The sequence below is a fragment of the Phacochoerus africanus genome, chromosome 2, assembly GCF_016906955.1.
Source record: "Phacochoerus africanus isolate WHEZ1 chromosome 2, ROS_Pafr_v1, whole genome shotgun sequence".
Classification (NCBI taxonomy): Eukaryota; Metazoa; Chordata; class Mammalia; order Artiodactyla; family Suidae; genus Phacochoerus; species Phacochoerus africanus.
The window spans coordinates 63716317-63788405 of record NC_062545.1 but is presented as its reverse complement, the minus strand read 5'-3'; the positions used below and the strand labels follow the sequence as shown (position 1 = coordinate 63788405).

The 72089-nt window shown below is 36.6% G+C and overlaps 1 protein-coding gene across 1 annotated transcript; it reads right to left on the bottom strand.

Moving 5' to 3' along the window:
• Positions 1-23951: 23951 nt before the first annotated feature.
• Positions 23952-71153, bottom strand: FHL5 (four and a half LIM domains 5). Its single transcript, XM_047761318.1, has 6 exons — positions 70897-71153; positions 39791-39962; positions 38736-38910; positions 36664-36833; positions 31681-31867; positions 23952-26448 (listed from the first exon to the last, which is right to left on the bottom strand). Exons 2-6 carry the CDS (start codon positions 39947-39949, stop codon positions 26285-26287), a joined length of 855 nt encoding a protein of 284 aa, XP_047617274.1. The 5' UTR covers positions 39950-39962; positions 70897-71153; the 3' UTR covers positions 23952-26284.
• Between the last annotated feature and the right edge of the window lie 936 nt (positions 71154-72089).

The window sequence follows — 72089 nt, the reverse complement described above, 5'->3', positions numbered from 1 at the left end:
GAATGAGACATCAGCCATTCAGGGGGGGAACAGAGGGAAGTAACTCTTTTAAATAGTCTTTCAAACATGACAAGGCTGTTGGGCATGTCCACAGGCTTTAACTCCCAAGGGTTTGATGACAATCCTGTGATTGTAGGAGCACAGGAGCCAGAGGGCGGAAAACAGAGACGCTGCAACATGAGGGAGATAAGGTGAACACCTGACTTGGCCTGCTCTTTCTAGGACCTTGTCTGGGAGTGAAAAACCTGGGAGAGATTTGAGAATGTGTACACCTGCAAAAACATAAGATGTCAGAAAGAAGGAAAAAAATATAGGGAAGAGAATACCCCTCAAGAGAGCAAGATCCTTGAGGATCTGATCTCTGATTCTTCCATTCTGCTTTAAGTAGGATTGGTACATTCAAAAAGAGGAATCCTTATTCATGGCATTTACTTACATAAGATCTGTCTGTCTTAAAGCCCTCATGGGAGTGTGTGTTTTGTCCTGTTACATACTCTTCTGTATGTTTTCTTAAAATAAGTAACAGCATATTCAAAGAACAGTGGGAGAGAGATCAGCATGAAATGGCATCCCATGTCTAGGGATTATTCTCTGTGTTCAAACAGAAATAGCTCTTTTTAGTATCTTTTCCTGTTAACATGCCACCTCTTGGAAAAATAGGAAAGTGCAGTGCCTCACAGCTAGAAAACTGTTTTTCTATTTTAACTTCTCAAAAGTTGAGTGATTTCATCTGTCTATACAGGTAGCAGGTGTGTGTGTTTAAGAGACTTGGGAGTTGAAATTAAAGTTCTTTATATAATTAGAGATATTTCAAACTGTCAGTGAAAATAATCATAAATAAAATATATTTGATCTTAGGATGTGACAAAAGACAGTTCTTATAACCAGCAGTGAATGCATGCAGCTCTTGGGAGGGGCTCTTATGCTGAGCTCTGCCCCTGCAGCTCTGGTTCATAGCCACTATAAATAGAGACAGAGCACAGAGAACCAATATGCTTTTATGTATCAGCATCTGATTGAACCCAGGAAATTAACTGCTATTAAAGCTGATGACAAGAACTGGATGATTATTTTCAAATTATTTTGAATAGGTTTTCAATGTATATGCTGCCTGACATGTAAGGAAAAGCTTATTTCCATCTATCATTTTTGAGGGAGCTGAGGAAAGGCTCAAAGAGAAATGACCTTTATGATGATCAAGCACACATCCTTCTATGCAAAATACTGTCATGTGTGTTCCTTACGCGAGTTCTCGATTATTTGTAGGTGCTGTACCATGTACTTTAAAAGCATTTACAATTTTCATCAGTTATAATCCTATGCTACAAATGGTAATATCACTCCGTTTAGCAGAGGAGGAATTTGAATCTCAATTAAAGGACTTTCTTACTTTTTGAGATTTGGTATGTGGGATTTAAAGCTAATTAGTGGGGAGCCAGGCCTCTAAGCAGTTTGAAAATAGAGGGATATTTTGGGGCAAAACAACTAAAACTGAGGAAAATATCCTCATTTGGGGTACTGGTCATTTATCAAAATTTAGTCCTTATGTCTAAGAAATTTTCATCCTTTGTGAAAACCTCAGCAAAGTTATTTCTATTCTAATTAGTATTTTCAGCCATATTTTATGTATGTTAAATGATTAAAATCTATTGTCATTTTACAGGGTGCCTTATTTTATAAAATTGGTGTATTCCTCAAAGTTGTTCCTTATATATGTATATTATATATATTATATGTATATATACATGTATGTGTATTATATTGTATATTTTACATTATATATAAAATGTATATAAATATAACTACATTATATGTCTACAGCTCTATTTGAAAGGGACCCTGCTATGAACACTAAGTGTTCTATAGCATAGTATAATGATTTTTTCCCAAATAAACACACTTGTATCTAGCTGCACCTGTGGGGACCTGAATACTTCAAACCATGTGGCTAAGATATGGACTACTGTGCCTTGAATCTCATGGCTCATGGTGGGCACTAGAGATGGGGTCACTCTCCATCTGGGCTGTGGAGCCAGCATGAGGCCTGGGCCTGCCTGCAGAGAAACAGCATGCCGTTTCCTGTGCCTTTCTTGCTAAGGCTTATCTAGCATAGACTTGTATGATTCTTGCTATGTTTCCATGATTCCAAATCTTTTTTGAAAAATTTTTTATACATATCCTCTAGTTTCCTAAGAAAATTACATTATGTGCTCCTTTATTTCTTACTTGCAAGGCTGACAGAAATATGAGAATAGTTCCAAGAATTATGTCCATACCCTTAAACAGATAGACCAATTGCCTCCATTGCCTCCATCTTTCTCTACCATTCTCTCACTCTAAATGTTATTTTTTTCCCCAAAACATCTAAGAATAAGTCTGACATCATGCCCCTTGTCCTAAAGACTTCAATGTGTGTGTATCCTAGGAACAAAGGTATTCTACACAACCCGCATGACCACAATTGTAAAATCAGGATATTTAACACTGATATATTACTATTACCTAACGGTCCATAGTCACATTTTATCAATTGTCCCAATTATGTTCTTCGTAGTTATTTTTTTCCCCGAGTCTAGGGTCCAATCCAGGAACATGCATTGTTTTTAGTTATTTTGTCTCTTTAATCTGTAACTGCTCCTCGCTCTTTGTCATTCATGATTTTAACAATCTAAAAAAGTACAATCTAGCTATTTGAGAGAATGTCCTTCAGTTGGGGCAGGTTTGATATTAACTCATAATTAGACAATAGACTGAGTGCTATTAGCAAGAATTACAGAGAAGTGAGGTATCCTTCCTGGTGTTTCTCAGCAGGCAGCACAAAGTTCACTTAGTCCCACTACCAATGACCTGGATTTTCACCACTCACTTAACATGGTGTCCACCAAGCTTTTCCTCTGTAAAGTTATTGTTTTTCTCTTTGTCATTAATAAATAACTGTGATGCATCCATTGATGATTCTTTCTCAAATCAGTTATTATTGTGATCATTAAAGATGCTGATTTTCTAAAATTTCCTTCTATAGCAAAGAACTTTTTCTCCCCTGTTAGGTATTTTATTCATTTATCAGTTTGGACTCATGGATTTTATTTTATTCATTAGGATCAGTATTTCATTATCACATGTGGTGATGGATATGTTCATTTACTTCATGGGGGAACCACAATGTATATCGAGTCATCACATTAAATACTTTACATATCTTAAAATTTTCCTTGTCAGTGACACTTTAATAAAGTTTGAAAAAAATACATTCTCATAGCATGGAATTTTATTCTATTTAATTTATACAAAATCAAATATTTAATATCAGTGGTTTTGAAGAGTGGTATCTTTGTTGTAATTAATGTACAACTTCTAAACAATCTTCTAGTATCTTTCTTTGCTAAGCTAGTATAGTATAAAGTTCACCACTATCAGTAGGATAATTCTCTTAGATATTAGGTTTTGGTAAATTCATATTCGTCATACCTTCTGTAAGTTCTTTATGTTTTCTTTGCTCAGGCCCCCTCTCACCTCAAAGAACAACTTGAGAGTTCAGGAGTTGTTTAAAATATACATTGATAATAAATAGTTCCTCTTAATTATTAATTATTGATTCATTTCTCTGTGTAATTTAGCATTATCCATTTGAGCTCTTAACAATCTGTTTTGTTTGGGATATCTTCTGGTCAGTTTCTTTTTGAAAATCCTACATTGTAGAATTTTCAAAATTGTATCTTATTTGGATGTATACAAGGCTAAAAGCTTATGACCAAAAGTTTATGCCATTTCATTGAAGTGTGAATCTACTGATGACTGTTGGCTTCTCATGTTGTCATCAAATGACAGTTGTGTGGAATGGTTTAATTCAACTTGCACCAAGGAAACTCTATCTACTATTGTTTGGAGGCTAAAGACCAAGAAAACTAATAATTAGAAAACTTGTTAGATAAAAACTACCTGAACAAAAATTAGAGTTTGGAAGGATTTCAAATTTAGATCAGAAGTATGGAAAACATACCTAATGCCTTTTTAACTAGGCTTCTTCTTGGACTTAGGAAAATAGGTAGGGCGATTAGGAGGGGAAAAAAGGAGTCTGTTAGTTGAGAGGCATTGAAATAAGACTAAATTTTCCATTTAGAAGGTTATTTAGAATTTGCGTTAGTTTCATGTTTAGCCCATATACGGCATTCTGATGTTTGCGGAAATATTTTCTCTACTGTAGATATTCCAAGTCCTTATTTTGTTCTGCGATAATTTTAGAAAACAGCCTTGATTCTCCATTAGAGGAAGGTTTGTTTGAGTATGCAAGTTGTTATTTTAGATGGCGAAATCCACACAGATGTGCAACTTCATCATAAATATGATCTTAAGTAGCACCTAGTCCTGATCATATTTAGATGCTTCTAATGGAAAACAGATCTAATGCTTTTAATTTTAGAGGAATAATATTTATTTGGCAGTGGCCTATCTGAAATAGCATTGGTGCTGGAAACCCAGCACTCTATGACAGGTTTGTGTTCATTTGCCAGAATGGCTGATACTGAAGTTTTGAAGAGCTCCGTGCTTCCTATAGCAGCATATGGAAAGTGAATTCAGACAGCTTTCATCCATCTCCAGATGCTATGCTTCCATTCTTCTCACACTGATACAAACAATCTAGAAAACAAGCCAAATTTTAGCCATTGAAAGCTGCCACTCTGGTCTGTGGGTGTATAATGGCTTTCCTGTTCAACCCTGCAAAGCAGGCTGCAGCTCAATGATGACACATAGGCTCTGAGGCAGAGAGCGTCAGTGTGAGGATGATGGATCCATCCAAATTCCACGGTGCATTGCCCACTCTCATTTTCATCATGGCCTGTGTACTATTGCTATCATCCATTTTTCTTCGCAAGAATATGAGTATTTCCTTACAATTGTTTAGTCAGGAATCAAGCATCAGGTAAGCTGGGGACTGCTTTAATATTATAGGTGGTGAGTCAATGATTTCCTCATGTTTATGACCAGTTGATGACTAGTTCCAAGTTAGAAGCAAATGTTGACTGATAACATCTATTAAATACTTACAAATGGTAAATGCAGTATAAAGCCTAGAAAAGCCATGTTTCCTGTCATCTAACAGCTCATAATCTAAGACTATTAAGATAGTCATACATTCACTCTCTGCCTTACTCACCAGATCCAAAGGAGAGTGGCTAAAAGGCTGTTAGTGAAATAATATCTTTCCCAGTCATTCTGAATTAAGTCAGCTTTTTGTCAAGTAGATGGTATTTAAGAATGTTTTCAGGATGGGCAGTTGATTACAAGTGGACCCATGGGAAGTTTGTGGTGATGGAAATGCCTTCAGTGTTTGTTGTGCTGATAGTAACATGAGTGAATACATTTGTCAAAATACATCAAACTACACATTTAGAATAGATGAATTTTAATATTTTTAAATCATATCTAGTTTCTAATTTATAAAACAATCTTAGAAATTAATATAAATCCCAACTACATGATAGAACATTCTTCAAAGTATATGAAAAATCAATTCCTAGAAAAGAAAATACAAATGACTCTGAAGAAAATATACTGATGCTAGACTCCTCTCAAGATGAAGGCAATTGAAAAGAACATGAGATAACTTTCCTCAAACTTACAGGTTAAAAAAAAACTGCAACAAACACACTTTATAGGAAAACAGGTGCTTTCATGCTTAATTTGTTGAAGTGTAAATTGATGCTATTCCTATGGAAGTAGTTTGACAGTAACTATTAAAATTGCAAATGCATATATCTTTAGAACAAATAATTGTCTTGGGGGAACTTGTTCAAAATATATAGTGACATGCATGAAAAATAACATATATGATGTATTACTTGAAGGATAATTAATAATAATTATTCAAATGTACAAAATAGGGGCCTGGCTAAATGAATCATGGGACATCCCTGGAGTGGAATACTGTGCAGCTGTAAAAATGATAAAGACTCTATGTACTGGTATAGTTCTTGATATTTAAGTGAAAAGACAAGGTACAATTTCCAGGAAAATAGAATGGATGGAATATCCCCTATTCCTCTCCTGAATACAAATAAAAGTCCTGGACATTATATATGTAAAAAAACAATCAAAGAAAAGAAAACAGAATAGGACTCTAAAATGTTGACAGAAAGCACAGCAGATGAGCTGGGAATCTCAGGACTCAAGAAACACATAGTGGTGCATGTTCTGGGTTTTCTTTCTGCTTCATATACTCCAGACTTGTTACTGAGAAAGCTGGTGATCTGGAAACACCAAAAGGAGCACAAAAAATCTTGCACTCTCCAGCCAAAGAAGTGGGCAGTTTAGCATGAATAAAAACTTTAAGATAATAACTACTCAAGCCAAATATCACAGGAAAAACTATGGCCCCACCCCCAACCATACAAGCAAAGGCTAAGTATGGAGAGTTGACTTCCTGGCTGGTCGCACTCCACAAACGAATGATGGTAGGGGTGGTATCAGAGGACGTACATCGATAGGGAGCTTGAACTTTCATCCATAAATTGGACTTAATCACATTTTAAAATTTGCCTTTTGAAGACTCTATTAGAGGATGGAAAGCTCTACAAACTACGGACTAGGAGAAAATATTTGCAAACCATAAATCCAACTTAAATATATTAAAAACTCTTGAAACTCAAAACATTTTTAAAAACCCAAATATACTTTTTCTTTAAAAAAAAATATATTTTTTTATGGCCACACCCGTGGCATATGAAAGTCCTCAGGTTAGGGGTTGAATAAAGTTGCGGCTGCCGACCTGTGCCACAACAACAGAAACCAGGATCTGAGCCATATCTGTGACCTATGCATCTTATAGCAACACCGGATATTTTACCCACTGAGAGAGGCTGGGGATCAAACCTATATCCTCATGAACACTATGACAGATTCTTAACCCACTGAGGCACAATGGGAACTCCCCCCCAAAAATCCAAATATAAAATGGGCAAAAAAAAAAAAAAATGAAGAAAGCTTTTCACTGAGGAGGATCTACAGATTGCCAAAAAAATGCAGAAACATATATTCATTAGCCATTAGGAAAATGCAAATTAAAACCACAAGGAGCTACCACTACACACCTATCATGGCTAGTAAAAACCAACAACAATGCCAAATGCTGGTGAGCATGCACAGAAATTGGATCACTCATACATGGCTCATGGGAATGTCAAATGGCATGGCCATGCTGGAAAATAGTTCGATAGTTTCTCATGAAACCAAACATTTAATTGACTATGTGAGTCAATAATTGCACTCTTGGGCTCCTGGGAGTATATCCCAGAGAAAGGCAAACTTATATTCACATAAAAACATCTATATGAATGTTTATAGTGGTTTTATTCATAATAGACAAAAGTTAGTAATATCTTTTGAGTGAAAACTTAAGTGGTATTTCTTGGTATAGATACATTGTTTAACAATAAAAAGGAATGAGCTATTGATATGTGGGACAACCTGAAAGAATCTTCAGAGAATTGTGTTCGGTGAAGAAAGCCAAAGACAAAAGGTTACATACTGCATGATTTCCTTTGTATAACAATCTTGAAATGACAAAAACTGTAGAAAATTGAGTACATACTTGTGGTTGCTGGGGGCTAGAGAGGGGGAGGAAGTAGGTGGGAAGTGGGTGTGGCTATCAAAGGACAGAATAGAGTCTTTGTGGTGATGGAACATTCTGCATCCAGGTTGAATCACTGTCAACATCTGGCTGTCATGTTGTGCTATAGTTTTGTAAGCTGTTAGCATCAGGGGAAACCAGATAAAGGATACCTAGGATCTCTTTAAATTATCTCTTTCCACTGTGTTTGACTCTGAGAGTACCTTAAAATAAAATGCTTCATTAAAAAGAATCAACCTACTGGAGTTCCCGTTCTGGTGCAGTGGAAATGGATCTGACTAGGAACCAAAAGGTTGTGGTTTCGATCCCTGGGCTTGCTCAGTGGGTTAAGGATTCGGTATTGCCATGAGCTGTGGTGTAGGTTGCAGATGCAGCTAGATCTGGCATTGCTGTGGGTATGGCTGTGGCTGGCAGCTACAGCTCTGATTAGACCCCTAGCCTAGGAACCTCCAAATGCTAAAGGTGCAGCCCTAAAAAGACAAAAAGACAAAAAGAAAAAAATCAACGTACAGATTAGCACATGTAATATGGTACTTTGTATGTAAAAATTGTGAGAAACAATCTAATTGTCTTATAAATAAATAAAAGAATGCTAGAAAGATTCTTAAGAAACTTAAAAATGTGGCAAGGAGGGTTGGAGGGAAAAGGGGGGACATGAATAGAAAGGAAAACTTTCACTACATATTCCTTTAACTCTCCAGTTTGTTTATCTCACTGTTTTAGATGATAAACTCCCACAGGCCAAGAATCTGTTTACTTAACACAGACCTTCCCATTTCTCCATGCAATAAGTCACTTAATAATTTGTTTAATGCTTACTCACTGGTTTATAAATGTGAGAAGATTTTCCAAGAGGACAAATGTAGTTGAATAAAAATTTAGAACATGGAGAATGGATTAAAGCTGAAAGTTGAATAGTAAAATAGAAGATAGTAAGAAACATGAGAAATAAACATACTTATGAACACATCAAATTTAGGTTTTTTTTAATCATTTTTTTCATTTGATATGTACTCAACATTCTGAAGCTACCTCTTCTGTCAGATCTGGCTGTTGGGTAACTAGCTAGTTCTTGGATCAGTGTTCATTTAGTCTGTCTGCTTCATTGACTCAGCTCTTACGTCTTGCTTCTGCGTGTGCACGCATGCACATGTGTGTGAGAGAGAAGTGTGTGTGTGAGAGAGAGAGGTGGAAAGGGATTAAGAAAGTAGGATAAATGTCAAATCCTAGAGTTTAGTCTTTAGGTTTCTTGTCATTTCTCAATTTACTTTCTACATACTAAACACTTAGATACCAGACACCATGCAAGTAATTTATACATTTGTTAACTTGATCCTTGTAACAATGCTATGAGGAAAGTTGTGTTATTACCATGCTCACCTTTATTTTTCTCACCTACAAAATGAGTGAGGTAAACAACTTTCCTAATGTCACATAGCTAGTAAGGAATGGAACCAAGACTCAGATCCAAAGTCAGTTTGACACCAAAGTGTTCACTCTTTCTTCTCTGCTTATCTGACTGAGGATTATCAAGTGAGCAGAGCAGAGGTGATGTGGTGATTAATGATGTGTAGCCCATCCCCAGAGGAATTAATGGGGCGAGAGGTGAGAATTGATAAACTCTTTTACTAGATTATGGTAGTCTGTATAATTAAATGCCTGAGTATCATAGACACTTAGGTCATCATAAAGGAAATGTGTGTTTTATAAAAAGAATGAAAGACATTTTGTCAAAAAATTGAACATGGGAGAAAAGAACAAAGCATTTGAGGTTCTGTACTGGGTAAAAGGACATGGTAGTGCCTTTTACTAGTGAAAATTGCTAGTAGAATTATCTTGGTTTATTAAAAAAGAGAAATAAAAGCTTCTACTGCCAGGTTCTGTTATATGCGTTAGAATGTTACTTGGACAGAAAATGAGGGAGAAGATTGGCTATTGGAAGGAAGAGGAGAGGTTGGTGGTTTGAAGTGTATGAGGAAGCTGAGAATCAAGACAATTAGAATAGCTAAGCTTGTCTTTTTTTTTTCATTTTTTAAAGTTTTATTGAAACATGGTTGATTTACCACATTGTGATAATTTCTGCTGTACAACAAAGTGATTAGGTTATACATATACACACATTCATTCTCTTTCAGATTCTTTTCCACATAGATTATCACAGAATATTGGGCAGAGCGCCCTGTGCTCTATAGCAGGTCCCTGTTTGCCAATCATTCCATATACCACAGTGTGGATATGCCAATCCCAAACCCTAGTTCATTCCTCCCCTCCCCATCTCATCCCCTTTTGTAACCATAAATTTTTGAAAGTCTTTTGGTCTGTATCTGTTCTAAGATTCCACGTATGCGTGATATCATACAATGTTTGTCTTTCACTGACTAACTTCACTTGGTATGAAAATCTCTGAGTCCATCCATGTTGCTGCAAATGACATTATTTCATTCTTTTTTATGGCTGAATAATATTCCAGTGTATATATGTACCATATTTTCCTTATCTATTCGTCTGTCGATGGATGTTGAGGTTGTTTCCACATCTTGGCTATTGTAAATAATGTGGCTAAGCTTGTCTTGACAGCATACTTGGGAAGAAAAGAACAGGACCAGAATGAAGATTAAGAATCCAGACCCTAAATTAGAGAAAATGAGGAGAAAAGAGAGAGACTATGAATCAGTTCAATGATAGATAGATTTGAAATAGATCTTTGAAAGAAAATATCAGATGTGCTTGGTATTAACACTAAGATAAGACGTTTCACTGTGCTGAATGACATCGGGATATAATTATCAGTTAATTTTAGGCTGATAGAAATAGCACTTTCATGTATTGCTCTTCTCCTCATGTTTGGATTTCTGCTGCTGAAAGTATACTTCACGGACCCGTGTCATAATCAGGTGCCAAGTCCCATCTTAACTCTAAAATTAACAATGATATGGCCCTTTGGGAACCTCAAGGATGGAGAGACTTCAATTTTAAATAGGCTCCTTTCCTTCATGCACCTCTTCACTCCGTGAGGCCAGAATTTATGCCTGACTTTCTCACTAGGAGGGCATAATGGGGACAATGGTTTAGAAAAATCCCTCTCTCTCTGATTTCAGTGAGTTTGCATGTACTGTGGGGGAATTAAACCTTGCTGTAACCCACCCCTCTGGGAATTCATGGCCCAAGTGGCTGCACATAGGAAGGCTCTCCCTGGGGGAAGAGAGCATCCACGTTAATCCAGTTATCTTCAAGAGAGAAAGTCTGAGCCCAAAGAGCTGCTCTCAAGATTTATCTCCTTGTTGAGGGTTCTTCCTTTAAATCAGCCTCCTTCCATTGCACTGTCCAGCTGCAATGGGAGTTTCTCTGCAGCTTAAAAATGATCACCCAATCCACAGTTTGGTGGCTGCACAGTAAACCTCGGGGGTGTGTTACATCACCATAGTCTACTATCTCATATGTCATATGCTACTGACATTTAACTCAGAAGAAACAATTTTTTTTTCCAAAAATAAAAATAGTTACTAAGGTGACGACAACTATCAGACAAGAATCAAACACAGTCTAAAGTTTGGACAAAGTGCTAGGAAAGAAAAGATAAACCGTGGTATAGTGTGGAGGACCTTTATATTCCTCCTGATTAAAATTTGCCTGATAATTTACTTCCTGAAATAAAATCTTCAGTGCTAACCTACAAATATTAAGAGCAGGGCATTCAATAATGAATGGGACCTAGATTAAATGGGTTCTAAAGCTGCAATTTTTACTTTATTAGATATTATGTTTTCTTAAAAAATTCTTTTAGAGATATATACTAAATTATTTACATATGGAGAACAGTATGGAGATACCTTAGAAATCTATATATAGAACTACCATGTGACCCAGCAGTCCCACTCTTGGGCATATATCTGGACAAAACATTCCTTAAAAAAGACACATGCACCCACATGTTCATTGCAGCACTCTTCACAATAGCCAAGACGTGGAAACAACCCAAATGTCCATAGACAGATGATTGGACTAGGGAGATGTGGTATATATACACAATGGAATACTACTCAGCCATAAAAAAGAATGACATAATGCCATTTGCAGCAACATGGATGGAACTAGAGAATCTCATACTGAGTGAAATAAGTCAGAAAGAGAAAAGACAAATACCATATGATATCACTTATAACTGGAATCTAATATACAGCACAAATGAACCTTTCCACAGAAAAGAAAATCATAGACTTGGAGAATAGACTTGTGGCTGCCCGGGGGCAGGGATGGTGAGGGAGGGAGTGGGAGGGATCGGGAGCTTGGGGTTAACGCATGCAAACTATTGCTCTTGTAATGGATCTACAATGAGATCCTGCTGTGTAGCATTGAGAACTATGTCTAGATACTTACAACGCAACACAACAATGGGAGGAAAAAGTATGTATACATACATGTGTAACTTGGTCCCCATGCTGTACAGTGGAAAAAAATAAATAAAAAGTTAAAAAAATTACAAATGAGGAGTTCCTGTTGTGCCTCAGTGCATTAAGAACCTGACTAGTATGCAGGAGGATGTGGGTTCAATCCCTGGCCTATCTCAGTGGGTCCAGCATTGCTGCCAACTGTGGCATAGGTTACAGGTGCTGCTTGGATCTGGTATTGCTGTGTCTATAGCGCAGGCTGGCAGCTGAAGCTTTGATTTGACCCCTAGCCTGGGAACTTCCATATGCCCCAGGTGCAAAAATTACAGTTGAGATAATAGATGTCTAGGATTTGCTTGAAAATAATCCATCTGTAAGGGAAAGGGAATAGGTATAAATAAAGAAGATTGTCTGGGAGTTAGTTACCCATCACCCAAATTCAGTAATTGTTATGTGTGTGTTTATTCTACTACTCACTGTACTTTTGTATATGTTTTCCATTATGAAAAGTTAAAAAAATATTATCACATAGTGGTCAACCTCACAGTCATTTAGTTCTTACGAGCAGGACTACTCTCTTCAAATACAGATCATCCAAATTTTCATAGCAGCTGTACATCATACTTACTACTTAGCTCTACCCCCTAGATGTTTATTTAGCAGGAAATGTTGCCAAAAATATCATTATCTTTTCAAAGAGGAAGCTCCAATGAATTCATTTTGGTAAGCGAAGTAGGGAAGAGTCTGTATCACATCCACTTGGCGTTTCTAAGGAAGCAATGTCTGCTGGGTCAAGAGACCTCTATGTTCAAATGCCAAGAAGAGAAAAATGACCCTCTAAAAAGAGAGGACAGAGGTTGTATAGAACTCAATTTGTATTAGTCTCTATGAGCCTTGGAGTCAAATCCATGTCAATGGATGTTTGTGAAATTTATTAGAATTTTCCTGAAAGTTCTAATACGTGTATTTCAAATTTGCTTCTTCGGCAAAATACCAGGGATTACTGAGTTCAATTACAATTTCATCCAGAAAAAACAGCACTCCCAATGTACCAATCTTTTTTTTTTTTTTTAAGAGTTAGCCTTTGCCAAAGTACGGTTCCCAGATATTTTTGCCAATTTTCCAACCAGGTTGGCAGCTACAGCTTAAATAACAATGTTGGAACCATTATTGTTAGAGCAGATGCAATTTAAATATAGGCAGAAAAATAGTGAGATGGATGTTGTTCCCTCATTAACCAACCATTTCAGAGGGAGTTATGGCATAAGGGTGTATGCTCAGCCTCTGGAACCAGACTGCCAGGAAGAATCTCAACATGCCTTCTTACCATGTGGTCTGGGGCAAGTTATGAAACTTCTTGTGTCTCATTTTCCCCCAACTCTTTCAATACTGTAGTGGATTAAGCTAATATTCATGAAAGATCTAGAACAGAATTAGTGCTTGCATTCATGAAGCCGATAGTAATATACATGCTGTTAGACAATGTCCATCTAGAATGCTGGAGGCTGAAAAAGACTGGAATTTCTAGTTGAGTCCTCTTATTTTATAGCTGAGGAGGTGTGAATGAATACCAATGTCCAGGCTCCCCCATCAGAGAACTGGTGTAGGGCCCTCCAGTGAGTTAAATGTGTAACCCAAGGTGAGAGCAGTGATTGAATGCTACAGAAAACTGTCCTAGTGGAGGCCTTTCCACTTTACTGTCTGACATCCAGATGGAACATTCTATGAGGGCTCTCAGCCCTTTGCCCAATATGTCTGTGCACCTGTTCCCACCATGGTAAAGCAGAGCAGCACAAACATATAATTAGTATGCTTGTACCTAATATGTACTACTGCGAAAACCTCTGATTTTTCGTCCCAGCTTAAAAATAGTCATTTGCTTTAAAATGCCATGCATGAAAAGGTCAGCATTGCTAAGGGTAGAGGTGAAGGCAATTGGCATAAATCTAAAGTTTAGCAAAGAGCCTGGACTAATCCAGTCATTATGCTTTGGACAGTAACAACTTTCTGCCACCTAGTGGATAATTCAAAGAACAAAAGTCTTTATTTAAAAAAAAAAAACAACATTGTCATAAAGTTATGACTTCTAAGAGTCCTGCTACAGGAAGGAAATGTTTTTGTGATCGTGAGATACTTTTCCACAAACTGTCTGAAATGTAGTTTTCTATTTTTATTGATTTACTCAATTATTTTTTCAATGTAAAAAACTTATTGTGTCCCATCACTTCTCAATGTTGCAAAAAAAAATTGTGGACACACAAAATATGACTCCAAATATGCTCAATTCCTAAATATTTGCATACTTACAGGGCTGTGGTATAAATAAATGTGCTTATATTTGATTCTTTAAAATTTTCACCTTACTGGAAGAAATTAAAATACCGTTTACATGGAGACTCCAAAGGAATCTACAAAACTAATCTTGGGACCAATAAATGGGTTTAGCAAAGTTGCACAAGGCCAACGCACAAAAATCAACTGTATTCCTACAAAAAAGTAAACTACAATGGAGAATCAAAGTTTTTAAAAATACTACTTACAAAACTCCAAAATAACAGAAATATTTATATATAAGTCTAACAAAACTTGTATGGACTCTATATGCTTAAAATATCAATCAAGAAGTTCCTGTTGAGGCTCAGTGTGTTAAAAACCTGACATAGTGTCCATGAGGATATGGGTTAGATCCCTGGCCTCGTTCAGTGGGTTAAGGATCCATTGTTGCCACAAGATATGCTGTAGGTCACAGATGTGGCTCAGATCTGTTGTTGCCATGGCTGTGGTGTATGCCTCAGGTGCAGCTCCAATCTGACCCCTAGCCTGGCAATTTCCATATGCCACAGGTGCGGCCATAAAAAGAAAAAAAAATCAGTCAAAATACCTACTGGCAGACAAATAACTATTCTGAAATTCAGGCAATTTTCTACCAGCCAAAATATAAGTGTGTTAATAAAATTTCAATAATAATTTAATGTTCAGAAAAATAAAGCACATTATTTTTTAAAAAGTTCTCCTTTCCAGCATCCAAGGAAACAGTAATGGCAGTGGTGTCCAAGCTTAAAAGCATGAACTTGAAAGCCAAACCTCCTGATTTAAAGTTGAGGCTCTCCTTTGTAACAACTATAGGAACTTGAAGAACTTAACCTCTTTGTGCCATAGTTTTCCTATGTGATAAGGATAGTACGTGCCTCATAGGGCTGTTGAGAAGATGAAATCCATGCAAAGCCCTTAGTGTTCCATGGCATTAGTATTTTTACCTTCAGTATTTACTAATTATGGGGAATAAGTTCAGAAGCAGCTTGTACTGAGACTCAACCCAATTTAAAAAATTAACAAGCATTTATTTAGGCTCATTTTTATATCCAGCATTACAGGGAATACAAAGCTGAATCAGATACTGCCCTGTTTTTGAGTCAATATTCTCATAATCTAATGGGAGAGAATTAACTAATTCAAAGCAAATATATTGAGTGTGAGACTGGAGGTATCATAAAGTTCAGAGGTGTGGGGGGGTATCCAGCTAGAGAAGACTTATGAACTGTAACTTAAATAATAGGTTTTAACGGAAATTAAATTGCCTAAGCGGAGAAGGTAGGGAGGACTCCACAGGTATATATTTTATTTTTTATTATTAAAATGATTTTTATTTTTTCCCATTATAGCTGGTTTACAGTATTCTGTCAATTTTCTACTATACAGCAAGGTGACCCAGTCACACAGACATATATACATTGTTTTTCTTACAATATCCTCCATCATAAGTGACTAGAAATAGTTCCCAGTGCTATGCAGCAGTTTCTCATTGCTTATCCATTCCAAAGGCAATAATAACTATTTCTCATCTCTTATGATGGAGCATGCTGAAGGATAATGTGAGAAAAAGACTGTATATATGTCCATGTGACTGGGTCACCTTGCTGTACAGTAGAAAATTGACAGAACACTGTAAACCAGCTATAATGGAAAAAATAAAAATCATTTTAAATTTAAAAAATAGCACAGGGACATATTTTAAACAAAAGAACGAAGTAGGGGAAAATATGGATGTTTTTATTTTGGATGCAGTGGGTAATAGGATCTGGCTAAAGCATAATATTTCTTCGTTCTTTCACCCAGCACTTTTGTGATCTGTTAAAGGTACATACATGATGGTTCAAGAGAGTAAACAAAGACTCCATCCTTAAAGATGCACATTATTGGGAAGTGGGAGGAAAACTGAGAGAGAAATGTGGGAAGAGAGGGTGAGCTAGATTTGGGAGGGGACCAAATGAAAGGCCAACAAAGGCTATTGAGTCAGATGAGCCATGATCAGATGCTAGCTGAGAAATACTTACCTGGTGGAGGAAATGAGTGTCATAGATAAAAGGATGGGGCCAGAGAGGCTCAGCAACATGCTTCAATAGGAAGCAAAATTTAAAAGAGTCCAGGCGAGAAGCAATGAAGCCTTGAACCTTGGATCCGAAAAGGAGAAAACTGACTTAGAAGACATCCAGCTGGTGGAGCAGGACTTGGGCCACTGGCAGGAGGACAGGAGAGAAATTATGCAAAACGAGTCCCCGAGGCTTGCTGCAGAGAGAGGAGGCAGGTCACCCAGGATGTCATCAGCATCACTGGCAGTAGAGACTCTGGAATCAGACCCACCTGTATCATAATGACTCAAGCCAATTATTCTAGCTCTTTAAACCTCGGTTCCCTCATCAGCACAGTGGAAATAATTGAAAGTACCACTTTATTAAATGATTGTAGAAAATAAAGACAAGTACTTCCCACATTACTGCAGACATGGCGAGCACTCAGCCTGGGGGCTATTCTTGGGAGATGAAAGGAAGGCTAAGCAAAGCCCCCTGTACCTGCTTGTATTTGGCATCAGATGTGTTTGGTGGGGAGGTTGCTCTCACCTTAAGGTTGACAATTCACAAAGAAGATAATTAAACCAGAGTTTTTCAACAATTATTCCACATTGGAAAATGAACCACAAATTAAAGGACCTTATTTTGTATTTGGGAATCCAAGCAGTTGTCAATTTTGGTAACATTCTCCTCATAAACTGGCATAGACCTCATTTTAGCAGCTAGAAACATACGTCTTATGAGGGATAGATATTTCATGAAAAACCTAAGAATGAGAATTGGACCAAAAGTTCAATAGCCAGAGTGGGTTTTTTGTTTGTTTGTTAGTTTATTTCTTTTAGGGCTGCACCCGTAGCATATGGACATTCCCAGGCAAGGGGCTGAATTGGAGCTGTAGCCTCAGCAACACAGAATCCGAGCTTAATCTGCTACCTACACCACAGCTCACAGCAACGCTGGATCCTTAACCCACTGAGAAAGTTCAGGGATCGAACCTGCATCCTCATGGATAATAGTCGGGTTGGTTATTGCTGAGCCACAATGGGAAATCCCCCAGAGTGTTTTATTTTCCCCCAATCTCAGGACCTGTCTTGGAACGTTTGCTAGCTGAAGACTTTTTTATTATCCGATCTTTAAATTTTTTTTTTATTTTTACTTTTTTTGCTTTTTAGGGCCACCCCTGTGGCATAAGGAAGTTCCCAGACTAGGGGTCTAATCAGAGCGGTAGCTGCCAGCCTACACTACAGCCATGGCAATGCTGGATCCTTAACCCACTGAGTGAGGCCAGGGATTGAAACTCTGTGCTCATGAATGCTAGTCAGATTCGTTTCTGCTGAGCCACGATGGGAACTCCATATTATCCCATCTTTAGAATCTACGTATAGAGCGTAATATCAGGCAGCAGAATTGTGCACGCTGGTTAAGAACCAGGCAATATGGATCAAGAAATGTGCCTAATTGTCTTTGTTCTGGAATTCCTTCCAAAGTAATTATGTGAATGGTCTGAACCTATATCCAGAGGGAATTAATGCATGTTAACAGAAAGAGAATGCTGAAATGGGAGAGGTGAAATTGTCAAGGAAAGGGGAAGCTTAATGAGGAACAAGAGAAATGCTGCACCCTAGGAGGACAGAGGCAGCCCACCCATGCTGTTCTGCTGTGATAAGAGAATTTAGGAGGCCTAGAGCTACTGCAACTAGTTAAAGAAGAATTGTCTGCACTTTTGAGAGAGACAGAGAATGCACTCTGCAGTTTAAGCAAAGTGAGTACAATTACATTTCTAACGGTTTATAAGTACATGATACAAAATTTATTGGACAGATTGACTCCAAATTTGGCAAGAGTATTTGGGATGGTCTGGCTTAACATAAAAGCTACCGTGCATGCAAAATTTACTTTGAGGGCAAAGGAGGAAACTTCAAATATAGGCAGTTATTTTCCAGAGCACCTGAAAATCAAGTGCCTTCAAGATGCCCATGTGAATGCTGGTTGAAAGAAGCACTCTACAGATCAGTAGTTTCTGGACAGCGGAAACTGCAATACTAAATTCAAAAATTCAAAGCTGATGCTTGAAGATGCAGGTGTTTATTTGCAATAGCAGCTTCTCACATGGGCAACTTCTTATAACATGATCAAGACGAGTGTCAAAAAAGATCTACATATTTATCATGGCTGCTGACAATCATCATAAGAAAAATACTATAACCATAGTAACACTTTGACAGCTAAAATTTAATTCAATGAGTATTTATTGGTTGTCTACCAAATGCCAGATATTTTGCCAGCTACTGAATTTATAAAGGATGGTCTGGGGTGGAGTGAGGGTGGAAAGGAAGGCAAAGATAACTGATGTTTAATAAATTTTAATAAAAGTTAAAAATGTTCTCGGTAGATGTGAAGCAATTTGCCTCTATTTCATTTTCTATTTGGAACAGCTTGCTGAAGTTCATATTATAGATCTCCAATTAAATGTTGGAAAACCAAGGTTCAGAGAGTTCAGTAGCTACCAAATGTCACACATCAAGGAAGCAGCAAGGCTGGGATCTGAACCTAGTTTATCAGGCTCCAAAGCTCATCATCTTTCAGTTAGATTACCTCCCATTCCTAATTGTAATATAAAGCAAATGATTTAAATTGTTCACAGAACTGTAAAAGAAGTGGGAAAACAATTCATTTTTTTCCAAGGGCTATTAGTAAGGATTTGACATAAAAGGTAACTTTGATCTGGGCTTTAGAGGTTGATTAACATGTTGACAGGCAAGGAAGAGGAGGAGGATCCAAGGCACAGAGAGTATAAAGGAATGAAATTTGGGGGAAACAACAAAAAAAAAAGGCTTGCAGGCAAAAGTTTGAAATTGTGGCTTTTCTCACAGGAATTAGATTTAATGAACTGGGGAGAGGGAGGAGCCAAGACAGATTTAAAAAAAAAAGAAAGAAAGAAAAAACAAAGGATTTATCAAGATGTACTTTACGTAGGGTGCAATTCACTCATTTCAAGTGTATAATGCAATAATTCTTAGTAATTTTACCAAGTGGTCCCACCATCACCATAAACCTGTTTTAGAATATTTTCATTCCTCTCAGTAAAGATCCCTCACGCCCATTTACAATAAATCCCTATTCCACTCCCAGCCCTAAGAAACCATGAATCTACTTTCCATCTGTATAAATTTGTACTTTTGGGACATTTCATAAAAATGGAGTCATGCAATATGTGACCTGTTGGGGTCTGATTTCTTTCACAAAGAATAATTTTTTCAAAGTTTATCCATGAACTTCATTCTTTTTTATGATCGACTAATATCCCATTGTATGGCTATTCTGTTTATCAGTTGAATACTTGAGTTGTTCTACTTTTTTGGCTCTTAGGAATAATGCTGCTATGAATGTTTATGTGGCCATATGTTTTCATTTCTCTTGAGTAGATATATAGAATTGCTGGGTTGATGGTAGTTTTATATTTAACTTTTCAAGAAATTGCCAAACCATTTTCCAAAGTGGCTGCATCATTTTGCATTCCTATGGCAGTATGGGAGGGCTCCTGTTTCTCTACGTCTTAACAGCACTTATTGTCTGACTTATAAGTCACAGCAATTCTAAGTCTGTGTGAAATTGTATCTTGTTGTGGTGTTAATTTGCATTTTCCCACTAGCTAATGGTGTTGAGCATCTTTTCATGTGCCCAAGACATAAATCTAAAGGCTCTGTTTGGATGATGCATTTACATAAGATGAAGAGCATAAGAAAATAAGAGGAATTTGTAGAAAGGACAATAAAGTTGTGAGCTGTCAGCATAATATTGAGGTGCAGATGTCAAGAGGCAGAGAGAAACTTGGGTCTGGAGCTCAGAAAACAATTTTAGGCAGGACATATAGATTTGAACTCAGATTTTGAAGGAATACGGGAAGACCAATAATAGCACATAACTCACAACAGGATAGAAAGGTGAAGATTTTGGCAACTGTATATCTATTGGTGGCATCTGAGAGAATAATTTTCCCTTGAAAAGGAGAGACATCCAATTATGGTTCTCAAGTCAAAAAAGTTATCAAAATTTTTCTTTTCCTTTTTCATTTATTTTGCTCTCTTTAAATGCCTCGTGGTTTTGAAAAAGTTTTATTATACTTCAGGGAAGAAGTTTTAAACATTTAATTAAATTTTCTATTTTTTCAGAAATGTTAAGATTTTTAAATCACCACTCATTTTTTTTTTCACCCAGTTCTCCTTTACCTATAACCCATTCATTTTCTGTTTGAAAGCTTGGGTTTGAGTTCTTAGATAAATAGCTTCACAAATGATGCTACAGAGACAAATCAGGGATAGGCTGTCATTTGTATAAAGAAAGAATAAGCCTTTGGGATTCAATATGTGGACTGCCATAAATGTCAAACAATTTTTGTTTTTGCATGTGGTGGGAATAGCATTTAATGTCACTGCTTGAGTCATTGAATGGATGTCTGTTGAGCTCATTAACATTCCTCATTCAGAGAACACTTTAAGGACATCCACTCCATAAGTTTATTACCATTCGTGGGAAAATATTTGACCTGAATACTCTTTGCTTCTCTGTGACATGGATCATAATTCTATCACAATGAGCTGTTCCCTTTCTCAACCACAGAAATTCACAATCCAAATACATGGAAACTCTGTTATTTCTTTTATCAACTCACACTTGAGCATGAATTGCTTCTGTTTCTTTCCCCTCTTTTTTTGATTCCCAATTTGAGGAAAATCTCCTCCAACCCCATATGCAGCAGGGTATCTGATCCTAAAGCTGGTCATCTGGGAAAGTTCAGAATGTTCAGAATTCTGAAAAACAACTTTACTAATTCTCTCTGGATGGTGCATTTTTAGAACCGCCTAGGAATCCGTGTGGATGACTGAGGGGATGGACTCGTTGCTAGTTTTCCTAGAGTTTGGTGGTTTAAATGAAGACTCTTGGTATCTTTGTTCCTTGGTGTCCTTTTCATTATGTTGGCAAAACAAAATATAGGTACAATAACTTCTGAGAAGTTGTGAAGTTGAATCTGTCTTCTGACCTCTCCCCCAATCCTTGCTAGGTCTCCTTTATCTTTACTGACAAAGAGGACCTCAGAAGCTCCCCAGGCATTTCTTTATAGTTATCCCAGCTGACTCTTGGAATGTTTTTGGTAGAATAATGAAGATTTAAAAGGTCTTATGCTTCTAGGGGAGTAGGTTTAGGATGAAAATAGTATGCTGGTAAGTATAATTTTTAGTGTTACTCTATTTTGTTGAAGAAACACCTTTCAAAGGCATAAATTTTATCTTTTGAGTACTCATAGAATTTCAAAACCATATGATTTTAAAAAAGGAACTATAGGAGTTCAAGTTGTGGCTTAGTGGAAACGAATCTGACTAGCATCCATGAGGACACAGGTTTGATCTCTGGCCTTGCTCAGTGGGTTAAGGATCCAGCATTGCCATGAGCTGTGGTGTGGGTCACAGATGTGGCTTGGATCTGGCATTGCTGTGGCTGTGGTGTAGGCTGGCTCCATTTTGACCCTTGGGAACCTCCATATGCTGCAGGTGCAGCCCTAAAAAGACAAAAAATTAAAATGTGTTTGGTGAGAGATGTTCCAAATTTTTCTTTGCAGAACACATTTTGGCATTAAATTAGTAATACAATGTAACTGGAGACAAAATATAATGTAACTCTGGAGAGAACCTTACAGATGCTTACAGTGTGGATTAGCTCAAGTTTCCTGAAGTCATGAAGTCTGTATTACAGACACAGATTTTGCTTTAGATGGAATAAGAGATTAAAAGCACTAAGGGTTTTAACAATTCCTCTGCTATATAAATGATAAGAAATTAGCAGAAGACTACCTCAGTCAAAACAGGAAAATCTACTTGAAGTGGAATATTTCTGATAGAATATTTTTAGAATCACAGAAATGATAATTAAAATAATTCTTCTTACTTTAGAATATTTTAAAATGTTATCACTATAAGAAAGAGTATATATGTAGAGGCATTATTATTTGTTCATAGAATTGAATTATGGTATTTTTGTATTAAGACCCTGAAATGATATTTGAACATAATAGTTAATTTAGGTGTTGTGGAAATGAATTCAAGAACATAGAAGTCATTATGCCCCTTCATGTAATAGAAGTAGAAACATTACAAAGTTATTCCATACCTATTTTGCTTGCTGCACAGTTAACATAAAAAAAAGTCTCTAAAAACAGTTTGAGGAAGTTCCCTGGTAGCCTAGTGGTTAAGGATCTGGCCTTGTTAGTCCTGTGGCTCAGGTTCAATCCCTGGCCTGGGAACTTCTGCAAACCACAGTCATGGCCAAAAGAAAACAAAAATAAAACTTAAATAAAAACAATTTGAGAGATATGTACTACGCCAATTTATTCAGCATAAGAAACTTGTGAAAACCAGCATCAGAATTTTTAAAACAAGTAAAAACTGTATTATTGTGATAATAAACATCTATCTGTAAATGTATTTGATAATAATTTATGTGCTTAATATATCTAAAACATACCTAACAATCATTTTCTTATTTAAAATGTGAATTATCAATACACCAAGTAAATTAAAATGTATTTTTTTCTTAAATTCAAAATGGTGTTACTAACATCACACATATGTTTCTAGGTTGATTTTTTCATTAATAGCACTAAATTTTGCAGTACTATTTAACCAAGGCCATTTGTGACAGTGTTCTTCCTTTTCACAATGATTAACCAATTTTTCACTCCAATGTATAGCTTAATGTTTCTTTTTTTAAAAGTTACAGTGATCATGTAAATTTTGAACCCATGATGGTAGCGCTATCACACTTCACTCAACCAATGGGCCTGGATTGTCCCTATATAACATGTTTATGATTTTGTTAAGGGAAAATTGAACACTTGGACACCCTTCCTGTTGTCATGACAGTAGAAATTCTTTCCTGCTTTTTTTCTTTTTCATCTCTAACCTCAACATGACAACATAAAACCTATGATTCATTGAATTGATTACTCATCTATATCAGCAAATATAGCTCTTGGCTTGTGTTACCTATTGCCGCTCTCTTTTCATTTCAGTGGCCACTAACCCAATGTGTTGCTGTGGTCAGAGATCTAACCTTTGGAACCTTGCCCTCTTCAGGTCTAGGCCACATGGGATCATTAGTGCAATGCTCCTCATACCCTGTCATAATGTTTTTCCTCCTCTATTGAAAAATAGTTAATAACTTTCTATTGCCTGTTTTATGAACTATAAACATTTTACCCTAGGAGTTCATATTCTCCCTTTGACCTTTTCTTATTTAGCAGTCTCATTTCTTCTCACTCTTTGGCACAGTTGATTTGCAAGCCATTTGGCTGTTATTAGCACAAGGACTTCACTTCTAACTCCTTCCCTGCCCATGCAGATGCCATGCCCTGAACCACTGGGGGCCTACTGCTTCCTGAAGTAGCCCACTCCATCTTTGGATAGGGCCATTAGAGAGCTTTTCTATTGATTGACCTAAATCACCTATAGCATATCATAGTATAATGTGTATGGTTTTCACTTTTATCTTTGTGTGTATGTGTCAGTCTAATGGTGTCTCCTTTCTCAGTTATGTTTATGTGTGTTATGTCTACAGCAGAAGTTTTTTTTTTAAGCTCTCTGCCTTTGGCACTCCCACACGTCCATACCTGATCTATCCTCCCACCATCCCAGGACCACAGCAGCTTGAGCTTAAAATGTGCATAGTACATGTTTCATACATGTTTGATGACTAAGCTACCTTCCAAATATGGAATTATTTCTATGTGAAAGTGTATATACTTAACTATACTTATCAAAGGATCACAAAATCTCTTTCTTAGAAGTGTTCTGTGAATTTTATTGTAAAGATCAAACACAAGCCTGATCATATGCCTACTCACATTCCCCCAACCACACACAGCAAAATAAATAAACATGACCAATTGTTTAACCAAGAAAGACCATTCCATTTTGTATGTTTGCTTATAATTGATTAATGGAGCCAGTTTTAAATGTTGTATATCTATCCAGATTCATAATGGCTTGGTTTTCTACGTAATACACTGTTATTTTCTAGATAATTGGCACATTCAGTTCCACATGTGCAATTTCAAACAATGCAGGAAAAATATTGATATATTTCCCTACATTTAACAATGTGAAGATGAGAAAATATCTTGGAATTGTTAATACAAAAAAGAGACAATGATATCTTTCAAATAGCCTGTGTAGCCTGACTTTTCATTAGTGTCTCTAAATTGCTAGCATTTCCAAATGCCCTTGCATTTTAAACTATTTCCAAAATTGTTTCCATAACAATTTTAATTGAATCTCCTGTGATGCTATTTTAATCATTGTAATCAGCCAGAGCACATAATTAGATTTCAATCACAACTTTAATGCTGTGCAATAATTTGAGATTAGACACTTAGAAAAATGTTATGTCAATGCAGTTTTCTCCCCCGACCTCTCTCTGCTCCACCCAAGTGACACTATAACCAAGGGTGATAACTGAGCATGGAGAGCAGAGGTTGCTTTCCATTTGTCCCACATGATATGGAAAATATTATCCAGGGGCAGCTGGGTAGGGTTATGATCAAGGGATGTCTGGTATAAAGAGACACATGTGATGATAGGCTTTTCACTAAGGCTGTGACCAAAATCACTGGCTTATTTGTAGAATGGATATTGAGGGTTGAGTGTATCTCTCACAGTCCTGCAAGAGTCTGAAGCGAGGGGATATGGTTGGCATAGATGAGGTGGATGGTATGCATGTGGAAGAACAGCGAGGGGGGCTCATCTACAGACCACATTTCTCTGTTGTGCTGCTTTGCAGGTCCACAACAATCAGCAGTGGATTATTCTTTCTCAGTTCTTATTACTAGATTTCTTTATAGCCCACTTTTATGTTTTCCTATTACTAATCTGTATAATTTTGGAAGGCAAAATGCATGAGGCTCCAAGCTAATTATGCATTCTATCATGCTTTTAGATATCTGGATGAAAGTCAGGTTCCAACATCAATTCCTTCCCTAAAACTCATTTCCACAAGTGATGATTTAATGATCTATTTACCTTAAAGGTTTGCCTTTGGGGACAATGATTATCCTGGTTAGTTCATTTGAAAGAATAGATTTTTCTTTCATGGAATCGTTAAGTATTTAGAAAAAACCATTGTGGGCTTTGAAAATGCATTTAAGACAAAATGTGTTGAAACCTATGCTTTTAACCTCCCCACATAGAAAGGACCCATTTATCTCTATGCAGAGAATGAGAGTCAGTGTCCAGAAATCCCAGATTCCATTGATTAAATACGATAACCAACTAGCTGTGGGAGCAGGTGGATGAGGGCAAATTGTAGCTTTGTTTTTCAACTCCAAAGTCAGTACACATGAACAATTAAAGAATGATAAAATGACAGAATACTTAAATGTGGTGATTACTAATCCATTTTCCTGGATCATTTTTGTTCTACCATTCATAGCCAATCACATTGCGTTTATAACTAGCTGGTTAGGAATGCAAACATGAGTCATGTATGCCTTCAATTTGATCTCTTTGTTTCCTCTCTACTCTGCAGTTTTGGAACACAGCAGTCTTCAGTAATAATAGCCATGACTTCTAGGTATGGGTCATACACTGGATTATAATAAAGAGATATGTTCCTGTATTTCTAACAGCAGAGTGCAGTATTTTGCAAGGAAAGGTGCCTTTGTGATTCAGTATAGATTCATTTCTGTTAGACTGCTTTTTTTTTTTTTTAGTTCTTATAGTTCAATCAGAATGTGTGCAAAAACTCTTCTGCTATAAACTCTACATTAATTTGTTCTATAAATTAAGTCAGAAACATGATGTCATTTGAGCTCTGGATTTAGTGAGAACAAAAGCAAGGTGGATATTTCAGTGGGAAAGGACTGTCTCCTTCTAGTTGTCAGCATCCACCCCGGAACCACATTTGCGGCAGAAGATTTCCTTGTTCTGGGTCAGGAAGCCTTCCCCCACCAAAGACACGGAGCACTTCCCGCAGTTAAAGCACTCACTGTGCCACTGGCGGTCTTGAAAGCAGATAAACTTGGCGCCTCTGAGACCTAGAAAGGAATTGGAGAAAAAGAATAATCTATTCTTTCAACAAATAGATTGAACAGTCTATGAGATCCTCTTCTGGAAACTGGAGAGACAGAAGTGAGCAAGACTGCTCACTGGAAATATGTAACCTTACAAGGAATGCTGCTCTCAGTGGCCCCATGTCCATTTGGGAATGTCACCCATGGACAAATTCTTCTTAGGACACCCAGTCAGAGTCCTAGCCAATTTTTTCCATAATAAATATAAGTAGGTCAAACCTGGGTATACAAAGCATACGTTTTTGAAAATAGTTAATGATTGTCTAGGACATAAGGAAAACAGGTGTGCAGTGAGAAGAAGGTAGAGGTTTTGAAGTCAGACATGTCTAAGTATGAATATCTTTTTTTTCCTCTTCATGACCTTGTTTACTTAGAAGCAAAATTAAGATAAAATAAATGTGTATTCACAGCCTGGTATCTCTTACTTTTAGTTCTCTTCTCCCTTTTTCCAAGTTTAATTTCATTTGGATAAAGTCTCATGGTCATACTGTGACAATTTCCAAAAAGTCCCCAAAAGAGAATTCTGTCCAGACGCTCCTGTAGCTAGGCTAATGTGACCAACCCATTACCTTGCCCAGAGATTACTTCAGCTTAGGCTTGCAACAGAAATCTGTGAATCTGATCCTCTGGCCACTGAGCCTGTGCTACCCAATGATTAGTTTCTAAGAAATGCCTTGTCAGCCTCCACCACCTCAGCTTGGGCCTCTCTTGAACCAAAGGGTTTCTGTGAAAGGCATTAAAATTCAAGTCTTCAGTGAGACTCTATATGCCAAATATGAATCCAGGGTCCAGTTCAAGGAACTGATTTTGAGGATTTGTAGAAAAGGAGAAAAGATTTTAAGAATTGGGTTGGGATGCCCTAAGCTTGAGTCTTTATTTATTTGTCAAATTTTCTCCAAGTGATCTTAGTGCTATGAACTTTATGTGATTTGCATAAATGTTTCATGCACTGATTCACATGTAATTTCTAAATATTCCACTTGCGATGCTGAAGCAGAAAGGGTGAATAAATATTCTAGTTCAGATAAATTCTCCTTAAATATGATAATGAAGTTTTGTTTCCATCCTAGAAAAATTTTCTGATGGCTTCACATATAATTTGCTAGTTCAGGGATAAATTTACATCAAATTCTTGTACTTTTCTTGATTAAATTTATAGCTTGCTTATTTATGATGCTGTCATCACTACTTTCTAATAGGAGTAAATCAATAAGGTACCAATTAATTCCCTTAATGTTATTCAAAACATTAATAAGCTGACAGCAAGAATAATGTTCTATATATACATACATCATTTCTGTTCATAAAACTAATTATTATACATCCAGCACTTGGATGAGCATGAGGTTTTCTTGATCTTATTATTAAGCCTTGTACAGCTGGCAAATGTAAAAATAATTCTTCTGGAATTTTTTACAAAGAAGGAAAAAAAAAAGAAGCATCTATTAGCAAGAATTTAAGAAAGGCCTGATTCAGCATGTGAGATGATAGTTAATTGTTTCAATTTTGGATATAGCTGACTCCCTCAGGTCATGAGGGTTGTTTGCAATAAGAAACCTGACACCTGTTTTATCTGGCTTCATTTATTCCTGAAAATTCAGGAAACTAAGAAGTAGCATTTGGTGAAATGCTACTTGACTTGAAGATGAGCCAGTCACTATTCTAAGCTCTTGACTTCATATAGCTCGCACCTCACCTTCATGCCATAGATAAAACACTCAGCCTGACATTGCAAACAAGAAACAGAGAACTTAAACCTCTTGGCCAAGTCACCCAGCTGGTGAGTGGCAGATCTGGGAGTCAATCCTAGGCCATCTGACTTCAGAGACTAAGCTCCTAATTTCATCAAATTAAGTCTGAATTTTTCTTTTGTGAAAAACATTACCAGGAACATTAGCATCCCTTCCTGAAGAAATCCACATTTGAAACTCCTTTTACTGAAAATAAACAGAAAGTGAAGACGTCACCTCATTTAGCTACTCCTTTTGCAAATGAGGCAAATGAGGACTCTAGAGCTGCATCGTGTACACACAGCCACACAGTAGTCAGGGACAGAGGCAACATCAGGGTATTTTACTCCCTAGGACAGAGCTCTTGCCACCAGATCAAGCTCCTTCATCTATCCCAGAAAGTTTGAAAAGTAAATTCTATCTTAGAAGAAAAAAATACTGTAGTTATAACTTGAGAATCAATTGAGATTTAAAATAGTGTTTTAAAAACATTCTAAGATAGTTTCTTATCTTTCTCATGGAGGGTGACATGTTTGTATGAATGTACAACTTTGAGAAAACAAATACATGGTGGTATAGTTCTCTGTGGTATGTTACTTCAAACAGCTTAGTTTTAAAGAAGCTCAACTACAGGGCTTGTATATATTTAAGACCAAAACAAATCAAAGTGAGCTGGGAGTTTTTGCAGTCATATAGTGCCTGGTATGTCTCAATCACAGAGCCAAAAGGAGATTAAGATCATTCAAAAGACTGACTGTTCTAAACTAAATACATATTCTGCATTGGGATGACTTTAGGGTCAAATCATTGGTTCCTGATCACTTTTATGTTTCATGTGGAACAATGCGGGTTTTCTGTCTGACCTAAAAAAGTTGGGCTCAGTGATTGACCTGCAGAATCTGGCAGAAAAATCATTCAAACCCATGACTCTGTGATGGATCAGAATTGAAACTTATCAAGTTAAGGGCTCTTATAGGCTCTTTCAGGTAAGTATTAGCCCTTTGAGTCCCCAGAAAGTTTTCAAATCCATTTGGAGTTGTTAATTGTTCTCATTTTTTTGTAGACACCCCCCCCCCCCTTTTATTTTCTGGCTAATTAAAGAAAAGTGTTATCTGATACATCTACTGAGTCTCCATTGGGGTGTGATTGCAGATTCTACTAAGATTTTGGAGTGTTTCTGGAAGTGCCCCCCCCTTCTTTTTTAGGGCAGCACTTGCAGCATATGGAATTTCCCAGGCTAGGGGTCAAATTGTAGCTGCAGCTGCTGGTCTGCACCACACCACAGCCATGCTAGATCCGAGCTGCATCTACGACCCATAGTACAGCTCACAGTAGTGCCAGATCCCTAACCCACTGAGCGAGGCCAGAGATCAAACCTGCGTCCTCATGGATATTGGTAGAGTTGGTTACCACTAAGCCATGATAGGAACTCCTGGAAGTCCCATTTTTAAATAAAACCAGTGGGATGGTAGCTTATTTTTTTGGTATAGAAGCAGGAGAGCAGAGTGCTTAAGACCCCAAGCTTTGGAGCCTGATAGTCTTGGATTTGCCAGTGCAAGTCTATGAAAGGACTGGGGAGGTGACATAGCTGAGTGGTGGAGACCAGGTGGAAGGAATACAGGGCTCATGCCCTACACAGTGGGCCAGCCACTCAGCTCTGTATGATGGCAACCCAGCCGGGAATGTGAGGGCAGTCTGCTCACCCTGGGCAGGTTCTTTATTTACTTTTTTGTGCATCAATGGACTTCGCATTAGTTATTTCCAAACATGTGCAGGCCAAACAAAACATGCTTGCTGGCCAGATGTAACCCATGGGCCAGTGTGAGATTCTGAAAATCATCGTGCCTTGTACCACAGGACTGGGTTCTGTTTATCCAGGAAACTCCTTCCCTTGCAAGGAAGTGAAAGCCTTTCAAGCTGGGTTTACAGCAAAACTCTTTTCTTTGCATACGAGTGAATATTCACTTTTACTTTGTGACATATTTGAAGATGGAGGAGGAAGAAAAGTATAAAATAATCTTTAATTCTATGTTACATAAACTGAGCTAAAAAAATGAAATATGATCTAAGAGTACTAGAAATGGGGAATAGAAGTGGCATTATGCCACTTTATTTGGTGACCATATCTTGCCTATGAGAATAGCTGTTGGGTTTCTCAGGTGTGATGGAAACTTAATTCTTTTACTACAAAATTAGCATTTTAGACTTGTCTCTGAGGAAAATAGATTTTTTTTACCTTGAAAATCCATTTAACACGGATGGATTTACCATTTATGTTATTTTCAAATATGTCTCATATTTCGTTTCTTCAAGAGAATGCTATCTTGTTTTATCTCATATTCATAATTAAAACTTAGTGTAAGAGCATAGAAAAAGAGAATAAGACATTTGTTAGAAGCATCTTAAATTAAGGTTTAATTAATTCCCGACCTATGCTATCCTAGTTATTATAACTTCAGATTTTTATACAATACTTGCGTTTAATTAAAACTTTTTTGGAGTTCTCGTTGTGGCTCAGTGGTTAACAAATCCGACTAAGAACGATGAGGTTGCGGGTTTGATCCCTGGCCTTGCTCAGTGGGTTAAGGATCCGGTGTTGCCGTGAGCTGTGGTGTGGGTCACAGACATGTCTGGGAGCATACGTTGCTGTAGCTGTGGTGTAGGCTTGGCAGCTACAGCTCCGATTCGACCCCTAGCCTGGGAACCTCCACATGCCGCGGGTGCGGCCCTAGAAAAGGCAAAATGACAAAAAAATTAAAAAATAAACCTTTTCTATTTTGGAGTTCTCATTGTGGCTCAGTGGTAATGAACCTGACTAGTATCCATGAGGATGCAGGTTCCATCCCTGGCCCCACTCAGTGGGCTAAATGATCTGGTGCTGCTGTAAGCTACAGTGTGGGTCACAGATACAGCTCAGATCTAACGTGGCTGTGGCTGTGGTGTAGGCCAGCAGCTGTAGCTCTGATTCGACCCCTAGCCTGGGAACTTCCATATGCTGCAGGTACAGACCTAAAAAGACAAAAAGAAAAAAGAAAAAGAAACTTTTTCTATTTTAAGGCCACTTCACCCTCTTTTGGAACTTATCAGGATGTTGATTTATAAATATCCTTTCCCCAGTCAACTCTTTAAAGTTTTTGCCTCATATCATTCCTCCTTGTAAAGATCTCCAACCTCTCAGCTTGTCTTGTTCTCCTCCTGCCTCGAGCTATTACTTCATGAAGAGTCAGTACAGTAAGTTTAGTATTAATTACCCTCTTTAGAGCAGAGCTACCTTAATTACACTTTATATGTGCCATGAAGTTTCTGTGTAATACATATATTTATTTATTGGTCCCCAGGTTTATTTCAAAAGGAAACATAAAGGAAAGATCATGATTTTTTCACTTGCATTTCCTAAATTAGCTAAACAGCATTTACATAGCCACAACTGTCCCCTGGTAGGAGTGTATTAAACTGAAGAACTTACCAGTAATAGGTTTGGTGCAGGCAGAGCACTTTTTGGCATAAAGATGGTTGTAGCAGTCCAAGCAGAATGGATAATCATCTTTGGACATAAACTCTTCTTCACAGAGCTCCTTCCTACAGCCACTGCACAGAAAACACTCTTTATGCCATGGCTGGTCATGAAATGTTATCCCACCTGAAGTTATCACCTGGCAAAGGATCACAAAAAAGGCAATGACCATGGAAGCTATTAGAATTCAGATTCTTTTCTGTGTCCACAAGTGGTACCTGGGGCTATTCTATCACATTATGTCAGGATATCTTTTCCCTGTTTTTGTTGCTGTTGTTTTAAACTACTAAGAGAAACAAATGGCTATAGGGATTAAATAGAACTGGTGAGAAATATCCTAGGTTTTCTTCTACAATGGAACATAAAAGAAGCAGGATCATAATGGACTCAGGAAGATGAAAAAGAAATAGGTCCTTGATTTCCTTGCTCATCTTTTTCTTCTTGGTCTTCAAAAGACCTGCCATTAGAGCTAAGATACTTTCTATGCTTTGTTCTTACATCCATGTATAACTTTTAAGGATATTTAAAAAAAAATCCCATTTTTCATGAATGCTTTATTCCAGCAGTAGCAACTTTGAAAGGAATTGATAAACACAATCATTTGCTAATAATAACTAATATTTCTTAGTTTTTTTTTTTTTTCATTCTTTAGCCTTGTGCTTAACCTCTTTTTAACATTCTCAACATCCTGACACAGTAGGGACTATTATCTTTCCCTTTTTATTTTTTATTTTATTGTCTTTTCTAGGGCCACACCCATGGCATATGGAGGTTCCCAGGCTAGGGGTCTAATCAGAGCTGTAGCCCCCGGCCTATGCCAGAGCCGCAGCAACACAGGATCCAAGCCATGTCTGCGACCTACACCACAGGTCACAGCAATGCCAGATCCTTAACCCGCTGAGTGAGGCCAGGGATCGAACACACAACCTCATGATTCCTAGTTGGATTCGTTAACCACTGAGCTACAATGGGAACTCCTATCTTTTTAGAGAAGAGTAACTACTGAGTGTTAAGTCACTTGCTAGGATCGCATTCAAACCTGCACAGTCTGATTCCACAGCCCATGTGCTTAATCTTGAATGCAGCACTGAGGCAAATTCCTTTGCACCAATAAACCCTTGACAAGTCTTTGTCGAATGAACAAACACCAAGGGAAAAAAATGTTTGGAATGTAATTCCAATATTGAATCTAGAACACATGGGGGTGCTGTTGGTAACTTCATGAGATTTCAGCATGAGGGCTCAAAGTCATGAGGGCTGGTTAGTCATTAAATATTCCTGGGTCATGTGCTAGTTTGGCAGGGATACATACTATTCCTCCATATGATTATTTTCTCTAAACCAGTTGAATCTATGGATTCCACTTTTTTAAAAGGCTGAGATATCTTTATTTAAAAATCAGATGGAAAAGTATTAGACAACTTTTCTTGTGTGGCAGTTTTCAAGTCATAGCTTCTGTCAAAGCCATGGCTGCTGAGTTCCTGGGGTGTCTGTGGAACCTGGCCTGCGTTCATGGAAATGTCTTATACTGACTGAAGAAATGGGATATCTGAGATGGTGCCTGCAATCTTTGTATTCAAGTTAACTAGATATTAGAAAATGTAGAGTCTACTCTAAGCCATCCTATTGTAGACAAATTAAATGTATATGTCTATGCTCTAGGCTTTTTGAAAAGATTATTTTAAATCTTACAATGACTATCTTAAAAATTAAAGATATTTGATAGAAAAGTTTTTTTTTTTTACAAAGGAGAAAAATATACTAGTCTAAATAAGTAAATGGAAAACATAATGGTGTATGTGAACTAAAGCAATTTAAAATACCCCCTACTGACTTCAAATGCCTTACAGCAAGCACAGCAGAATCCAAGGTTCCTTTGATTTGTTTGGTCAAACGATTAGCAGGAAATGCTTAAAAGATTCAGAACTTGAAAAATGTATTCACAGAAAAAAAAAATCCAGCAATTTGATGTACACAGCAAAGATCATTTAGCTAGGGTGAAGAAACTGGAATATTAAAATACAGTTTGCTTATGATTATATTCCTTTTGAGGAGGCAGACCGGCTAAAATGAAATCTAACATTCTGGCTTGTTTTTTGCCACTAATTGCTCCAAGGATTTAGAACAAGTTTCTTCTCTGGCAAAGTGGAGGCAATGATGACTTTGCCCTCCGTGGACAACAGCCGATGAATCGAGAATACTCCATGTGAAACTGGGGGAGTTTGAATTCAAAGCACTACAGTTTGAGGTTACTTGTTTTGGGGTAGGAAATAAATTTTAGTTTCACAAAATAAAATCTATGGACAAAGTTCTAAGGGCCTGGCTGTTAAGTAGGTTTTGCTTATTTTCTTCTATTTTATATTGGTCTTCGGCTTGAGTTGAAACAAATTGCTTATCCTCAGCTTAGCTCATCTTGATCACAAACATTTTTATCCAACTTTCCTTAAAGGACTTGTGGTTTTAAAAAATTAAATAGAAAATAATCTGGCATGTTGTGATATGTCTACTACCCAATAAAAACATTTCATAAATTTTTTGGTGACTTTAAATCATATCCTAAATATAGGGCAGGCTCCTATAACCTGGGAAATGCCAATGCTTTGACTACAAATAGTGCTTAGCACCGATGGACTAGAGAAGTTCTCTTGAATCTTTATAGCATTGAAAGAAGATTTTACTGTGTGCCCAACAAAAGATTTTAATATAATTCCCACATCTCATTAATATTTTAGTGTAAATCCTTAAGAAACATAGCCTAAAAATGGCCAACTTAGTTGTCCCTTGAAACAGTGAGATAAATACATTTTATTTCTTTTATAGTCGATTTACAATGTTCTGTTGATTTCTGCTGAACAGCAAAATGTCAGCTGGGACATATATGACTGGGATATTATATATATATACATGCTTTTTCTCACCTTATCCTCCTTCATGTTCCATCACAAAGTGACTAGATATAGTTCCCTGTGCTATACAAGAGGATCTTATTGCTTATTCACTCCAGATGCAATAGTTTGCATCTAGCATCTCTTTCTAAATGCATGTATTGAGTGATAATTTTTTAGTGCTTTATCTATCACAGGGTCATAGTATCTGACTATTTCTTATAAAGTCATTATCTAAGTTGGCATTTCTGGTAAAGTAATGGCAGTCTCCGGGTATAAGATGGTTTTGTGTCATGTTACTTTTCATTGTAATGTTCAGCTATCATTAGAGTGAAATTCAGTAATTACAACTAATGGAGTTCTCATTGTGGCTCAGTGGAAACAAATCCAACTAGTATCCATGAAGATATGGGTTTGGCCTCGCTTAGTGGGTTAAGGATTTAGTGTTGCCATTAGCTGTGGTATAGATCGCATACACAGCTCAGATCCCATGTTGCTGCGGCTGTGGTGTAGACTGGCAGCTACAGCTCTGATTCTACCCCTAGCCTGGGAACTTTGATATGTGGTGGATAAGGCCCTAAAAAGCAAAAAACAAAAACAAAACCCCTACAACTTAGGAGTTGATTAATGCCTTCTCAGTGCATTACTAATATTTTGAATATATATATATAAAATTGTGTGTGTGTTTGTGTGCATGTTTGCATATACACTTGTAGAAAGTGGCAATGATACTTCTATACAAGCATGCAAATAGTCTTTTTTTTTTAAATTAGTGAATAAACTAAAGATACGTGTAATGGCAGGGCTAAATCTCACTAACATAAGATTGACTACAAAATAGAAAAATTGATCTACATTACTACTTATGAAAATATTCTAAACTTAAAACAATGTCAACCACTCTTTTGGTTATATAAACATTAGTTAAAAAGGTAAGGATATGGATTGGATATTTACAAAATTCAAGATGGTGGCTGAATATAAGGAAACAAGGAAGGAAAGATGATAGGTAATAATTTATAAGGGAATATAGGGAAATTTAATCTATTCATAGTTACTTTTTAAAAAAAATTATTGGAATATAGTTGACTTACAAAGTTATGTTAATTTCAGGTGCAGAGCAAAGTAAATCAGATACCTTTATCCACATACATATATCCATTCCTTTTTGGATTCTTTTCCCATATAGGCTATCAGAGAGTATTGAGTAGAGTTCCTACTGTATATAAAACAGTAGGTCCTCATTACCCATCTATTTTATATGTAATCATTATGTATGTCAGTCACATTATATATGTCAGTCCCAACCCCTTGATTTACCCCTTCCTCCATGTTTCTGCAAAGGTTCTTAAGAGATCTGCCCAAGTAGCCTGCATATCAAACATGTTTAGAAACCAGTGTCCTAATCCAACATGTTTTCATGATTTAAACTTTCTCATCATAATGTATTTGAAATTTATGATGCCTCACAGGTCAAAGATTTCTTTGAGAACATCAATACATATTTCATGGACTATAGTCAGGTTTATCAAGGTGACAGAGATGAGTGACTTTTCATATAAAAGCTTAGAAATAAAAAAGCTTCAAGTCAAGAAGGTATTTACATTGTCTGGACATAATGTGAGGAAGGAAATAGCCTGTTTAAATTGGTTCTCTTAGTCACTCTGTGAGACAAATCCATACGTCTTTGAAACTAAGTGGACCAAAAACTATTTTCCAAAAAATATTTTGTATTCAAAGAGAGATGTGTGACTCCTACCAGGATACGTGAAGTCTTCAGTTAATCACAGTGAATGGAACTGGGATATCAAATCAACTGAGCTTCTGGAATATCAAATTAATATTCTGGGTGGAACTTTATGGGGATAAAAATAGATGGCCATCCTCACAGCTACAGGTAGTGCTTTTGAACAGGTTGGAATTCAAAACCGACATGGATGTGTAAAGACAGATACAGCATGATAGTATGGGTTTATTACAAATACGTAGCGCAAGCTAAGAAGAAATGGTTTGAAAGATTTCACAAGCTTCAACCTCTTGAGATAATTACCTTCTTACAAAAGCTGCAGTAGTGAGCAAACTCCTTCTCAAAACAGGGCACACAATAATTGCCATTCTCTTTGGAAATCAATGGTTTAGTTCCTATTGGTTGTCGGCAGTGCTCACACACAAAGCAGGTTTCATGCCAGTAGTTTCCCTTAAATTCCATTTTGCGGGAACCTGTACCCCAACAGCAAGAACTGTTAGTATAAATCAAGCCTGATTTCTTTCTTTTCTCCCCCCCCCCCCTTTTTTGACCACAACCATGGCATGCGGAAAGTTCCCGGGCCAGCTATGAACCCATGCTACAGTTGCAGCCTGCACTGCAGTTGCAGCAGTGCTTAACCTACTGCACTACAAGAGAACTTCTGTAATGGTTTTCTTTTAAGGAAAATATGTCAAGATATTTAAAATATATATTAAAGTTAAGGTGATCAACTAATCATCCACATAGAAAAAATAGTGTTTTGTCAAAACATTTATCTGAAAAAAAAAAAAAAAAGAGGTGTAAGTAAAGAGAGTTCAGCCCTGCTGATGGTGAATCACTCTTTCAGTGGAAACTCGTGCTGTCTCACAATTTTGAGATGGGAAAGTACTATAAATGCAGACTCTGAAAGCATGGTTTAGATAAATTGGGCTGTAATAACCATTACAAGGATATTAGAAATGCCCAGGGCGCAAACTCCCGAGATTGATGTTGTGCACTTGGAGTCTCCTAGAAAATCTTTGAATCTATAATGAGAAAATGAGAGAGAATTGTGTTCTCATGCTGCTGTCTATAGGGATTGAGAAGAGGATCAAAACAGAATTAGTGCTTGCCTACAGGTGTAACAATTTACATGGGTCCTTGTTTTCCCTAAGAGAAAATAAAGATGACTGACCCTCAAACGAATCTGTGTTGAGCTACAAAATGAGGATCGGTTCCATTCTCCTGTGATGGATTATGTTTCCTGATGCTATTAGGCCTGCCTAGGACAGGGTATTTAATGCAGTGTTAGTATTATTTATTGGTATAGGTTTTAGCATTTTTCCATGGCTCAGATTCTGGTTCAAAAGGTTGCTATAAAATTAGGTTTATGAAAATATGCAGAACGCAATAACTTAGCAATTGAAGACAGAATAATCTTTGTATTTCTAAAGTACACCAAATGAGATGAAGATATATCAAGAAAGATGTCTTTTCTCAAAAAAAAAGTCCTGTATAGTAGTCCCCCCACTTTATCTGTGGAGGTATGTTCCAAGACCCCCATTGATGCCTAAAACTATATGGGGATTGTATAGAACCCCATATAAGATGTTTTTTTTCCTATTCATATGACCTATGTTAAAGTTTATAGACTAGGCATTACGGGAGGTTAGCCTAGTCAATAAAATAATAAAATAGAACAATTATAACAATATGCTGAATAGAAGTTACATGAATGTAGTCTCTCTCTCAAAATATTGTGTTGTACAAATTCAATACCTTTTCCATCTTAACTAAACATTTGTCATGCACCATGGCCCTAATTTTTGCAGTTGGAGGTGCAACAGCAAAAGCACAAACTTCTTTTTTCTACTTTACAATTTCATGGATGGAAAATTTGTTCTTACATTAGATCTTAGCAACCTCAACATAGGATTTATTTTCTTTCCTTGTTAGGTCAAGAACTTCCTTTTCATTTAAAGGAAGTACTTTATAGCTTTTCTTCAGCATATCTGAATTGCCACCATCACTCTCCTTGCTTTTTAACTAAAATAGGGGTTTCTTGAACACAAGCACTATGATAATAGTGTCCAATCTGATAACTGAGATGGTTGTTAAGTGACTACTGGGCAGGATGCTCTGGAAAAAGAGATGATTCACATCATGGGCAGGATGGAGGGGGAAAATGAGAGATTTCATCACACCTTGCAGAACAGCACACAATTTAAAACTTAGGAAATGTTTGTTTCTGGAGTTTTCCATTTAATATTTTCAGGCTGAGGCTGACCTGAAACCATGGATTGCAGGGGGCTATTATACTACTCTTTTCCTGTGTTTGGGTTTAATTCAAAGCATTGCAGCTTCAGTTCTAGACTGAAGCTCCCTCGCGGTCTTACCTGGCATGATGGTCCTCTTGCAGTGGAAGCACTTGGAGGAGCACTCGTTAGAATAGCATTCTGAGCACAGAAGGCGCTCATCCTTGACAGCAAAAGGTTTTTCCACCAAGGAGTGATTGCATTTGGCACAATTGAAGCATCCTTCATGCCAGTGACGGCCTTTGTAACAAAGATCCTTTGAGACAGTAAATCAAAATTAATTAAATGTGTTTGTGATGCAACTGGTCGTTTTATAAGACAAAACCAAACACTCCTGGGACTCTGGTGCCAGTAGGTTGTACTGGTAGCTTGAGGGAATGTTGTTATTGATACTATTACCCATAAAAAGGAGATTGTCTGGGGCAATTAAGAACTAGAGCCTCGGGCTTCCTTGGTTGGTTACAAAAACCAGATGGAATGTAAGTGGACTCTCCTATTTCTTCAGATTTTGTCTACTTTCCTTTTATAAATTATAAGAGAAGTTTTTCATGGAATGATGTTTATTTTTAGGTTGTAATATCCTGTTACTCTTTGAGTTTCAACTGAACAAAATCTTAACACTGTTTAGCCAAAGCAAAGGCCAAAAAAAAAAAAAAACCCAAAACCACCCCCCCCCAAAAAACAAAAAAAAACCCCAAAGACAACAACAACAACCAACAAAACAATAATGTGCATTGTGGGAAGAATGGGCTGTATGTGTGAGAAGTATCAGGGCACTATGGTTTTAGGAGAGATGAGGCTGATTTGAAGTTAGATGATATAAATGCTTGAATTTTTATACTTACAATTATTTATGTATTTCATTCTAGAAATACATGTTTTAGCTCTGTGACTTTCGGCAAATAACTCTTTTAATCTTTAGCATTCTAAATTATCTCCTAATATCACTCTAAGGATTAAAGCATATGTTACGGTTTGCAGCATTGAGCAGAGTGCCTGGACCTTGATTGAAGGTAGCTTTGAAAAACCTTATATCTAGTAGCAGAGCAATAGGGTATTAACAGTCAACACTGAAGAAAAAGAGGCCTTCCAAAACATTTGTCTGCAGTGATTCTGTGAATTGAGGTAAGACCTACCTTGGAATCTGATTCAATTGGTTCTTTGCACTCCTCACAATAGTTAGAAAAGATGCGATCATAACAAGAAACACAGTATGGATTGTCATCCTTTAGTACATACTTCTTCCCAAGAAGTGATGCCGTGCAGTATTGACAATCAAATTGAGCAGTCGTCATTTTGGTTTTTGTCCTTCAAATAAAAAAAATTCACATATATAAAGGCAAAATTTTTGATAAGGTAAATTATAAAGCCTCAATACACTTGAGTTAAGCACTCAAATGAGTTTATATTTTTTACATGAAAATGCCCTAATTTAGCAAAAATGCTGTAGTCATGGTGATACTTGGAGTGACTTAGGAAAGGCTACTCTCCCATTGTGGCAGTTCTCTATGTGTTTTGCTAACCGAAATGCATCAAGTCAGCAGCCAGATTGTGGGGAAAAAATCTTGTATTCATCATTTGCCAATGTAGAATTCAATGAGAAAGTGATATGCATTGAAATAGTCTCTATATGTGCTAACTGAAGTAGAAATTACTGATGAAGTGCAATGTCATTTTCTGCACTACTCTTTGAGCTCCCAACTCTTTACTGGGCACCTAATGGGGGTTCTGCTCAATAGTTCTAAGGCCTTGCTGTACTACAGCCTCTCCCTGTGACATCCTCCTCAGCTGTGGCTTGAACCTCCCCAAATGTACTTTTGACTCTGAAATCTCTAGTTTTAGCCTGTTCATTGTTTGCCTCTTGGGTATCTCCATTTAAATGACCCACACCTGGTTGGTCGAAACAACCTCCTCAGCAGTGAGGATTCAGTCCAAGTGTTAGGTCTTGGTGACTGCCATTGAGTCATTTCCCAGATGTGGATGTTGGTTAAAAATGACAGTGGTAGAAAAGAGCTTTAGGTCAATTCTGGTTTTAGGGCTAAATGAACATGTACCCAGAAAGAATAATAATGGCAACATCTTACAGGATGAAAAACTGATATGAAACACAAAGTCAAGGTCAGGATAAGAATTCTAGTTATTTTGTAAGTTTATGAAAACCATCAAAGAACAAAATGCATGAATTTCAAAAAGGATAATTAGGCATTGAACATGAGTTTTTTTAATCATCAAAAACAGTACCACTGATTTTCTTGGAAAATAAATATATTAGGGATTACAAATATATTCTATTTATCCTCCTCAGAAATTTGTTTTTTTAACTTGAGCAAAGTCAGAAAATCAATTATTCTGATGCTTTTATAGTACGTTAATACTAGCTTTTATTTACTACATTCAAACTGTATTTCCATATATTTGCCACTTTTTATTTTAATAATGAAGTTTCCAGCACAATGTCTTGCTGAATTTACATTGTCATTAATTCTCTATATAGCAGATCTTCACTATCAGAGAAAAAACTGAGGATTTGGCACATGTGTGCCTTTTCCCAGGAAAAATGCACATTCAGACTAGAAGTTCCCAATGGAACATGCCAAAATTATCTGCAAAGAACACTGAATTCCCTATTTAATTTTCCACAGTAATGTCCCTTCTTAGTGAACATAAACACACTAAAAGAGTTACTGAGGTCTTGGAAACAGGAGGAAAATAGTCCGATTCTCTTGAAAGATTTTAAAAAAAACCTAAGTTTTATTCATATTTATAGTGATCAAGTGTTTATCTCTTACTAGTGCTACGACAGTAGAGTATATATCTTAAATGTTCATCACTTAATATGTAAATGCCATTTTCATTATTAATATTTATTTAGTTTTAGCATGTAATAGCACTATGAAACACAGCCTCTCGGGACTTAGGAGTACTCAGGCTACTTCCATTTTGTGCGGCTTTTAATATATTATAAAATGAAGAAACAACTAAGGGATCACAACATTTGTAGAATTTCTAGCATTTATTTTATTTTATTTTATTTTAATTTTTTTATTTTCCCACTGTACAGCAAGGGGGTCAGGTTATCCTTACATGTATACATTACAATTACATTTTTTTCCTCCACCCTTTGTTCTGTTGCAACATGAGTATCTAGACAAAGTTCTCAATGCTATTCAGCAGGATCTCCTTGTATATCTATTCTAAGTTGTGTCTGATAAGTCCAAGCTCCCGATCCCTCCCACTCCCTCCCCCTCCCATCAGGCAGCCACAAGTCTAGCATTTATTTTAAATAACACTTTTTTTTTTTGGTCTTTTGTCTTTTTTTTTAGAGCTGCACCTGCAGCACATGGAGGTTCCCAGGCTGGGGGTCTAATTGGATCTGTAGCTGCTGCCTATGCCAGAGCCACAGCAAAGCCAGATACAAGTCTCGTCTGCAACCTACGCCACAGATCATGGCAATGCCAGATCCTTAACCCACTGAACAAGGCCAGGGTTTGAACCCGCAACCCCATGGTTCCTAGTCTGATTCGTTTCCACTGCGCCACGAGAGGAAACTACCCAGACAACACTTTAGAAATACAACATTACAATGCCTGTACCTTATGTGGTGATCAGAGCAGAAGCCTAAACATCTAAAATCTAAATATCTGAAAGGAATATTTTATAAATATATGAATATTGATATAGAAATATATAACAATAAATATAAATACTTGTCTAAATGTAAGAATATGTGGTCTTGCCCACTCCCATCCGAATCACGTAATAGACCTTGCTCCTTAGAAAATTCTAATGAAATTGACTATATTCCATATTTTCTTTTTCTTTTTTTTTGTCTTTTGTCTTTTTGTTGTTGTTGTTGTTGTTGCTATTTCTTGGGCCGCTCCGGCGGCATATGGAGGTTCCCAGGCTAGGGGTCGAATTGGAGCTGTGGCCACTGGCCTGCGCCAGAGCCACAGCAACGCAGGATCGGAGCCGCGTCTGCAACCTACACCACAGCTCACGGCAACGCCAGATCGTTAACCCACTGAGCAAGGGCAGGGACCGAACCCGCAACCTCATGGTTCCTAGTCGAGTTCGTTAACCACTGCGCGACGACGGGAACTCCTTTTTCTTCTTCTTTTTTTTAAAGGAGAAAATTACTTCCTATGCCTTCTTTATTTCAAAGCAACATCATGGAGTTGAGAGGGTGAGAACAGTCCATTTAATACCTCAAAACTATATAATTTTGCATTTTATAGAATTTTTTCCCTATAGCGAGAGAGGCATTTGGTCCAGGTCAACATGTAATAAATAGCTAGTAAGTAATAGTTGAACTCCCTGCCCTCAAGAAGTCTAGATTGTTTTATTTCTTACCCTGGTAATAGTGACTATAATTTGAGGTAAGAGAATAAACTGAACATTCACTCTCTTATTCTTTCTTGGGGAAAATATACGAAAGAAATTTAGTCTTCATTTTCATGAACTATATCATCAGGTACACAAATACATGAATACATCCATAGTTTCTTAAACAGAGGTTTTAATAACCATAAATATGACACATATTTCCCTAGGACTATGTAGGATTCTTAGCAACTAATAGAAAGGAGTGGGGAAATATAGCATAGGGAGACTTTTCTAGGAAGATTTTTAGGAAGTTAATCTTTTGCAGATGTATTAAGAAGGGGAGAAGGATCTTGATTAGCAGGGAAGAAAGGGGAAAAGACAAATGTGAGAATGGCACAGATCGCATCTCAAGTTGGGAAAAGGTGAGTTATTGCCAACAGATTTTCACCCAAGTATATCAGGATTTTAAAAAAAAAGACGTTGGAAGTATTTAAACTTTTTAAAGCTATCTGAATTTTTTAATACAATCAGTCCTAAAGGGGTTGGGGACAGGCAAGAGGCAAGAGTGTGAATTTTTCCAATCAGGTCACATTTTACCACTGTATTCTCTTCTAAACATCATTCTGTACTTTTTCCTCTTCTTCCATCCTTCACATTATATTTTTGAATAATCAGGGAATAACTTGTGTCCACAAGAGCAGACCAAATGGCTTGTTTTTAATTATCTTCTAACAGGTAAACTTGTAGGAAAAGGGAGTAGGGGACTATGTAACTCATATCTCAGAAGCCCCCATCTGAGCATTAATTTGGCAAAGATACTGAAGAATTTTTGTTCAAAGATTTGAAATCCTTGAACAGAGCTGATGTATAACTATGTATAACTATAAGAGATCTTAAAGTTTTAAATCTTAAAGTTTAATTTAATTTTTTTTTTTTTTTTTTTTTTTTTGCTTTTTAGGGTTGCAGGTGCAGCATATGGAAGTTCCCAGGCTAGGGGTCAAATCAGAGCTACAGCTGCCACCTTACACCACAGCCACAGCACTGGGGGATCCAAGCCACGTCTGCGACCTACACCACAGCTCACAGCAATGCCAGATCCTTAGCCTGCTGAGCAGGGCCAGGGATTGAACCCACATCCTCATGGATAGAGGTTAGTTTCGTTTCTGCTGAGCCACAACAGGAACTTCAAGAAGTCTTAATATTAACGAATACCCAAATGGATAGCATTTGACTTTTCTAGGCATGAACTCCAAAATGCTAGTATCAACATCAATAGGACATTCTTGTCAACCTTTTCAAAGGGATCAGATTAGATATACTCTTGTGAAACTTCTTTCAGAATCATTCTGCAGTTGTACAACAATTTAAGCACAGAATTTTTATCATTGCATACTGAGATTTTAGAAGATTGAGTTACAGGTACATTGATATATTAAAGAACCTATGAAGATACGTAAATAGCTCAGAAATCCAATGTTGAGAATGGAATTGGGTTTTTTTTTTTTTCAATTTCTCCCTTTAGATTTTAGATTTCTGCATAAAAGAATGTGAGTTTGTCATAGCTTCCATAACTGAGAATGCTGTTTCTTAGATGTTATTTTAAAACCAGGAATAATTTTGTGTCAAGTCCTGTTATATGGTGAGTTATTAATTAGAAGGCTAATGTTGTGAGCAATATATACATATTTTTACTATGCTGAGCAAAATTAATAGATTCACAAGAAATACATGTTAAAGAATGTCAAGCAGGAAGGAGGCAAGGATTTGAGGCTATACGTGGTATCTTTAATATGCTTTTTATTTGCAAGGCATCACATACCATTCATTCATTCATTCATTCATTTGATAAACAGGTAAATATTTTGTATTTGCAAAGTAATCTGCTAGAAGGTGTGAAGGATATAAAAATTGATTAGATTCAAATCCCATCTGCAGAGAGTTTATAATCTAGTAGGAAGACTGAGGACAGTTTACAAATAACTAAACAAAAGTTTGGAAGCGATGAAAAAATGAAAGGTTATGATCATTTAGAGCAATGATTCTAAACACAATTCATGTTAGAATTTTAAAAATTTCCAAAGTACTGCCCTAGCCAAAACCATTTAAAATAGGGTTTCTGGGGATAGAGAATGAGAAGTATTTTTTTTAGCTCTCAGGAGGTTCAAATGGCCAGTGATAATTAAAAACCATCAGTTTAGAGAAGGAAGAGGGGAATTATTTTTAGCTGGGAAAAATTCAGGAGCAACTTAGGTGGCATTTGAATTGATCCTGTGGTAAATATTATGGCTTGGTTCTCCCAACCTTGGCTCTATCCTACTTCTACTTGGGGAGGTCAGGCAGCTAGACATTTTCTGGACCCTGTTAAAGCTACTGTTCAGGATACAAATTTGGCTCTGCTCACTGCAAACTAGTGTGTAAACTGGAAGGTGGGAGAAAAGCAGAGGGCATGTTCCTGCTGCTGTTGATGCTGGCAGGCTCGGTTGTAGAACTGTGGGGTTTCCCCCATTCAGAATGCCTGGACTCAGGTTTTCTGGGGGTCCAGGGATTTGTTTATGGTCTGAGAGACAGTTGCGGCTGTAGTCTCAGTGGCAGCAGCAGCAGGTTCCTCACCTCCAGATTACAGAGCAGAATGGGTGTTGGGAAGCCTCTACCACCTTGGAGGAATTGTTAACTGTACTAACAATGAGATCTAATGTTCCTATGTTTCCTGAGAGCCAGGTACTATGTAAAGTTCCTTATTAGATGATCTCTCATAAACATCAATGTAGGGTGGGTCTATTATTATTTTCATCCCCATTTGACAGATGAAGAAACCAAAGCTTAGAGAGGCCAAGATCACTTGGCTGATAAAAATGCTGAATCCAGGATTTAAACCTACACCTGTTAGAAACTGAAGCCCAAGATCTAAGTATTCTTTCCTGAAGATGTGGGGAAGGGCATTTGGGATTGACCAATAGGATTAGAAAAGATGTTGGAGTTCCCATTGTGGCGCAGTGGAAATGAATCTGACTAAGAACCATGAGGTTGTGGGTTCGATCCCTGGCCTCGCTCAGTGGGTTAAGGATCTGGTGTTGCTGTGAGCTGTGGTATAGGTCACAGATGTGGCTCAGATCCTGCATTGCTGTGGCTATGGTATAGGCTGGCAGCTGTATCTCTGATTCAACCCCTAGCCTGGGAATCTCCATATGCTGCAGCTGTGGCCCTAAAAAGAAAAAAAAAAAAAAAAGAATTAGAAAAGATGTTTACTTGATAGAAGAGGCTCATATAAAAAACAGAAAATAATATATTTGAAGTGGCTTGCAGGACATGAGAAGGATAAGTTTGGAGGACAAGTTTGGAAAGGTAGACTGGGCAAGATCACCAATGCTTAAGTTTCAACTTAGAGTTGAACATATATTTTTTCAACATAAAATATATAAGCATTGAAGAAGTTCTCTAGTGGCGCAATAGATTAAGGATCTGGTGTGGTCACTGCTGTAGCATGGGTTCAATCCCTAGCCTGGGAACTTCCATATACCATAAACACTGCATATGCACACATATGAAAGTATTGATGATTAAGAATAAATGAGTCAAGTGTTTTTGAGCTGAGATTTGTGAAAATTAATTTAGGAATACTAATAGAAGGTATTGGAAGGTAGATAGATCACAGACAAGAAATTAGTTTATTTTTCAGTATTCCATTTAATCAACAAATATTATTATTCCCATGTAAAAAGAGATGTTTTATGTATTTTGGTGTGTATATAAAGGAGAAGTCTTATTGAAGGAATAATGGCCAGTCTATTAAAATGGACAAAATACATCATGTTATAAATTTAAAAAACAAAGCAAAAAATATGAACCTCCCACAGACTAAAAACACAATCTAGGAACCTCTGGGTAAACCTACTAAAAATCAAAGACAAATTACATCTTAAAAATAGGTTAAAATACTACCTTTAGAGTAACAAAAAATAAGTCACCTACCACTCACATAAAAAAAAAAGGAAAGTAAATGATGGAATGTTAAAACTTCTGAAAGAAACTAGAAGCCAATTTAGAAGTCAATACTCAGATAAAATATTTTTTGATAATGAAGATGAAAAAAAGATATTTTCAGACAGTGAGAAACAAAATATATCAGTAGTACACACATTTTAAAGAAAATACCAAACAATGTTCTTCAAGCAAGAGGACACCGGACTCAGATTGAAGCTCAAAGATAAAGTGGTGAAAAACAACAAAAATTATAAATATGTAGATAAATCTGAATAAATATGAACATAGAACAACTTTAACCAAAGAATTTGAAAATTTAGATAAAATGAGAAATGTCTAGGATAAGGAAAAAATTAAAACTGACACAGGAAGAAATATAAATTTCAACTGGTTGGTATTATTAATGAAATTGAATTTGAAATTAGAAGCTTATGTAGAAAGTAAAATACAATCCCACATAGCTTTACCAGTAGGTTTTATCAAGCTTTTAGGAAAAAAATAATACCAATCTTAACAAACAATATTAAATAATTAAAAACAAGAATGACCCACTTAATTTTGAGCCCATTAAAACTTTGATACCAAAACCTAAAAATATTATGAGAGACATTGTACAGATCAAACTCATAATAATACATTTTCAAGTAAATATAAAAGTTTTAGCAAATCACTAATTGAATCCAGTGATATATGAAAAAATTTATAAGTTGAGTTTATCCCAGGAATACAATTTTGATTTAAAATTGAAAAGAGAATCATTGTATTTTACCACATTTACTAAATAAATGAGAAAGCTAAATAATTATTTTAGCAGATGCAGAGAGGGCATTTGATAAAATTTACTTCAATTCATGATTTAAAACTTATCAAACTAAGAATAAAGGAATTTTCTCAATATAATTTAAGGAATATATCAAACGTTATCAAAAAGGCTGAATGTTAGTAGCTTTACTGAGATGGGAAATGGGAAAAGAATGTCCATGTTCCTCATTTCTATTCTGTTACAGCAAAAGTCATAGACTGTGACTAAGCTGAGAAAAAGAAAAGCATAAGAATTGAAAGGAAAAATACTCACAATTTGTTGATGGATAATTTTGTGAAGAAAACCCAAATAATTCTGTAAGTTGCCAGAGTTGCTGGATAAAATATCTATGTATAAAAATCTATTGTATTCTTATATGATAGCAACAAACAGAAAATGAAATTTCAAAATATATAGCATTTATAGTATAATTAAAAATATCCTCAAATACCCTGTAATAAATCTAATAAGAATGTGTAAGAAAACTTTGAAGGAACATAAAGAAAACTCAAATAAATATGTGGAAAGATACAATATTCATGGACTTTAAAACTTTGAAGGAACATAAAGAAAACTCAAATAAATATGTGGAAAGATACAATATTCATGGACTTTAAAACTCACTATTTTGAAGGTATTATTTCTTTTAGTCCTTTCAGAAAATGGGAAAATATTTTCATTACCTTGTAATGGGGAAATATTTCTTAAGCAAGGCAGAAAACATACTAGCCACATAGGGAAAATTTAATAAATTAAAACTACATTAAAATTAAGAACCACTGTTTTTCAAAAGACAGAGTGAAAATGATAGCAGAGTCATAGAAAGGTATTGCAACTCAAGAACCAACAAAAGTATCATAGAGAACCAGAAATTCTGCAAGTAAATAAGGAAAAAAATAGACAATCCAATAAAGATGCAAAAGATTTGTATAAATACTACACAAAATAGAACATTCAAATGATGTTAAACCTAAGATTGTGCTTAATCTCATTAACTATCACTGAAAGTTTCACAAGTACCTTGATACAAGAGCAATATAAGAAAACTCATGGAATTACTCTACCCTAGAAATATAATGTTTAAAAAAAACCCTGTTCAAAATCAATAAAAATTGTACTTGTATTAAATGTAGTATGATAAATAAAAAAACTTCATGAGTGGATTAGCTTGTCATATGAAATATTAAAATTTAAGATAATTAAGATAATATAGTATTGAAACTGACTAAACCAAAAGATCAGTGTAATAGAAAAGAAAATGAAATCATATATATTATCTATATTTATATGGAAATCTGATATATTAAAACACTTAGTTTAGTAAAAGAAAAATTATTCAATAAATGTTACTGGAATAATTTGTTATTTACATAACAAAAAAATTAATTGGGTCCTCCCTTACACCATACTCAAAACAATTCCACATTCAACATGAAAAGCAAAACTTAAAATTTAGGAGTAAATTTCTATGAAGTCAGAGTAGGGAAAGTTTTTTTAAAAGATGCAAAAATAGAGAGTTCCCTTTGTGGCGCAGTGGTTAACAAACCCAACTAGGATCCATGAGGATGCGGGTTTAATCCCTGGTCTCGCTTAGTGGGTTAAGGATCCTGCTTTGCTGTGAGCTGTGGTGTAGGGCACAGACACAGCTCAGATCCCACAGTTGCTGTGGTGGTGGTGCAGGCCGGCAGCTGTAGCTCTGATTTGATCCCTAGCCTGGGAACTTCCATATCCATGGTTATGGCCCCAAAAAACTAACTAAATAAATAAATAAATATAAGCTAATGAAAAAATGGGCAAAAGATATAAGCAAAAAAACTTTTAAAAATGATAAATATTTTATTTATTTATTTATTTATCCATTTCTAGGGCTGCTCCTGTGGCATATGGAGGTTCCCGGGCTAGGGGTTGAATCAGAGCTGTAGCTGCTGGCCTACTCCAGAGCCACAGCAACGCAGGATCCAAGCTGTGTCTGCAACCTACACCACAGCTCACAGCAACACCAGATCCTTAAACCACTGAGAAAGGCCAGGGATTGAACCTGCAACCTCATGGTTCCCAGTCGGATTCGTTAACCACTGAGCCATGACAGGAACTCCATAAAATGATAAATATTTTAAAGAAAGCTCAACCTACCCAATGAAATATGAATTTACCTGACCAGCAAACTGTAATGAAATAATTTATACTCACAAGTTCAGAAAAAATTAACAAGTATGACCACATAAAATGTTGGTGAGGATAAGGAGCAAATGGAATTCACACACTGAAATAATAATGAAAGATGGATGTATAAAAGCACTCTGAAAAACAATTTTTCATTAGATTGTAAAGTTGAACATGTACCTTTCATATGACTCAGTAATTTCACCCCTAGGTGTGTGACTTATAAAATTGTGTAGGGGTCACCTAAAAGAATGCTTATGACAGCATAGTTTATAGTAAACCTAACAGCAGGAAACTCTGAACTTCTGCCAAAGGGAAACTAGATAAATAAGCAGATGTATGGTCATATAACACACTGCTATATGGCAAGAAAAATAGATGAATTACAGGTGCCCTCCTCAATATAGATAACTGTCACAATATCAAGTGAAACAAGTAAGTCATAAAATAGTAAATGCACCAGGATTACATCTTTGTAAAATTCAAAAACAGTCAAAGTTGATTATTGGTAATTATAATAAATATGTTAACATGTTTTTAAATATAATAAATGTCATTAGAGCTATTAAAAAACATGATTATGATAAACCCAAAAATCAGGATGGGATTTAAGATTATCTAACTTTTAGAATTAGATAAGGATTGGGAAGTTGTAGGGGTTTTCCATATGGGGTTTTCCAAAATATTTGATTTCTTAAGCCAAATTATTTTTTTATACTTTGCATATATTAAAATATTCTTTTCTGTATAGGTAATGTTTTATTTTTTAAGGTTTAAAAATGAGTGGATGAAAATCAAGAAGTAGTATATATTAAACCATTCCTTCCTTATGTTTGTCAACAAAGAGGTAATCCAGAGAGATGTAGCAGTACCCAGAGATTATTTCTGCGTGCTGATGGTAGTCATAGAATTTATTGATCAAACAGAAAAGATATGGGGATAATTGTGGGTTGATTCAAAGGTGACCATTTTAGATGCAAAATAAGGGAGAAGGATCCAAAATTCTCTCTCTCTCTTTCTCTTTCAATACTCAGTTACCACGGAAGTGTGCAAAGCCAAGACATGGTTCCAATATGCACAAGCTTTGTGCATGAGAATAGTGCAAATAAGAAACAACTTATTAATATTTTATTACTTTCCTGCCAGAGATTACAAGTTTCTAAAGTAAGAGGGCTTTACTTCTTGTGGTTTGGTTGAAATGTACTAGGCTATAACTGGGCCTTCTGGTTTCCAATAACGTTTCCATGTCGGTATGGTCTTGAGGAATTTTATTTACTTAAGGGAGTTGAATTCTCATATATCCTTTATTCTAAATACCAAATATAAGTTGTTACAGTGATTTAATTAGAGCTTCTTGTTCCCCATGGAGGCAGGTAATACTATATAAAATCATCACATTGATTATGTGTCTTAATAAGAGGATATACATGATCTGTAAGTTTCACTAAATAGGTGAAAATAATGCCACAACCACTACTTTTGCACATATCTAAAAGTGAACTGTTCTTTAATTCAAAGTTGGCTGGGTTGTCTGCCTGAATTTTCATCTATCCAAAGTAGCTTCATTCAGCCTATAGAGATACATCTCTGTTCATCTAAAAGTGCTGTGTGACAGTTCTACAGCCTGTTCAGCTCTTTCATTGACTCTGTAAAGTAGATTTGTTTCTGCTTTTCTTTAGGAAAGAACTTAAATCTAAATGGCATGAGGAATATTAAAATGCCCTTGGGCAATGTTAGTTGAAAATGTTGAAGTCTTTGAAACTTGTGTGATTGATATTTCGAACTTGGATGAAGTCGGAAAGTGGATGAGGAATCTTAATTTGAACTATACCTAAATGGATATACCTGTGCTGATTTTTCCCGTTTAGGATTCTAATTTGAATTGTTGCGCTGAGGGTAGGTGGGGCCGACGCTAGTCAAGATTCATTCGGGAAACCTCATTGAACAAGGCATATATAGAGCTCTATGCTCTCTAAGGAGGTATAGAAACCATCCACAGCATGTGGTATACAATCCACCTCTTCTGCCAAGGCAGTTGTTTCAATCATTCTCTCTTCCATCTCTGCCCTTACATGTATTTATCAGAAGCGTGCCTTGAATCTTTGTTTAGATCCTCATTTTATCTCTGACAGACCATAGTGGCTTATCTTGAACTGAAGATATTATTAAAAATTTCTCATTCTATTGAGTGGAACCAAGCACATTTGTGCTATGTGACTTCTGTTCTCTAAATAAGCTCAATTTCCCTGGTAGTTCCAGAACATCCTCCACAATGCTCAAGAAATATCTTTCTCATATTCATGAGATCATCTCCCTTCCCTACAGAAAAACCTCCAATAGCTCTTTGACTATAAAATAAAGCCCAAACTCCATTACTTAGCATAGAGACACTTTGCTACTTTTCTCATTCTCTCTCCATCCCTTTCCCAGCCCTGCCCTCATACATACACCCCACACCTATGCTTTAAAACACTTCCCGTGACTCCCTATTCTTCAAGTATACTATGTCCTTTTTATGCCTTTGAAACTTCACACAACTTTTATCTCTAATGACTTCCTCCTTGTCACCTACCTACTTTGTCCTCCTAGATTAAGGACCGGTTAAAAAATTCTTCTCTCTCTATCTTTCTCAGATCTCTCAGGATACAGAAGTTTCTGTCAGTAGTTCACATATAAGTCTGTTTTCCTTTTGTCACATGTAGTAACAACTGTTTTGTGCTGTGTGTTTCTCTCTCACTTAGCTCCTCAAGGGTAAAGATGTTACTTCTGTTTATCTCAGGTCAGAGCATAGCAGGACCTCAGAACATGCTTTATGGCTAAAGAAATAAATAAGTGGGAAACTTCCTGTTGCCTATCACAATGTTGTAAATAAACTATACTTCAATAAAACTTTTGTAAAAAAGAAAACTTCCTGTTCTCCAAGAGCTTGGAATCCAAGACAAGGACTAATGAAAACACATATTCAAGGAAGATTCTAAAAGTTTAAGACTTTGCATGTGTTTACTTGAATAGTGAATTAATTCATGTCTATTATATCTGTGGAAAATATGTCCAAGGACTGTGATAAAGTTTAGAGAACAGAAGGTGAAGCTCTAAGGGCCTGTCCATGGCAAGGAGAGTCCTTTCAGTTTCCCTGAGGAAGGCAGCTGGAGTGCCCCTTGAATACCAGCTGAGGAAGATATCGAAATAGCAGAAGGTAGTTAAGCTGTTGACATTATTAGAGGATTTTATTCTAAACTCTGGGCACAGTAAGCGTCTATTAACGGTTTTTGAACTATTTGATCAGTTACTTCAATTTTCTGTTAGAAGATGCACCAGCCTTTCTCCATCTGTGAATATGATTTTTGGAGACAAATCGTGACTTTACCAAAATTGCAAGGTCATTGTCTTCTGAGATCTATGATGTTAGCTGAAGTACTCTTTCACTAACATGTTATTTCACTGACTAAATTTGACGAAATTTGGGTGGTGGTAAATGAGATAATGAAAAATACATATCTTCCATCGTCTGTGTAAACTAGGTCAGACAAAATAAGTATATGTTCTACAACAGAAAATTTAAATCCACAGATTTTAAAATACCATGGAGTAGAATAACTAGTAAAGTTCTACTTTTAGGTTTTCCCTTGTTTCTTTTCCTAGTCCTGAGGATGGAGTTGAGCAGACCTGTGTATATTTCCTTATATGTTTTCTGCTTATAGCCCAAGACATGACATATTGAGAAAAGTATTGGGTTAGAAAGCAGAGGCCATAGATTGTTGCACTGGTTTGTTTAGCACTGGCATATAACTTACCCATTGTTATAGAAATCATTTAACCATTCCGGCACTTACTTTCCTTAACTATGAAATGAGAACATTATCAGCTCCCACTCAAGGATCAAGTGAGATTAGAGTGGAAAAGTCAGGACTGTAGGTGTACTTGACTTGATGGAAAAAGTAAAATTATAACTGTAGTTCCCATTTTGAAGAAGGAGGCTATTTTCTTGATCCCTCAAACACTACTTTTTAAAACTCAACAAACAATTTTAAAAATAACTAAAGCCATAACTTCAGGCCATCAATCAAAAATAACCTAAAACAAGCATCATAGTCTTGTGGTGGAATGTTTGATATTAGTCTCGAGGGACATATTCACAAGCCCAGTTTGTTGGAAGCTGAATGTCTTGTGTAGAGAGGTCAGATAGGAATTCTCCTGAGAGCTGGTGAGCTACTCTCCCATGAAGCAAAACAGCTGACGAGAGCTTTCCATCTGGTTAGTTTGTTCTGTGGATACCAACAAAGAAAAAAAATTGCTTCGTATGATTTTCTTGGAGGGATGATGTTCAGAACCATGTAATTATGGTGGCTATTACTGAAAGAGGGGTAAAATGTAGTTTATGGTGATATATAGCCATATTTTATCAAACATCGTATTTGCTACAAAATTTTTTAAAGAGTAGGACTCTTAATACATAGGTTTAACACCATCCTTGATTTTTTTTTCTCTCACTGGGATATAGGAAAAAATTAAACACACAAAAATACCACCTTTTACAGTGAAACTAGGTTATCCAGATCTCTATCCTGATACCAACTTCCTGCTTTTAAATCCATCTTTGGGCTTGCCTCAATTTTTATCCCAAAAGAACCACTGTCATTTCAGTAGGCATAAGCTGTCTTCCCTTCTACTCCCTGTAAACTTTCTATTATTTCTGTAAAAGATGTTCTGAAAGAGTAAATACAGTCCCTAGGTCGCCTGAGGATCTTCTCAAAGTCTTGTCGAAGTTCTCATTTAGTGCCTGGGTTTGGTATATACAAGGGCTGAACTAAAAGAGGTAATTGATCTAAATGTATTTACTATAGGGTCAGCACAGGGCAGAGGTAGGGTAAGTATTTCTTATGCATGAATCTCTCAAATCAATCTCACTTCCTAGAAATGGAGTCTACAGGGACACTGCAGATCTAATATACATATCAGAGAGAATTCCACTCCCCCCATGCTTTTTGAAAAAGTCAACATCAACATGTACTCAATGGAATTCCTTGAGAGTAGTAATTGTGTTAGTTTTTATGGTCTGTTTGGTTTTACTTTGTTTCGTTGGTCATCCTTTCTCTTTGAATATCTCCTTCATCATGCTCATTAACTACTATTAGTGTCTGAGCTCTAGTACCTATTTTCTCAGCAGTGAGGAGAGAGCACCATTGATTCATCGATTTAACATGGTTCCTACCTGTTAAATGACAAATGCAAGGTAATTTAGCAAGAAGTGTGATCTGCCACTGGAGAAGCTAAGTCTGCTGTGGAAGAATTGCATCTCTAATACATGCTAGTCAGCTAAATAACCCTCACAGTCGCCGGGTATGCGACTGCGAAAGATCAGATGAAAAATGTGCTATTGCCCAGCAGAATACACTCCATCAGAGAGGAAATACAGTATCTTTTGTACCTTTTTTCCTTCAATTTTTGAGTTCAGTAGCATGTGTTTATAAAGATATTGTGACTTGATCACTGTAAAACCAAGATAAGCTATTTTATTTTCCAGGGTATTTTAAAATAAACTCTAATTTCCTTCCATAATTAGTGATGAGAAAACATTATCCTTAATTAATTCACCTTAAGAAGATGACAAACATATTCAATTTACACAAAGGCTGGAGAGCAGATTAGGTTAATAACCACAGACCGAGGAATTTAGAGGAGCTGAATCAAGTTCTCCAATGATCACCATTCAGTTAATTCATCTTAACCCCATGTAATCTTGAAAACCTAAAAGTACACACTCCTTAAAATACAGAAGAATCAAGCAAAAAATCCTTTCTATGATTTTCTTTCCAATCAATGTGTTTTTAAGTATGAGAAATAACCCATTTCTATTTTGACAAAAGATAGCATTAGAAACCATCTGATGAAATACAGAGTGTGCTATATTTGGAAGGTGGTCAATATAAAACGATAGATGTATTCTTTATCTAATAGAGCCTATAAAGAGTTTCTAAATCAATGACTTAAAATGACAACTCCAGTTAAATTAGGAAGAACTGTGAGTCATTCAACTACGAGAACTAAATAAGATTTCACAATCAATCCCATTAACTCTTCCTGAGAATAAGACCCATCTAACCATGTAATATATTGGCTTTCATGTATCCTGGCATTAATGTAAATTACAGATTCTGTTGTTTTATGACCTTCTTCAAATTCATGAAACACGATGATGAAAGAAGAGCTCATTTCTGGGCTCCCTAAAAGAAGGAGAGTCTGTCAAAAAACTGTTTCTCCTCGATTAAAGCAATAGACATTTTTGAATTTTAAGGTATATGATTTTATATTATAAGGCATATACTGGTACAAGAGTTACATTTATAAGTTGTATTATGATATATTCAATGAATGCCCTTTGTGTTTCTCTTAGATAATTTTTATATTCTCCCTCTTATCATAAATTTTGGAGGGGAGATTCTTGTATTCCTTATGATTATAATGTAAGCTCACCTAGAGCAACCACTGTGTCTTACTCATTTCTGTACTCCAGCCTGGCAGTGCCCAATATTTAGTCTCAGATAAAACGTATATGGTAATTTTTAGAGGATTTCTATTTGATCAAAAGTGATGATGGCCCAAACCAAGAAAATAATCTGAAACATCCTCAGTCTTGAATCTTCTGTTGGAAGGCATCATTGTGATTGACCAGTGACTAGAAGCATGCTAGGCAAGCATTCTTCCCTCGATTTCTAGGGAGAATACTTGATACCCTTCCTTCTCACCTGAACTGGTAGGTGAGTCTAAGGATAACAGGGGTCTTATCTCTTTGCACATCTACCAGCAGTTTTGTAGATGGATGCAGGTGTGGAGTAGGTATCTCTTTGGAATTTTTTATTCTGTTTTCAACAACAGTAGTGCTTGCAGCCTTTACACTCCTACTGAGCTTGTAGCAGGAGCCCTCCTTGGCCCCTCACAGACTGGTGTTGGGGTGGGGGACAATTCAGCAGCCTGCCACTGAGGACTGGCCCTAAGGCATATGTGCCTCTTGTCATATGCATACACTTTCCAATCATTCTCCAAATTCTTAACTCTCAGTTGATCATTTTCATGATTTCCTTTGGGACAGGTTGCAGTAACACTTAATAAAATTACTCCATTACCAGCATCCCATTTGGCATTTTGACAGCATCTAAATATGTATATATGTCAAAGCAACATGACATTTATGTTCTGCCTTATGAGGCAGAATATTGTAAATTATACCCATAGATGGTGCTTTATAAAGAGCAAATGAAATAATACATATCAAAACTCCTTATAAACAGTTATGAGTGATGCAAAAATAAATCTTGCTGAGGATATACAGGAATTAAAGTAATGGTAGATAGAAAATTTTAAGAATATTTATAATAGTACTGTAATATTTGGTACCTATTAAAACCAAACTTACTTTCTCTTTAACATATAATTTTAAAAAAACATATAACTTAAAAATACCTAGGCATTCTTCATCATAAAAACAATGATGAATAGATAGGGGCAGTAGTGAGATTTACTTTCCACTTCTATATATCATTTTACATCTTTTGAATTTTGTACCAAATGTATGTATGGCCTATTTTAAAAATTAAATGAAATCTTAACATGAGTCAAAAGACTAAACTTATTTCCCTTGAATCACTTGCTCTTGACCATAGAACATAAGAACTATTAGAGACAGATCAGTATTAGCTCCTCATTTACAGGGATAGAAACTGAAATCCAAAGAGGATATTCATACACTAGTATTTCTTTCCAGAAAAATTAGGAAAAAATGAAATATATCTTGCAAATAAAATTTTGTAAATACTTAAAATACCCACGTTATTAATCACAATGAATTTTAACCAGATTCTTTTTGGACTAGATTACTTGTTTGTAATGACTGAACTCTTTAGAACCAGACTGTTAAATAGAAATGAGATTTTCTTTAAGATTGGCCATAATTGGATGCTAGTTCAGTGACCCATTTAAAAGAATCTTACATTTACTACCATTTTGGTAATTTTGCACAATTTGTTTCTCAGCTTTGCTCTGTGAGACCTCGTTTTCTCAAGGAGAAAGAATTGACTTCTACTCCTCATTACATTAGTTGTACAACCAGTCTTTTCTCTAACAGTTTACTAAAATAATTAAATCCTAACCATTAGGACAAGGAAGAGGAAGAGAGATTAAAAGGAAAGATGAAGTATGGGGAAACACAGAAGAGGAGAATTATAGAGAATCTCAGCAAAAGGAATTGACTATAGATACAAGAAGATATTTAGAGAGAACCTCTTAGTGCTGCAGTCATTTTGGTGTTTTTCCTTCTTGATTTAAAAAAAAAAAAATGTTTCTGATCCAAGCCCATTCTCACAGAACCTCTAAATCTAGGAGCTGAGGGAGTTTTTGAAATTCTCCAGTTTGTTCCTCTCATCTCTCAGGTGAGAACAACTGAAGTTCAGGAAGGCAGATAGACATTGTTAAGCTGATAAAGAGGTTAGTAAAAAAAAAGCCTCAGCCAGAATTCAGATTTCCAGGCTCCTAATAGAAGCCATTTTTTGTGTCTGTGTTCATATGTAAATAGGCAAAAATTTTGTATGGAAGGACAGTTTCAGTTACCACTGTTTTTTGTTTTGTTTTGTTTTTGTCCTTTTTGGCTTTTTAGGGGCACACCTGTGGTATATGGAGGTTCCCAGGGTAGGGGTCGAATCATAGTTGTAGCTGCCAGCCACAGCAATGCAGTATCCAAGCCATGTCTGAGACCTACACCACAGCTCACAGCAACACCAGATCCTTAACCCACTGAGCAAGGACAGGGATCAAACCTGTGTCCTCATGGATGCTAGTCAGGTTCATTTCCACTGAGCCGTGATGAGAACTCCCACTGCGATGTTTTTAAAAAGAGAAAAGATGAAAGCCCTTTTTATATTTGTATCTGGCACTCCAGCTTCCCATTGCTGACCAGGTAACAGACTCACAGGCAAAAAGATGAAAGTTCATTCCAAGCCTGAGGCCCAGCTGCCACTAGCCCTACAAAACCAACCCTTATCCTCAAAAGTGAGTACTCATCCCCTCCAACATTCAAGGCAACTCAATTTCTATTGGTTTATGTTTATTATAGTTACTATTGGTTTACTGTGGAGTTGGAAGAAAGGGCCAAAAGCACATTTGGCTTTATTTTCTGGATCCTCACCTAAAAAATGAGGCAGCGGTGTGTGTGCCTGTGTGGTATGTGTGTATGTTCATTGTGAAGACTGTGTATGGGTCGGGATTGAAGAGGAGATGGAAGTTGATATAAGCTAGTTTTTCCAGTATTTATGCCTGAAGAAAAATAATCTTCTTCCTGCCAGAATATGATTTAAAAAGATATGAAGCAGAGCTATATCCTGTGCTTCATTGATAGCACTAATCAATAATTACAAGCTACTATCCTGACAGTTTCAAAACTTTTTGGTGATGAAGGAGTGGCCACTGAAACAGTTGTATGGCAAGATATAAAACTTGTTTTGATTTTTTTATCTGTTCTCAGTCTCAGAGATTTAACCAAAGTTGGTTCTCCGCATAGGTCAAAGGAAAACGATCGGAGCCAAAGGATTCACAGCCTTCTCTCAGCAGCTGTGGGCTTACAGCTTTAGAAACACAACATGTGGATCTCGGGTTGTTTATGCTAATTCTGTGTATAAAGTACAGGGGGAAAAAATCTGTTATTCCTTTGGAAACCAAATGTTCTCAGTATTAGTTGACAAGTATTGGTTCTGTGTAGTGCTGTTTTCATCTTCGCCCCAGGCCTCCCTCCGTGCGTGAGTTTTTAAGGCATGTCAACCTGCCATACAGCAGGAGCAGAGACATTTCCTCCCTTGCTAGGGCTGCGTCTCTGGCACCTAAAGTAGAGCCTGGCACAAATGAATGACCAAAGATAAGTCAGTTGTTTGGCCATAGAATCTTAAAGGTTTAGAGCCAAACAGCCACTTCTCTCTAGTTTTATAAATAGAAGCAGATCCATAGTCTTTAAATGACTGTCTTTGAACCAGACTATTTTCTGTCACCTTCCTAGCCCAGGCTCTTTAGCACAACATTTCAGACCTTTCAAAATCTGACATCCGCCTTGACCTGGTTCTTTCAGTTTTAAACCCAGCAACATCAAAGGACACTCCGAACATAGTGAATTTAAAGCTGCGGGTGTCACGAAGATCTCTTGAGGGCCAAACACGGTGCTTGGCAGTGAAGGGAAAACCAGGCCTCTCCCTGAGAAAAGCTTCCATTCTGGCATGGGAGAGACTCACAAATAATTCTTTACTCCATCCCTCTTCCACCAGATTAGGGCCCTGGATCAGAGGCCTCCTGGCTCTTCTTTCTTTGGCACACACTCTCCACTATAGCCCTGGTTAATCATCTTTCTTGCTCAGCAGTAAGCTTCAGGCAGGCCAGATGCTATGTCACTACCAAACTAACTGGTGTCTCACGTATCATCAGCGCGTGCTAGGTGCTTGCTAGATACTGTGGATGAGAGAGAGAGAGGACAGAAGAAGAGAGGCCATCTGGAAATGGTAGGTACAGGATGCCCTGGAAATTTTAGGGCATTTCTAGAAAAGGTCAGGTAATGCTTCTTCTAGAGATGTAGCTTGAAAATGGAATAAAAGCTGCTCTCTAAGAAAAGGTGATGAAGATCAGCAGCAACTTGACACAGTTGGTGGAGGTGGGTAAGCAGCTCATGGGGGTGTGGACTAGGCCTGAGGGCTTGCCTAGGGCTGCCTGGGGCTCACACCTGAAGGAGGGCATTTTGTCCATACTTACATAGTAGAAAGGTGACTTATGGAATGAAATATTTTTACATGTCAGAGCTTTAAAAACTCAGCTACACATTTCTATGAATATATTTAGTCCACTGTTCTCTTCTTGGCCAACGGAAGACCATGCAGTTAAAAGCAGGCCTGGGACATATGCCATCAACTAGAAATTTCTCTTACTTGGCATTTCGACAATTCACACTGATGATTTAAATTTATATAGAACTAAATTAAACTTATACAAAAAAGCAGTTGGTTTTTTTTAATTAAAAATACATAGGCGGAGTTCCCGTCATGGCGCAGTGATTAACAAATCTGACTAGGAACCATGAGGTTGCGGGTTCGGTCCCTGCCCTTGCTCAGTGGGTTAACGATCCGGCGTTGCCGTGAGCTGTGGTGTAGGTTGCAGACGCGGCTCAGATCCCGCGTTGCTGTGGCTCTGGCGTAGGCCGGTGGCTGCAGCTCCGATTCAACCCCTAGCCTGGGAATCTCCATATGCCGCGGAAGCGGCCCAAAGAAATAGCAAAAAGACAAAATAAATAAATATCCTGTGAACAGTAAAGCGGCCCAAAGAAATAGCAAAAAAAAAAAAAAAAAAAAAAAACATAGGCGAGAACCTCTCTTTTCCCTCAATTTTCTACACTGGTTGTGGAAAGGAATTCTTCCCTGTTGAAAGTGTTGGGGGTAAAATGTTCCTTCTGGGCTCAGTGATTCTGTCCTACCTGGGGAGTGATTGAACTGAGAAGTATCCGGGCAAAGGGACCCCATCGAGTGTCCACCAGTTCCCTCCCCCTCACCAGGTAGGATTTGCCAGTGCACAGGCCTGAGCCCATTGAGCCCCATCCTGACCTGCCAAGGAGCCCCCTCTGAGTCCCACTTGTCTGCCCCACTGCAAATAGCTCATTCAGGCTGGGAGGGGCAGTCTCTGACAAAGGTTTGTTTTCCAGCCTAGCTTTAACAATAATAAAATTGACTTTTCTCTAGTTCTAAGCCCAGAAGTGGGATTGCTGGATTATATGGTAGTTCCACATTTAAGATTTTTTAAGGAACTTCCATACTGTCCTTCATAGTGGCTGCATCAGAGATTATCATATTAGGTAAGTCAGACAAAGACAAATGTCATAGACTGTCAATTATAGGTGGAATCTAATAAAAAATGATGCAAAGGAACTAATTAACAAACAAACTCACAGACTCCAAAATCAGTATTATGGTTACCACAGGTAAAACCATTAGGGGGAGGGAAGAATTGGGAGGCTGGAAATAACACCACTGTATAAAATAGATGATTAATGAGAACCTATTGCAGAGCAAGGGAAAATCTACTCAGTAGTTTGTAATAACCTATATGGAAAAAAGAATAGACATATTTATATGCATGACTGATTCACTTTGTTGTACACCTGAACACAGCACTGTAAATTAACTACACTTCAATAAAATCAAATTTTAAAAATAATAAAATCAGGGAGTTCCTGTCGTGGCTCAGCAGTTAACCAATCTGACTAGCATCCATGAGGATGCAGGTTCAATCCCTGACCTCACTCAGTGGGTTAAGGATCTGGCGTTGCCGTGAGCTGTGGTGTAGGTCACAGATGTGGCTTGGATCTAACGTTGCTGTGGCTGTGGTGTAGGCCAGTGACTATAGCTCCGATTCGACCCCAAGACTGGGAACCTCCATATGCTGCAGGTGCGGACCTATAAAGCAAAAAAATAAAAAATAAATAAAGTAATAAATTGATTCATGTATGAATCAATTGTCTATTTCACATTTGTCTTGGAACTCTTGAAAGGAGAGATACACGATTAACTGGGACTTGCAAATCCACACATACATTACAGTAAAGGGGTTTTTATTCCTAAGTGTTTACTGTGTGTTTATGTGTATGTGGCAGGAGGGAAGAAAAAAAAGAATAATATATACATTAGTTTTTATTAACCAGGATGGTAAGTTAGGATTCTCTGATTATGCTAGCTTTGTAGTTTAAAAGTTAACAGTAACAAAATGAGGGAATGAATAGTGTCATTTCTAAGCTCTTATCTCAGTAAAAAAAAAAAAAAAAACCAAAACAATATTCTCATTTCTTTGATCAGAGTAACCCTCAGTTCTTTTTTAAAATGTGTTTGGTAATTTGTTATTTTGGTAATTTAATTGTTATCTATTTTCTTTTTAGGTGATAGTTATATTTTGGATTTTGAGTTTCAGTTTCTCAGGTGGAATTCTGAAAATGGCATACACTTATTTTTAATAATCAATTTTTTCAGATCATTTGGTTTCTAAGCAAAAAGTATCAAAAGGGAAGTACTAATAGGTATTTTAATATTAATTTGTGGTTTACAAAGTGTTTATCATGTATGTTATCTAGAACAGTAATTATTTCATATTGCAATAATTTTCTCTTTGATCATTTTCTTTCCTAATAAAAATGAAACTGAACTAACACAGCCTCAAAAAAACTTTTTGTATTATGGTTGATTTACAATATTCTGTCACTTTCTGCTGTACAACAAAGTGACCTGGTTATACATATATATATATATACATATATATACATTCTTTTATTTTGTTCACTACTGAATTTTCAGAGGCTAGGACAGGCACTGACACTAATACATATTTCTGAATGAATGAACAGTGTAGATGTCTAGGAGTAGAACAATAATTCTTAAACATTTTTATCTTGATAATTTTTTTAGCACTTAGTGAAAGTTATTTACCTCTTCTTAAGAATATATACATATTCCTGTGTTCACAGAACTTTCTCAAATCTGATGAAGACAGGGTTCTTAGAACCAGGCTGTAGTGTGGAGGTTGCCAGCTGTAGCCCAAGAACCAAAATCTAGCCACAACCTGTGTTGGTGTGGCTTGAGACCTAAAAATAATTTATATTTTAAATGATCAAAAAAAATTCCAAAAAGGATAATTTTTTTTTGTATGTGAGATTACATGGCATTCAAATTTCAGTGTCTATAAAATTTTATTGAACATAGCCTTACCCTTTCATTTACATACAGTCTGTGGTTATTTTTGAACTATTACATCAGAGTGGAGTAGTTTTTTAAACTTTGATTGGGGTATAGTTGAGTTGCAGTGTTGTATTATTTTCAGGTTTACAGCAAAGCAAATCAGTTATATATACAGCCATCCTTTATTTCCCATATAAGTTATTACAGAACACTGAGTAGACCTCCCTGTGCTGCACAGTAGGTCCTTATTAGTTATCTATGTTATGTATAGTAGTGTGATTGTGTTAATCCCTTCCAGTTTATCCATGCTTAAAAGAATATAAATTATCTACTAAATGACTTTTAAAATAACACTAGAAATCATTAACATGTTGTTTGGAAAATTACTCAATGACATGCCAAAAATCTTCTGATATTCCATTAAATGAAAAAAATAGTATGGATTAAATAATCTGAATGATCTCAACCCCATAAATACTTTTTTTTTAAAGAGTAGAAACTAGTTTAGAACAAAATATGCTCAAATGTTGACTCCATTATGGATTTTTAAAGATTTTTAAAAGTACTTTCTAAATAATGCATAATATATCACTCTGATAAGGAAAAATAAAATATTCAACAAAATTAGAGAACAGTCATTCAGTTTTTCAAAAACAAAAAATTCTCAGAAACGAGAATCTTCTGTGATAGTAAACTGTAAAAATCTTCAAGAGAACAAATTAATAGAATGAATGTAATTACAAGACCAGAAATCATTTAAAAATCTTAGCGTTCCTGCTATAGTGCCCAGGAATTGGCGGTGTCTTGGGAGTGCCGGGACACAAGTTTTATCCCCAGCCCCACACAGTGCATGAGGGATCTAGCCTTGCTGCAGCTGTGGCTTCGATCTGATTCCCAGCCCAGGAATTTCATATCCCATAGGGGTGCCAAAAAAAAAAAAAAAACAGACAAAAAAAAAAAACCTTACTTCATTTAGGTGTTATGACAGCTTGGTGTCAGGTTGTTTTTTGTTTTTTGTTTTTTCCTGATGCAAATAATACTCATGAATCTGCGAAAGAGGTGCCACATTTTATGAAGAAAAAATACTGTGCAAAGTCAAACCATTTTTATTTCTATACTGAGAATTCTTTGGTCAAAATTTGTGATAGGCAACTCCTTGTTCAAAGGAGACCCATGAAATGGTCATTCATGGTGCAGAGACTCATGGTATAAGCGGTTGAACACTGTAATGAATGTTTCTGTAGATACTCTACTGACTTGATCTACTTGATAAATGAATGACTGAATATGTGAGTGAATGAAATACCTGTATGTATTTTTTGGCTCTCTCAAAAAATGATAAATAGTTTGATACCTTGAGCAGAACAACTATGAACCATCTTTTAGAACATATTAGGAGTTACATGATTATGACATGTTACTTAAATAGTCTTATCAATAGTAGGAATCATTAAATGTAAAGAAAGGATCATTAAAGGGAACAGAATCAAACTGGAAAACAAGAACCTCGGAAGCCCATTTCCTTACCATCTTCAATGCGTGCCATAATTGCAATTAAACTGAAAATAAAACTCCAAAGTGTATTCTTAAATAACATGAGGGGAGAATCTGATATATCAAAGTAATTTATTGATATATAAGGATCCATTGATGATACCACTCTGGCAAAATGAATAAGCAAAGGAATATCTCAAAGCTTTGCCAACAAACAAGTAAGATGGGTTTAAGGCCCAGAGGCAACAGAATTATAAGAGCAGAACTTGAGAAGAGATAAAAATAAAAATGAATACTGTTGGCATTACTCTAATACAAAACTCTGCAAGATGAGTATTTTGATTCCAACTTTCAGATAGTGAGGCAAACTAATTTGCGTGAGTTCACAGAGAACTCAACTGGACCAGACTTCAAAGTTTTGACTCTCTTCTTTGTATCACACTATTGCTCTTGCATTTACTTTCTAGTCTTGCATATTTATTTAATGAATTTAAAACATTTTTTTCCTTTCCAGTGGGTTAACAGTCCAACCCAGAGGCAGCATTTGGAAAGAAGCTCATTCTATTATATCCAGTATTTCCTTTTTTTCAAACCAGATCTTAAAGCTTTCTGTTCCCTATCTCCATGTCTCACCTTACAGGTTTTTGGAAATGTATCTATAAAATGAATTCTTTCTTACCGATAACCTGAAATAAGCAAACGTGTGGGATGCTAGAAATTCAAGGGTAATTGCCACAGTCCCCTGCTTTAATAGAGCAAATAGTCTTATGGAGGTACAGATAAATAAATGAGATTATAATGTGAGCCCAAGAGGGTACATTGATAGCATGAGAATATGCAGAAATGGCACCAAACATAGATTTGGATGGAGGGTCTGTAAGTTCCTTCCAGAGAAGGAAGAACCTGAGGGCAATTAGGGTGAGTTAGGTGTGTATGCAGAACTTTAAAAAGAGGCATTTGCTTAGCTCTTAATTCACTGAAGCTCATTTGCTGTGATGGAGCAGTGGCGTGTACGCACGTTTGTGCATGTGTGTGTGTGTGTGTGCACGCGCATGCACACACGTGCGCACATGCATGTAAACGACATAGTAAAAATTGTTTTGGAGAAGAATATAGAGGCTAAATCATTCGGGGTCTTGATTAATAATAATAACAACTATTTGCAGTTAACACCTATTCTGTGCCAGGTACTCTTGCAAGTAATTTTAATATAACACATGTATTTCTCATTGCAAAACTAAAAAAGAGTTATACTATCATGATCTCGATTTCATATACAAGAAAAATGACACACACAGAGGCTAAGCGACACCTCTAAGTTTCCAAACCTAGTGAGTAATAAAACTGAGACCTGAGCTCCAGCCAACTGGCATAAAAAATGTAGCCCATGGACCAGTACTGGAGCTTGTTAGAAATCCGAAAAGGCAGGCACAAACCCAGAGCTACAGAACCAGAATCCATGTTTTAACAAAGACTCAGATGTGGTTCTTGAGTACCTTAAAGTTTGAGGACACCTTCTGTAATTCACTAAATTCTACTGCTTCCCTATAACCTTGAGAAGGAACCTCAGCATTACCTTAAGGCCAATGGACAGTCAGGAAAAGGTTTAAAGTAAGAGACTGACAAAATCAAGTCTGGTTTTAGGCCAGTAGTTTTAGGTTAATCACTCTGGCTTCAGGATGGAAAACGCAGCAGAAGAGGGCAGCTCTGGGGGCAAGGAGAGCCATGAAAGGGCTACTGTTCACCAAATAAAAGAAGATGGTAGCCTGAAATAGAGTGATGGTAATGACAAAGGAGAGAAGCACTGACAGAATTTGGAGATTCTTTGGGTATATGAATTGAGGGAGAGGTAGAGTTAGTTCATCCCCTTTCTGGCTTGAGCAACTGGTTGCATCATGGTGTCATTTTCTATACAAGAGTATATTTGGGGGGTAGTTCCCTGGTGGCTCTGTGGGTTAAGGATCTGGTGTTGTCACTGCTGTACCTCTGGTTATTGCTGTGGCATGGGTTTGCTTTCTGGTCTGAGAACTTCTGTATGCCGTGGGCACAGCCACAAAAAAAAGAAAAAAATAGTATACTTGGGGGAAGTAGAATGGAAAGTAGGAAAAAGAAATGATGAATTCACTTTTAGATTACCAAGAGGTTTGACCAAAGTGGGTGAGTTGTAGGATGGACTGGGAGTTTGTGGTTGTTATATACAAACTATTACATTTATAATGGATAAGCAATGAGTTCCTACGTACAAAACTGAGAACTATATCCAATCTCTTGTGATAGGACATGACGGAGTATAATAGGAGAAAAAGAATGTACATATATGTATGACTGGCTCACTTTGCTGTACAGCAGAAATTGGCACAACATTGTAAATCAACTATACTTTAATAAAACAAACGAAAAATGCCACTATAGATTAACCAAAAAAAAAAAAAAATGAGGCTTTAGAGGATTGTAAGAAAGCCAAGTAGACCTATGCATCTAGGGCCAAAGAGACATGGCAGAGAAATCATAAAAATTACTTGGGCATTTGTGAAGGAATCCTAGGGAAGATTCTGTGTCAGAATGTTTACCCGGCTTGCACATGATGCCCCACTCTTCCGCAGTTGTATTGCCTGTGGCCTGAGCCTATTCTGGGCTGCCCTGTACTCAGCAGCCAGTTGGATATAGAGGTTTGTAGCTCAGAAAAGATACCCTTGTTAGAGATCAAGATTTTGGATTCATAAGCATACAGAGTAGGTGGTAAGAGAAGCAATGAAATTGCTCAGAAAGAGAAAAGCATCTAGGATATAGGAGAGAAGAAGAGAAATCTATGAAACTGAGAATAGAGGTCTTAGAGGTGAGAGGAAAACCAGGAGCTTGATATCATGGAAACCTTGGGTACAGTGTGTTTCAAGATGGGAAACTGGAGAATCAAATGCTTCTGAGACACTAAGAAGATAGAATGAGGAAGGTCTGCTGGATTTAGCAATGCGCTAGTGATTGATCACTTCAGGGAGAGCTGAGGAAACTGATGAGGACCAAAGCCAGACAGGTATAGACTGAGATGTGGGGGCTAAGAAAGAGGAGATTCTTACCAGAGTGTAGATAGTACCTTCATGAGATGAACCTACAATGCTGAGATATGAGGGTAACTTGTGGATCTCAGTAATGAAGGAGAAGCTTTTCCAGATGGGAAATTTGAGCATATTTAAATGCTGATGGAATATAGTACTGGAATCTGTATTGTGGCGAGCACTTGAATTTAAACCTCTCAGATATTTGTAATAACATGCATATGAATTAACGAGAAGAAACTTCATTTCCTAAGAGAGAATACAGAATTCATTCAAAGAATAAAAACATTCATTTTAACTGATATAAAACAAATGCCTTCTCTAGAAACAAAAATTTTAAAGGTCATTATCTTTAAATTTTTTTTCAAATATAGTTTATTTGAAATAGAGTCAAATAAAGAAGGAAAGATTAAAGGCCATGATCCCTGAAGCAGAGGATATGAGATAATAGGCACTAGTTTAGATTCTTCCCTTTTATGTTGGGAAGCTACCAGTAGGTTACTTTGGGGATTCAGGAGAATGGACAGAGAAATGCAAAGATCCAACCAAGTTTGCCTGTTTCACATTCTGGGGCCTCTAGAGGCTTAATCCTATCACCTTTCTCTTCTAAGCCTTACTCTCCACAAAAGCAACTGTTCTGCTACTTGAATCTTCCACTTTTATTTCCTTGGACACACTGCCCAGAGCAAGGATGGCCATGAATTAACTATGTAACTGCTTTGTAAATGAACTCTTAAAGTTCACCTTCAGTTAAAAGCCTTGCCTTGACCTTACTTATCCTCAGGTTAGGACAGTTGAAAGAGACGGTGTAGGCATACTTGCGCCTTAGGCCTTTTAGAGATTTGGGGACACTGACAACCCCAAGGTATGTCTGATGCTGAGGTTTATGGCATCAGAACCCCCCAAGAATATGCAAAGACAGGCTTCAAAAGTCTAGCACTGTAAACCAGCAATAGAGGAAAAAGTAAAAAGCATTATATATTAAAAAAGTCTTTCAACCTGAAAAGTCATTGAAAAATCTACTTGCAATGGGCTTTTTTTTTTTCCCCTAAAAAAAAAAAAAAAAAGACCCACTGATTTTTGTCTGATTCTTTAGGGAATCTGGGATCCCAAAGTGGTATAATGTGGAGAGAAATAAACAATCTGATCATTTTGGCAGAAAGGAGCCCTCTTCCTCCTCCTCCTTCTTTTCATAGCTCCCTCCAGGAAGCTACAGGTTACTAAAAGGTAACCACGAAGAATGATAATAATCAGGAAAGAGAGAATTACAAGAACATAGAAATGCACTGTTGTTTAGCTGACATCTGGCTCAGAACTTCCCATGTGAACCCAAGTATTTGGTTTTCAATTCTAAAGAGATCATATTTCTTAGACTGAAAATATAAACAGACAAATCAAAGCTTCTCCAGTGTGTTCTAGATAAACATTTTATTTTCAACATTATAGTAGAAAGTTGCTAGGCTTGCCAAAGGAACCCAAATTAATTCACCTTCACTGAGAATGTTGTTGATAAGTATAATAAAAATTAGAGGTACACTTGTAGCTAAGTGATGTTACATTAAAACACAATTCTGCTGCTCTTGTTTAGGTAGAACAGTCCCAGAATTGGAAACTAATGATAACACATGGGAATAAATAAAACAAGTGCAGAAAAAAAACATCTGAGTTTACCTTCCCCACTAAGCAATTTGGATTATGGCTTTAGGCATATACCATAACAACATGTTAAGAAATATCTTGTGTGATAAATGTGTTTGCAACATTTGTGTTAAAGCTTAATCCGTATATGTTATTAATGAAATTCCTGGAATTTATACACAATAGTACTGTGAAGGTGAAATGATGGCTTAAATGAATTGAAGAATTTCTTATATTTTATTTATAAGAATTACACATTTTACTAATGACTTTTTTATTTCTCACATTTCCAAAACCCAAATTGACAAGCTGAGGAGTTACATTTGGTTTTCAAATGGATGACAGACACCTAAGAGGGTCTGATTAAAATAGTGAGGGAAAAAGCATAAAAACATACAGGAAAGATACTCTTGTCTATGTAAGGCTATCACAGTTTTAGGAAGTAATGCTCTAGATTCATGTAGTATATTATATTCCTGTGTGGGCCAGATACAAAGACATTTTAAATCAATCTTAGAAAGCCTGAGATTAGGAATTGTCTTTATGCTGGTTTATGGAAAGTAGGCAGATTGGGTTTTTTGTTTTTTGTTTCTTAATAGCAGGAATCTCACAAAGTCACTTAAAATCTGTAAATAACTTTTAACTATTCTCTGGATATATAAATCCATCCATAAAATATCCTTAGTGATAAAATTAGTCATTCAAATAAATTAAGCCAAATAAAATCCCAGAATTGAGATTTTTTTATGAATACAATGAAGCTATGCCTCCAATTATAAAGACAATTTTCATAACTCATGGGCAACTCCTAAGAGTTATCTGGCAACTGTGTTGCCTTCACACATGGTATTGAAATGAGAAATCTGAAAGACAGCATATAATTTTGATAACTGAATTTCTAAGAAACTTCAAAAGTAAAAGCAAGTAACTAGAAAGTTTCTTTTAAGCAGTCACTAGAAAGTTTATAAGAACACCTCATACTTAAAAGAAGCCTCAAAACCACATTAAACATACACACATACATTAAGGAAAAAAAAAACAAAACTTACTTTTTCTTAAAGCTCCTTCTTCCAGTTATTTAAACAGTATGAAAGGGGAATATATGATGATTTATTTTCCCTTCCAACACATCCGCATGTCAACTCCAAGTGAACAGAATGGGCCACCAAAACTATCTGAGGGTCCCTCCCTTCAGCTTTTCTTTAACATAGAGGAAGAAAATAGGAGGGTGTGTGGGTTTCCTCCAAGTCTTATGACGTGCACATAGCTGATTCCAAGCACTTCTTGTCAATTCTTACTTAAAATTATGAGTAAGGAATTCTCTGCAGGACATCCTTAAAGGGAAATCTTGCCAGAATTAGTGCTTGAAATGTCTGGATAATCTCCAAAAAGTTTAAAATAAAAGTGCACATCCAGACTTTCACATACACTCAAAAAATTTCCACTGCCTAGGCTAAATGAAGTGCATATTTAAATTTTAAAAATTATATAAAGAGTGATGTATTTTCTGTTTGCTTCATTAATCTGGTTTTTGTTTTGTTATTCAGTGACTATCAGAATCCTTCTTATAGGTTAGAAATGACCAAACTACAGAACTTTTCTGCTAGTATCTGGAAAGAGATGAGGCCCAATGTTCTTACCTGCAGAGCTTTTGGTAGTTTGAGAGATGAGCAGTGGGTTGTGGCCTCTATCACTGCCTTCCTGGGAAATTTTCAAACTTTGAGTCTGGATTTGACTAACTCAAAGTAGTTACCTGCTTCCTGCACCTGCCCTGTGGACTTGACATTGCCTGCTGCTGCCTATTTCCCTATGAGCTGGCAGCAATTGTTATGTCATGCCAAGCTATATGACTTCATTTAAGCACAAACTTAGTTTTTTGAAATCTTAAGTCAAAACTTGCAAAGTGGCTAGATATTTCAAGAGTTGGATCAAAAGAAAACTTTAATGAACTATTCCACAACAGGAATTCTTTGTGGGTCAAACTGATTTATAAAGCAAGTGGCATTTGATCCAAAACTATTTGAGGCTGTTTCTTCAGTTTGCAAAGATGGGTGAGGAAGGAAATGTTCTGCCTTAACTTCATTTATCCCCAGACCAAACTTGAACTGTCCTTGATCTAAGTGCCAGAGTAATGATGTGTTAATATTTTCTGAGGCCACACTCAGTTATGTACAACCAAAAAATTAAGCTAGGGAAATAAAAAGCCAATCAATTCTATACTTTGTTATTCACCTGACTTTGA

Bases quoted from the DNA above. Each gene is read 5' to 3' on its own strand.
- FHL5 (XM_047761318.1), bottom strand. From the start codon at position 39,949: ATGACGACTGCTCAATTTGATTGTCAATACTGCACGGCATCACTTCTT. The intron at 38,911-39,790 runs GTAGGTCTTACC...ACTGTCTCAAAG, and splicing joins CAATTGAATCAGATTCCAAG to GATCTTTGTTACAAAGGCCG. The intron at 36,834-38,735 runs GTAAGACCGCGA...GTTGGGGTACAG, and splicing joins CAAGAGGACCATCATGCCAG to GTTCCCGCAAAATGGAATTT.